The sequence below is a fragment of the Numida meleagris genome, chromosome 2, assembly GCF_002078875.1.
Source record: "Numida meleagris isolate 19003 breed g44 Domestic line chromosome 2, NumMel1.0, whole genome shotgun sequence".
Classification (NCBI taxonomy): Eukaryota; Metazoa; Chordata; class Aves; order Galliformes; family Numididae; genus Numida; species Numida meleagris.
Window position 1 is genome coordinate 85,020,179 of NC_034410.1, and position 62,162 is coordinate 85,082,340.

Sequence of the window (62,162 nt, forward strand, 5' to 3'; positions counted from 1 at the left end):
AAACTGGGTTTGTCAAATAAATCTGATCAAGATACTTCAGAAAATTTCAGGTCTGACTGCTAAGATTTGATTGCTATGTGTGTTCACATGTGGTTGGACTTTTATCAAGACATTAGGTAAGACTAAATATAGGACATTTCCCAGTATCCAACATGTATGTTCTGGTGTACTGATACTGAAGTATGTACTGCAGCCTCTTCAACGTTTCTATAATGTAGTTCAGTTAAAGCAGGGCTCTTCCCAGAGCGATGAGGGTATGCAATCATCCTGATGAGTAGCATATGACAGAGAGCTAATAAATTCTTAGCAACATAACACATTAATTGAGAAAATACCAAACTGCATGTTAAAAAAAGTAAAAGTGAGCAAACAACATTTAACTAACCTCTTTTCAACAGCATGCTGAAAGGATCTATGTTTGCCCTATGCAATTTGATAGTATCATCAAACATCTGAAAGGAAGATGGAGTATGAGGGCAGCACAAAAAAGAATGAACTTAAGTAAATGATAAAAACTGATCAGCACTGTTACCCATTTCATTTCAGCCTGGGGATTTTAATAGCCATTTGCTCTTGACTGAGGATCAAGAAAGAAAAACAACAGATAAGCATGGACTGTCCTTCTAAACCGTGATCAAGACAGTGGAAGAAAGTATGCACACACACACACACACACACACACACACACACAGTATTTTTCTCGTATCGCAAGAACTTAAGAAAGGTTGTCTTCTAGACTCTTACTCAAAATAGTCTACAAAATAGATCTGCATCTGAAAAAAAAAAAGCGTATTTTGATTGTTGTCCTACCTTCTCTGTTCTCACCTCTTACCTTCCACTTACGGATGAGATCAAAATAGCCATCAGTGAAACCTTTATCATGCTTCTTTTTCCAGTGTAATATCCCCTTTGGCTATGTAACAAATCTCTGGCCTAACAAAGGAAGAATTACTTCTGTCTTGAGTATATCTAAATCAGAGTTGAAGTTCTTTAATCTTTAGCTGCTCAGAAATAGTGTGTTTTGTGTTTGTTTTTTTGTTTGTTTTTAATCAGTCAGTAGATAGTATGATTATTGTTATATCAAATATTGTTCCTTAGCATGACAGAGATCATAGCCCAACAGTGGACTATAGCTTGCCTTCCTGCCATCTGCTAGACCCCAATTTGTTGTCACTGAAAGAAAATAGTAAAACATATTGGATTTTCTGCTTCTTGGATCTCACTTGACAAATATATATATAATATATATAATATATATGTATTATATATATATTATAATAAAATATAATATAATAAATATAATATATAATAATATATATTATATAAATATATTATATTATATTATATTATATAAATATATTATATTTTATATATTATATTTTATATAAATATATTATATTTTATAATATAATTATATAATATAATATATATTATATATATTTATTATATATTATTTATTATTTATTATTTATTTATATATAATAATATATAATATAATATAATATATATTATAATAAAATATAATATAATAAATATATATAATAAATATAATATATTATATTATAAGAGCAATATAATTATATTATATATAATATAATTATAATATATATATTTATAATATGTATAAAATGTAATAATTATAATATGTATAAAATAAATAATATGTATTATATTATATATAATATAATATGTCAAGTATAATGTCAAGTGAGACAAATATATATATTTATATATAATTGTTATTATTGTTATATAAATTGTTATATATATATAACAATTATATATATATATTATATATATTATAAATATATATTATATATATAATATAATAATATTATATTATTATTATAATATATATATAGCCTTTCAGTCCTCCTCCCATTCAACTCCTGCCAGCTGTCTGGACTGCTGCATGTCACTTTCCCACTTTCTTCCTGCACTGTGTTTTAGCTGGTTTGGAGTTATCGAGAAGGATTTTCTTAATTCAGAAAGAAGATTTACAAAAAGGTCCCTCTGGAAATTGACAGTGCCCTGCAGGGCTCTTGCCCCAGGCAGCCGTGAAAGCACATGAAGATACCATAAAGGCTTGTTTGAACAATTTGAACAATTCTTTCCTCACCTTCAGCCAGGTTATTTCCCCTATTAAACCGCAGGTCAGGCTAGCAGATATCTTGCCCATCTTTCTCTACCTTTTTTTCCCTCTGTTTATATTCTGTGTGAACAGATGCATCTCCAAACATGCCCCTTATATTTCACATTACTCAGTGCAGAAAATTACTGTAGTTGTGATCTCTCTCTACTTCTCTGTTCAGAAACTGCAGTAGGGATTTGTCTTAATTTCCAACATACAATGTGCTACATTTTTAAGTTGTTGTATGTCTTGGTTTTATTTATTTGGTTGGTTTGAGGGTTTTCTTTTTTGCTTGTATGTCTGTTTGTTTAAAACAGAGAACAAAACATACAAAAGGTATCTTACAGTAACACAGACTATTCTTTTTCCTCTTCCTTCACTTCCTTCCCTCTTATAACACTGTGATGGAAGCAAGCATTGGGGACAGGATGAGAAAACCTAAGCAGAATTAAGTTTACAGCCTGTAGATGTGAATTGTAACTCACTGTTCGTGACTGCCCACACAAGCTCTTAATTCCCACATACTCAGTCTCTGCAATGCAAATGGGAAGTTAGCTTTAGAGGCAGCATTTCTCTTTCCACACACATCAGCGTAGGTCTCCCTATCAGCAGTTCCCCTGTAAAGAAGGCTCTGTGCTGCTCTAATTGAGTCTTCAGTCTTCCTGTATCTCCTTCTCTTCATGTTAACAGTGTGAATGGCGAAAAAAATGAGCACAAGTATCAGGCTCAGCCTAAAAGCAGCTGACACAGGCAAGCTTATGACAAGCCAGCTTTCATGTGGCTCAACCTCTGCCTTTGAACAGTGAATGGGCGCAAACCTCACACCTGAGTTACCACACCCATTAGTCTAAAATCAGTGGCTGATAGTGTCTTTTGGGGCATGGGCTTCTCAGCAGCCAGTGTATGGAAGGAAATGAACAGATGAAAACCCTCAGCTGGCAACACCTTGTCAGACCAAAGATCGCTGTAATCCTTCCTCTGACAACACCTGTCAGAAGACGCCTCAGGAACTGTTAGGAAACAGGACAAACTTGTGCTGATGTTTCTGCTGGATAATCTGCCATCCCTCAGTGACAACTCAAACTTAGGAGACAGAAATAACATTTTCATATTTATTTTTTTTTCAGTGAGTTTTTCCAATCACTTTTTATCTCAAGTGAACTTCTAGCACTAAAAACATCCTTTTGGCAATGGATTCCACAGCTAGCCATGTATTATAAGAAATACTGCCTTCTTTGTTTGGGACCTGCCAACTACCGATATCGTTTGATTATTTTAAAGCTCTTACCATGGAAGAAACAGTGCTAGCTGCTCTTCTCACTTTTCTATCAGGAAACTACAGACTTGTGTCACAACTTTCCTAATCCATCTTGTATACAAAAAAATCCACAATCTTTTAAATGCCCCATGTCTTCTGCACTCTTTTCAAAGTGAAGGCAACAGAACTACATCCAATATTCATTCATAATGAATAAAGGACTTATACAGTAAAACAGTAACATCTTCTGTTTTGTTCTCTGTTCTCATATTTCTTATTTCATTTTCTTTTTTAATCAGTATTGAGCATAATTTTTATGGAACTACAAATTGTGAGTGTTCTTCCCTCAATGCATATCATTTCACTCATCATCATGATATCCTTCTCCAGTACTTTACAGGCAAATCTCTCTTTTATAACCTTGATTAACTTAGAATTACCTGTGAACTTTTTCACCTGACTGCTCACTTTCTTTTTAAATCATTTATTAATATGGTGAACAGCACATCTATAAAATAGAATACAGTAGTTCATTTGGAAGGGAATCCTGAACTTCTAGTCAGGGGTCATGGTAGTGAAATCCCTCCCACTGTAAGAACAGAGCAAGTAAGAGATCACCTCAAGAAAATGTGTACATGTCTGTGGAGCCAGATAACATGCATTCCAGGGTCCTGAAGGCTGATATAGCTGCCAAGACACTCTCCATCATATTTGATCAAAAACTCCTGGCTGTCCGGTGAAGTGCCTGGTGACTGGAGAAAGGGAAACATCACTCCCATTTTTAAGAAAGGGAGAAAGGAAGACCTGGGGAACTACAGGCCTAGAAGCCTCATAACTGTGCCTGGGAAGATTATGGGACAGATACTCCTGGAACCTATGTAAGGACATGTGAGAGATGAGGAGTTGATCCCAGACAGCCAACACATCTTCGCCAAAAGCAGAACATGCCTGACCAATCTGGTGCCTTCTGTGATGGAGTAGTGTCATTAGTGGACAAAGAAAAGGCAACTGATGTCATCTATCTGAACTTGTGCAAGGCCTTTGACATAGTCCCGCACCATATCCTTACCTCTAAATTGTAGAAATATGGATTTGAATGCTGGACTATTCAGTGGATAAGGAATTTGTTGGATGGTCATAGCCAGAGGGTTTTGACACACGCATACACACACACAAGATTATTTCTTAGCATATAATATTATATATATGTCTAATATACATATTTATTTACATTTATTCACACATCTAATTCTATCCTTTAGTGTAGCTTCTACCAATTTCCTGGGATCCTACATAACTTACAGACCTATATTAGTCTCTGAATGATCTCCAAAAAAACCTGCATCGTGGGGCTTGTCTACAAGGGAAGTTATGTTCTACACTTCATTTATCAGCTATTTCATCCTAGGGAGTCTATGGTATCTGGGAAGCAAGCTAAGAGCTGTTTTTGTAAGTTTTTATTGTTCAGTTTATTGATTTACTCCTCAGGTCCTTTTATGGAGATTTTTATTTTGAGATAGATCCTGTGCGTTACACTCCAACAGAAGACTTATACTTTCTGAACCTCCCAAAGCTTTCATTATCAACAAAGCAGAAAAACTGAAGAAAATAAATCTGCTGTAAAATTATCTTCTCCAAGCTCCTCTTCATGCCTTGTTCCTTTAGGAACTTGTTCCAGTAGCTTCCTAATTCTGTTATATTTCAAAATGAATTAGTATTTTTAAAAATTGTTTCTAACACTGCTTCTCATCTATTTTTTTATGCATTCATGTTGCTTATTAACAGAATGCTATTATGCATTCTGTTAATAATTTCTTTTTTTTTTCTTTCATAGAGTCAATCATTTATTTGAATTATATATTAAGCTTCAGATGTGCTGCACTGAGGAGTTTTCCTGGAAGCTCCTCAAAACAAGAAAAGGTTCCACATTTTGTCCATAATACTTCAAAGCATTGTTCCACAGATTCAAAAGGTAAATAAATCCAATTGTAAAGGCAAAGGAAATAATCTTTTTCTATATTTCATTAAAGAGTGGTTTGGTTCCACTATTTTTACAGTTGAGCCATTGAAAAGTGGATGACAGTGTTTTGCATTAAAATATTTTTTTACTTCTTGAGACTCAGCATTATACCAAAAAAAGCCCACATTATATGTTTCCAGAAAAATTGTTTCTTCCAACTAAGATTTATCACACATGATTAAATCCATATCAAATATGTCCAAATAATCAAAGCAAATTCTCTTATGGTCTTTAATTCAGCAAAAATAAGATTTTTGAATTTTCTGTTTCACACAGAGTAAAACATTGATATAAGAAACGCACCAGAGAGTGAAATGTTTTACTAAGAACAAAATATTGGTACTTTCTTTCATTGGAGAACTGCCATATTCATATGACAGGTATACTATAAGTTGTGGGTAAGGAGACAGGACAGTGCATTAGATTAATACTTTGCCATTTTAATCTTTTAATCTACCACCTTCGGGACATGATTTTAAATCCACTGTGGAGCAAAGTGACTGAAAATCATTCCATCCTGACAGCTTTAAAAGATCACAAGTGAAACGTGTTAAGAAGGTCTCAACCCTGTTGATACTTAACAGAAGCATTCACTGCAGAAGATACCCAGCACTGGTAGTCTTTCAGCATTCTTACCAAAACAGATAGATTTATTATAGCAAGGGGTAATTCATACTAGACTGATGATAAAAAGATTGAAATGCATGTTAAAACAGACTGGTACAGCTGCACTACAGGTCCAGTGTCAAAGAATATTGTATGTCACATAGTCATATATAAAAGTTGGGAAAACATTTTCCCTACTGATGCTGGTATGAAAAGAGCAGTGTAAAAGCAATGCACTGATTTTTTTTATTATTTATGTTCAGATTGGATAAGAAAATGATAAAATAATCTGAAAAGCAGAAAGAAGCTAGATAAACTGTTCTGCTGCTTTAATGTGCAATTTTAGTTTATACCTGTGGATTCTCTGTTTAGTAATTTCGAAAGGCAGTAAGTTATTTTTCAAAGTTTCTTTCAAAGATCAAAAAAAAAAAAAAGTACAGCAACTGCTGTTTTTTTTTCTCTCACTAATAAATGTAAAAGAAAAAAAATAGCTTTAGTACTTTTCCAACTGGCAAATTCCTAATTAAATAGTTTATTAGTAGATTATCTAACGTTCACTTAATGAGACCCTCCAGATGTTGTATCTTAAGTGAAGCAAAACAGAAAACAGCTGAATGTTAAGCACAGCATAATTGGTTATGGTCATCTTGGAAAAGACTGCATTCTCATGTTACCATTACTGTAATAACCTGTGATTTTCTCCAGAAATTATCTGAGTGATGACCTACAGAATAATTATCTATCTCCAGTTATAATTTCAAATATACTCAGTAGTATTTGCTGCACTTCTGTTTAACAATGCTCTTCTCCCTACTGCTAGTGTGCAGCTATCTCAAACATTTAGAGATTCCAGCTTGCATTTTTCAGCTCTGTTTAGAACATTCATTTTTATGAATGTTCTCATTCTTCTTAAAGAAGTGCATTCGGTACAGATTAATATTTCCTTTCCTTAACTGTTAGACAAAAAAAGTGATCTCAAATCCTTCTATTTGGGATTTTTTTCATGCAATTGAATAAAAGGATCAGAAATAAGATAGTTAAGACTTAAAAAAAAACATAAAAAATATTCATATAGGAGAGAAAACAGCCTATTATTATAACTGGCTATCAAACAATCTGAATTTAGGCTATTGTACCCTATATAGCATGATGAGAAGCACTTGAAAGAGCATAGAATTTTTTTTCAGTAATTATATTTATTCACATGGCAGAATTATTAAGTTTTCTTCTGGAGAAACTTGGAGACAATCCTTTTACTTGGTCAGTGCTTATTAGCATATTAGTATTAGTCATGAGATACTTTGCTGAGTTCAACAACTGCATGTAGATAAAGGAAGATAACGATATTTTCCATCAAGATACAAAATATTCTGAAAAAATGTAAATAAATTAGAGTGCAGTGACCTACCCTGGAATCCACCTTTGTTACGTCCCTGGAAGAAGGATAACCAAGTGAGAAATCTTCTGATGAAGCTATTTAAGAAAGTAAAACAATTTTTTTTTTAAGAAGAACAAGAGGATCTCATGAAATTCAGGGGTGACAGTAAAACAACAAATGAAAATCAGTTTTTCTAAACCTAGACTGATGCCCCAGGTAAGTTGTATCTTTCCATGTAAAAGAATGGACCCCAAGCCAAACACTGTCACTGAAACATGAAATCTTGGGGTTGTGACAGAAAATTTCATGAAAATATCAACTTACTGCACTGTGGCTATCAAAAAGGCAAATCAGCCAGTAGGAATTAGAAGGGAAGGACAAGAGAATAAAGAATTTGTAAACTCAGTAAACAGGTGACTGACCTGCTGTTTGAAACTCTGGTACTCACATCTCCAAAAGGAAGTCATTGATTTGGGAAAGATTCTGAGGAAAGGAAAGACAAGAGTGTGATTAACTAGGGAAACTCTTCAATTTCATCATTTTGGAAGATAAACAACTAAGGGAGGTATGAGAAAATCATCTGTAGCATAGAAGGGATGGACAGAAGCGGCCAGTTCAACATCACTTGCAGTGTAATAACTAGGGAGCATTTTAAAGGTGCTAGCAAGATGATGGTTCAAAACAAACAAAAGAGGGTAATCTTCCTTAAAGCAACATAGTTAAGGTGGGATGACTTACCACAGAATGACGTAAGTGCTGAAAGCTTGTATAGGTTCAGCAGGAGCATGGGGAAGCCTGTACTGGAGAAATACATTGAATACACAGGAATCACAGCTAGTCAAGGAACTCTCTAATCACTGAATGGTAACAAAGAATTCTCCTCTTTTCTTTTAGGAAGGATTCCTATCTTTATCTGGAAAACAATGTAACAAAATACTTCCAGAGCAGTTTTTCTTTTTCCTTTCTAGAATTCTGTGGTTTTTCTTTTTCTTTCACATTTCTTGGTGATACAGGTAGGATCATACATTTTCATTTTTCTTTCCCTATTAACAATTGTTCTGATCTTGCAAAAGATCTGGAAATTTTCAGAGTTTTAATTAAAAAATGAAAAACAGGGAAATATTTCTTTTTTTTTTTAATTTGGTATTTAAAAAAAAATATAACTTTGTGAAGAAGAAATGAAAATATGGATTTTCAGTACTGCAATTATCCTAAGAAATGTGACAAAAATGGAAATTCTAAGTAAAGTGCTTCTTCTAAGGAAGACTATTTCACATTATTCTCAGATAGTTTAATGTAGTCCTAAATGAGATTAAGCAGAGAGTAAAAAACCACACGGGAAACTACTCAGAACAGTTCTCCATGATGAAGAGTATCTACATCTTGCAACTTCCTGAGAATTTTCTAAGAATGAATGATGTACAAGGAGATCATCACTACTGACTGCTTTTCTGTCTGGCATTTCTCAGTGAACAACTGTATTGATATATTTGATCTATGAGTTGTGCTGAGATTGAATAATTGATGGAATGCTTATAGCAATCATTCTTCTGTTTGTTATAAAGGTTAGTGACAGGTCACCCACACCACATGGTCTTCTTTCTTTACCCTATTTGGACCATCCACTCTTCCTAGATTGTTTCTAACTCCATCAAAATCACTTATTTAATAAATTAATCCTGTCTGTACTTTATTGTGAACACTTACAGGAACAAAATTTAGCTAAAAATTGTGTTTATGCAACCCGAATATCAAAGATTCAAGTAAATCAAATTTAAACTGCCATTTGGAGATTCTGAAGAATTTTTGTGAATATTGGTCTCAAATGGACAAGTGTTATCATCGTGGGTAACTGACAACAGTAAATAAGGAATAGTCTAAACAGTGAAAATGGAAGAGACACGCAGAAGTCAGTACGCAGATGTCAGTTAACCAAGCTTTTGTAAAACTATCTAGCTACAATTAATGTTCTTAAATTCTAGGATTCTTGGGAAGCAGATATTCAGGCTAGATTTGACTCAGTTCTTAAAGAAAATGTGTAAGCTAAGGTGAAATCATTTATAATTCAGACCAGCTATGCTCCAAGTCTCAGCCCCCAGTGATCTGCAATGTGTGCTTGAAAACTATGTAGAAAAACTGTGTGGATGTCAGGGTGGTTGGTGGGTCTTTGCCAATAGTTTAGAAATATATTCACCAGGTAACTGCAAGTATCCTAGAACAAAGATCCTTTGCAAAACCACTGCTCTGCTTGCCATCAGTTGCTTTTTCTCTAATGAGGACCTTTTGATGCTGTTAGGAGGTTCAGAGAAAGCTGGCTTTGAACAAGTCCCTCCTCTGTATGAGTCTGCAAAAACACTTACTTCATTTGATATTGCTACATGTTGTTTGAGGGAAGAGATTGCACAACACTCTCAGAAATACTGTTTGATTTTTGGGTGGTCCTGTGTGGAAACAAGATTTGGATTTGATGATCTCTGTAGGTCCCATCCAACTTGGTGTGCTCTGTAATTCTGTAATTCTATTTTCTAAAAAGGAGACAGCAAACTCACATGCTAGTTGCCAGCTGTATAAATTAGATCTATTTTTGCTTCCACAATTTAGTTACACCAATTCAAATGGCACACTTCTATTCTAAAGTGTAAGTAAACACTTATGAACTGCTCCAACAAACATGCTTATCAGAAATCCTCAGTTTGTTCAGAAATGTATTTATGACCATAATTGAACTATAACCAAATCCCACAGCACTCTGTAGGAAAAGCTAAGCTCTTCTGCATGCATCAAAGAGTAATACATGCAGGTAGGCCAAGCTACAAAACAAATGCATTGTAAAAAGCCAAGGACATATGGCTGTTCCTCTTTGCTCATTTTAGAGTAGGGCCTTAAATTACAAATAGCAGGAGTGCAGCTGAGCTGATCATGAACAACTCTCTTAAACCACATCTAATAAGTAATACAAAGACATCTGCAAAAACTACTGCACAAAATCCTGTGAAGATTGTATTTCAATGTGACAATGGGATGGATTGTTGTTAACAGGGCTTGTATCTGAGAGGGGCAATCACAATCTTCCAAGTACAAAGGACAAAAAGAAATCTGCAGAAATCACATTAGCTTGTTTATTTGACCTGTGTAGGCGTGGGCCTTTTCTACATCAAAAATGCACTCTAATTTAGTGGGAAATTTATTTATTTTAATTAAGCCATTTGCAAATTTTCTGCAGGATATACTATAAAAGTAATGAGGTTATTTTATTACAAGATACCTATCATAATACTTTGCTATTAAATCATTTTACTACTTTTGTGTAGATTACAAAGCAGTGAGCAGCGGAATGTAGTTAAAACATTACAGTTCTCCTGTAGGTGAAATATTGTACAAAGGGTGCCATTCAGTAGCTGTTATCCCAGTAGCCTGATTACCCACAAGTAAAATGTGCAACAAATCATCTGCAGGAAGAAATACTTGGAATTGAATGAATTACCATTTTATCAACCATTTATTTTAAAAACACAGAGTAATGTAGTAGACATTTTTTAAATTTTATGCCAAATAAATTCCTATTTAAAATGTTGTATTTTTCTTTTACTTTAGTGTTCAGTTTCTTGTATGAACACCATACCAGAAAATACTCCCAGAAGAAAAACAGCAAAATTCAAATTCATTTTATTATTATATTTAGTACCCATGAATTATTTCATTTGACCTATGCTTGAACTCATTTTCAAGAAAAAATGCCAAGAAATAAGTCTAGAAGAAAACAAGAAGATTAATTTTGAAGTCATATATTCTCTACAACTTAACTGTAAAAGATTCCAAAGCTAATAGTGAAAATTAAAAAAAAAAAATCTTCAAAAAGCAATTATTTTATGTCTGTGAGAACAACAACAAAGAAAAATTGTAGAGTGCAGGAGCTGGGAGGAATCTTGCTTTGGTTTACAAAACAACAGAGCTCCCACTAAGACTTTAAGGGTATATTCCCAACAAGAAGATTCAAGCTAAAACTGAATCTTCCTAAGACCAAGAGGTCTTATAACTTGAGAAGTGAGGTTGTACTTAACCATAAAATATGGCTATATTTAAACATAAATGATAACAAACTGTACAGAGTAGATAAAATTCAAAATGCAAAAGTAAGGCAAGATAGAACCAAAAGATAAAATTCTACCTACATGCAAATCAATGCTGTCCTTCTGACTTGGCTCCAGTGCACGGCCTTTGTAAACCTGCAGAAACAATACTTTGACTCCTCCAACAGCCTTTCTTCATGCCTCCTGCAACACCCTGCTCTCTGTTTGCTCCCTACTCTTCTCAACAGTGGACAAAGTCCTTGCTGTGCTCAGCAGGACAAGGCCTGAGCAACCCTCAGCCTCAGAGAGTTCCTTCTGGAGGAAACACGATTGTAACATTCACAAGTAAAGTCATCACTTCCCTCTCTCCCAAACCCCACTTCCCCTCCTTTCTGCTTCCCAAAATAAAAAGAAAAACTAAGAAGCAACTCTACTTAGGTTTTCCAAATACTTAACTTAGATCCTGGTGTTTTCTCTGAATTTCACACTATTCTCCTGCTTTGCTATAAAGAAAGCTACGTCGTCTGAAGTATTACAAACCAGTTCTCATCAAAAAAAAAAGCACTTAGATAACTGTAAGAGTGTCTACAAAAATATGTTTGCAAAGAATTTTCACTGTGACGCCATGCATTTTCTGAAAAGAGGCCTTCCTCCCTTGTTTCTTGTTAAAGGAACATATCCATACTTTTCTGCCTCTCAATTTTAAAGGAAATCAAATTGAAACAACCAGAGGCGATAACAGCCTAGAATTATTCATTGCATTATGTATAGGTGTCCTTAAATCAGTATTAAATTTAATTTTAATACCGTCAACGCAAGGTGAAGAAACTATTATGTGACTGATATTTTCACTTCGATAACAACAGCAAGTTTTATTGTCCTAGTGTAAGCCAAGGTGATGTGGATGTCTTTGTACTTTGCATGGAAGTATTACAGCTTCCACAATTTTCATGGAAAAGTTACACATATGGAGTTTACTTTGTATTTTCTTAGGTAGTATCTCAGAACTTGGTTTCTACACAACACAGGTTATTTCTCTGCTGTTCATATCTCACTGCTGTACTATTAAATTGCATAATTATAATTGAGTTTTTGTCACTAATTCAAAATCTCCAATTCAAAAATAATCAAACTTTTATCTGTTGAACATTCACTCAAATAAACCTACCAACATCCATAAAGTTTTTCCAAAATTAAAATGAGTGTCGTAACTGGCCTTGTATCTCCATGCCTAATTAAGGATTTATGGCATTCAGTGTGAGACTTCCAATAGTGTTACTAAGTTTTTCACTAATCAAAATAAGAATGCTGTCCTTACAGACACATACCCTTACGGATGTCTCTGTAACCACATAGAACTGCAATCTACCACAGGGTAGTAGATGCCTAAAGTTACACTCCTAAATTCACAGGAAGCTTTGTCTCTATGTTTGCAAATCACAAAATAATCAGTGAGATATTGCTTTCTTACATAATTTTTTTTATCTTGTCCATGTTTTTCTGTATGGATTTAGAAATCTAGAAAACATGATGTCATCACTTCAGATAAATATTTTTGTTTGATCCTTCTGGGTCACAAGAGTATGACTTCTTGAATACAGAATAGTTTGATAAAGATACTTTAAACTTCCTTTTGTGCATTCACGTTACTGTGTAAAATTATGTTTTGCTCATTTGAACATCTGTTAGGATTGTCTAAGAATTGTGAGAGAAAATGGAAAAGATATCTTCTAATATTTTTCATTTTTTCATTCATGAAAACCAAGATCGTGCTGTGGAATTGGGCAATTCTAAAAGCAGACTGCTGAAGAAAGCAGTCGTCTGCTTCCTCAAAGAGGGTTATTATTGTAAGGTTTTGCACACTGTGAAATCGTACTTGCATGCTGTTTGTATCTGTATCTCCTGTGCAAATATTTTACATAGGAAAAAATCTGATAACATTGTTTCATGTCTTTTAAATGACCAACTCAGCATTTCTTGATGAAAAAGACACAGGAGAAATGTCTCTTATGTGTAATTATCATTCCTAATTTGAAGTTTCTTTTTTTCATCTGGCTTACAGTACTAAGACTTCTGTCAATGTCTTGTAATCCAAGAACATTGTTGCTTCAAAAAAGGCCCTGGAACTCCTGTTGGGAGATTATAATTACTTATTCTAAATCTTCAGTTTGATTTTTTGTAACAAGGCGTTATCTTGTCAATCATTTAAAACAAATGAGACCAAGCCAAATGCTTTGCGTTAGATTATCATTATGGTACTCCAAGTATTTTGCTGATAAGGAAATGTATATGATGAGCTATTATACCAGCTGTTTTTCAGCATAGCCATAGTCTGAAATCCACATAACTCCAAGAACTTATTGAACTGCAAAGCCTTACAGACTTGTGCTAATGTGAAAATTAAAAATAAATAAAAGATTCAAACCACAGTCCACCAGTTCACTTCTTCCTCCAGATTTGCTGACCTGATCCTATTAGATACACAGCTGTGAAGCTGAATTAACATAGTGATGAATCTGGCATTCAATTAGTAAATGTATCATGAAAAGTTGGCATCAAAGAGATTATAGGACAGAGGCTTAGCACTGCAGAGCCTTTGGTGTCAAAGTGAATGTACGGAACTCAGATCCTATTTTCAGGAAAAAAATATTAAACTGATATCTACCACTGATTTTTCCAGTGTTATACCAAGTCATGAACTAATTTATCTTTTCAAAGAAATGTTTTATGTACAGTAACACTTCGTTCAGTAGAATATTTTGGATAGGCTGTTACCAGCTTTGCATCCAGAACCATAATTCACTTTAATTTCAGTTAGATATGTTATGAGTGCTTTGCCTTGCTTACACAGTGCTTCGGATTTTGTGATGTAGTTACATTTTCACCTTTGATAAGGGTCACAATGGCAGGCTTTTTTTTTTAGTTTTTTGCCTCAACTTCCTCCCCTATGTGTTCACTGCCCAATTATCCTACCCACATTGAATTCCCTTCTCTCCTTCTTTCTTTCTTCTTCCTTGTCCTCAGTTGTCCTTCACACATTTAACCGTGAAAATGTTATTCAATTCTCAGATATCGAGGATACAAACTCAAATGTCAAGACTCACTTTTCAGATGCTGGAGGACCGTGCACCTAAGATAACCATGTAGATTGCACTAGTTTTTACTCATTCCATAACAATGATTCACATCATTCAAGATCTTCAGATGTTAACCAACAAGTATGCTACTTCCACAATAATAACAACCACACAATTTCAAAAAAATCACAAATATGGAAAAAAATTAGATGGTGTGTTAATAAACATGGAGAAAAACATGGTATCCCTTCCATTAAACACAGTAAGACTGAGCTGTTTATGGCACATACATTCACTTACCTTCAAATTATTTCAAATGACTGTGCCAGTATTGATGGAGAGGTAGTTTCCTGCATTCGTAAAATTAGGGGAGTTTTTTGCCAGGTTTACGAAGCAAATGCAGAATCAGTGTCAGATCAGACTAGAATGCAGACTGGAATTGTACAAGGCTGTTGTGCTGAACAGACGCAAGATTTTGACATAGTATAGATAGCACATCTGCCAGCTGGAGAAGTTCCACCAGAGGCACCTATGTGTCTTGCTCTGAGTCAGATGCTACACTAAGCTGACCAGTGATGAATTCCTGCAGTGAATCCACATGGAAGGCCCAGGTGTAATGGGCTGGACATATGGCTTGGATCAACGATGTACATATGTTCAAATACCTCCTATGCAGAGAACTGGAGTGTGGAAAGAGGAAGCAACAGTGATCCAAGAAAGCACTTCTAGGACACCCTAAAGGCAGGATTGATTGAGTGCAACCTTCCGGCCAAGTCTTTTGAGTTCTTTGCCAGAAAGAGACAGCAATGGAGCATCAAGGTGAGGGAAGGCATAGGCCTCTTTGAACAAAAACAGATGCCGTTGGGCAGGAAAAGCATGTGGGGAGAAAAAAAAAAAAAAGATTTTGTCAGCAACAGCAGCAGCAATAGATCATTCCATGCAGCGAGTGAGTGGCATGGCTACAAGCGTGGTAAAAGGTAGTTATCCTGCACAGTCTTCTACAAGCGTACTTTGCACCCACTGAGTTTGACTCACCCATCAGCTGAACAGAACTGCCTTCCTTCTCTTGGAGGAACAAACAGTGAGTGATTCAACAGCATGGCACATATCAAAGATACCTGGGGAGGATGGATTTGGGGGGTTTGGGGTTTGGTTTTCTTTGCTTTCACTTTGTTATTTGTCAACGGTTTACAGGCGTTAGGCCCGATTCCGTGACGAAGGGGACGGGGAACCCACGGGCCCACGTCCCGGGAAAAGGGGAAAGGGGAAAAGGGTAAGGAGATGGCCCTGAGAGCAAAGAACAGTGGCAACAATCTGAGGAGAAACAAACTAATTTACTAAATAAAATATCGGAATGCAAAACAATACACTATAAGACAATATAGTTACAATTTAAGCTGATAAATCCAATACAGAGAGAGAGAATGTCGCAAAATCAAGGTAGGCCTTACTCTACTACCGACGATAAGACGGCTGGAGAGCGAGGTGCTGCCAAGACGAGAGACGGCGGACAAAGGGACGAGGTCTTGTGATCTGCAAGTTTTTATACTGCGAGCTTTTATCTTTTCCCTCCGGCTGGAAAATGGTAACAAAGGAGCAAAGTACCGTGGGGACTGTAGTAGTCCTTCTCTTCTGAGAACCAGGTACATTCACTACATGATGTTATGATGTGGAGTACACATAACCGAAAATCATAAAACCATGACATTATTGAAGCCAAATGAAAAGGAATATTAAAATGAAGTTGAGTTCTTCTTCAACTAAGAAAAGCAAAACTTTCTTCTGCTAAATGAATTGTGGAAAAGCAAGCTTTTGTCTTAAGAATTCTTCTTTTTTCTTTTATTTTGCTACTGTTGTTGAGAAATCTGATCACTATTCTGTTATTCTGGTAGCCGTCTTATCATAAAATCTGACATCTGCCAGTTTTTAAGCAGGCTGACTATATTGAATCATTACTGATTTTAATGACATCCATATCTTCTACCCTTGTTCCAGGTGGGAGCCTTAGGACAAATCATGGGGTGAATGAGAAGGGAATCTGACCTACCTTAGAGACCCCTGAACTTCAGGATAGAAGTAGTCTGCAGAAGGTTATGTAGCTTTTTCTGTGCTTGCAAGTTCTCCTGCAAAACAACATCTGTGCCTTAAGTGCTTCTTCATGCATCCATGTAGCTGCATGCCCTAAGTTGTCAGGCCTTTAACTAAGACTCTAGGGACCCAGTTTGTCCCACTACAGATTGTAAAAGGATCTCATGGTGATTATCTCAGACTTTGATGTCTTCCAGTAAGATATCAAACACTGGACATAAATCCATGGGGATTTGCACTTTTTAAGTGGAGCTTCCACAGCCCTGCTGTGTGCACAAGTTACCTCCTCCCTTGGTAGGATGCTGCTTAGTCAAAGCTCAGAAATTTAGCAGAATGCCTGAAAGCTGCATAGGTACTGTTTCTCTTTCCCATCCACATTTTAGAAGGAGGAATTACTTGGTTAATAATGTCAACCTGTACTCTGTGTTGCAAATCCTCACTTGTTGAACATTGTAGCCTCAACAGTCTATAGTATCACAGGCTCAGCCTGACACTCACTAGTACAATATTAAAGATTCTTTTCACTCTTCCATGCTCAAGGTCTTGTTTTGGAATAATGTACTCACTTTGGTAAGGGCCAGCCTGGATATCTAACCATCCTCCCTCCAGCAAAGAAAAAGTACACACCAAGCTGAAGGCTCTTTAACTTCCTTCCACCCTTTCAGGGATCTAGGAGCAAAACTAGTGATTTTATTCACAAACATTAAAATTCTTTTTGGATGAGAAGTTATCTTCAGAGACCCAAAAAGTAAAAACATACCCAAAACTTTTGCATTTTTATCTTTCTTGTTGAGAAAGTAGGGCAAAAGTATTCAGTTCTGATAAACGCTACACTTTAGCAAACTGCAGGTGACAGCTTTGCAGTTTTCTGGATCAGCTACATAGTCAGCAAGTCTCCCAGTCTTATATCTCTACACCATCTGATCCTTGTAAGCCTGTATATCTCTTCAGGGCATGAAAGCCCATTGAGATGAAGTTACTGATTAAACGAACAGCAGCAATAGGAAAAACTAGTGTTACAATGGGATTTGAAGGAGAAAAGAAACACTGAGCAAATATTATTTCTCTTCCTAGTGATGCTCATCTTTACTGCAAACAGCTAAGTATAAACTCAGTAACCATGACAAAAAGATAGATGACTATGCAGTAGTGTCAGACTACCACCTACCTACATTCCTCTTTCTTATTTTTACTTATACATTTCCATGAAAGCAGTGTACTGCAATTTCTGTCTCCATCACATAAAACAGAAAAATAAATAAAATGTGAATATTATTTGAATAATAAAGAACTTTTCTTCAAAACTATAGTTGAAAGAAAAGCAACCTCAAGTATTTTTTACTGAAAGCTAAAAAGGAGATCACAGAACATAATTTGCAAACTGTGTTGGGAATAAATCAGTATGCTATTCTCTAAGATCCTTACCTGGAGCTGTAACTGGTCACATAATTTGAGTTGAGCACTCTTGCTCAATGACAACTACATTTTGACTAACTTATAATCACGAGTTGGAGACCGCCTGAGAGTAAATGGTTAGAGAAGCAAACCAGTTAGGAATACAATGCCTGAGTTGGAAAATAGGACAAATTTAAGTCCAAAATCAGTATCCAAATATATTTCCTTGTGTTCTGCCCAGCCCTGAAGACAAGGAGAATCTTACAGTCCTCTGTGTAAACTTAGATTGGCTCTAGTTCAAGCTGGGATGAAGAGCTAGGCACCTTCCTTACCAACTTGGAGGGAGTCCCAAACTAGGCTTGAATCCCCACAAGATGCTGTCCAGTAAGAATTTGGTATTGCTTTCCTCTTAAGTGAGACTTTTCTGGCAGAGCTCCCTGACTCAGATCACAAGCCTGAGACTATGACCAAAAAGCACTAATAAAATCAAGCCGCCAGCAGCATTTTGAGAAGTTTCTCCTTGACTTCAAAATGCCAGGGCAAGGGGAAATTAATGCATTTCATTTGTTGTTTAGTTAACCTATGTAACGGTAATAGGGTAAACAGATCAATGGTTAGAGCACAATACTGGGAAAGAAGATGCAGAGAGCAGATCAAAATTACCAAAAATTTGAAAAAAAAAACATATGCTTTATTGGGAAAAAAAAAAAAAAAAAGAGTTTGTTCATTCCTTCAAAGAAAATCAGTAGCAGCCTTATACTGGAGAGACTGTATAGACACAGACACCTGGGCTGGGCTACTTGCACCCCCAGGAGGGACAGGATTTCAAACTGCCCTGCTCAGGGCTTCCTGTGCTGGTGGACAGGAAGTGGTTGTGATCTCATTTGGAATTGCCTGATTTTTGCTAGGAGCTGTACAGATTGCTAAGTTCTGTTTCTAAGGATAAGCACAACTTTCTCCAGTAGGTTTTCTGAATTATGACAGAATCAGACAATTTTACCACTTTTGCAACACCCAATAGCCAGACCCAGCTGTATAAATAAGCAGAGCTTAGCTGAAGTCCATATAACTGCATTGATTTACATCTACTTAGATTATGGGCTTGCAGTATGGATTTATATTTTGATATCTTAACACTTACTTTCTCTGGCAACACGCCTGCCAGTTCACACCATTAAATAGATATATTTTTTTAGTCACTCTTTACTTGTAATCACTATTTCTTTTTACCTTCAGTGCACGAAGATTACTACCAGCTTTTAAAACACCTTGATCTCTGAGAAAGAGTCCTTAATTGTCCAGAATTTTGTATTTGAACCAGAACAGAAAAGAGTTTTTCAGGAACAGAGCAAGTAACCAATCTATCATTTGAATATACAACCAGCAGGTTAATTATAGCTCCCTGTTTAATCTGTTTGACAACTGTAATTTAAAATGCTTCTAAAAAAAAGAGAGAGAGAGAGAGCACCAAGGACTTAGTATGAGATGATTACCAAAATCTCTGGAAATTTTTTTGTATACAACAAGAATTCAAACATGTCAGAATTGAAGTCCCTAAGTCACAGAACCCATCTTGGGTTCTAGTGTATGAATAAAATCATGAAGGTGTAATTATGTGGCAGAATTATGTTGAACACAACTGAGGGTTGCTGAGGATTGAACTGCTTGTCTTTCTCCACCTTGTCCTCAGCCAAGCAGCAGGAAACAGCTGGTCAGAATTTCTGAGTGCCTTTAATGAAGTGAATACTTAGTTGTTAGGATTTGGTGATTAAATGAAATAAGACTAATATTCCTGTGTGGATTTGCTGAAAGACGATTGTCCTGAAAGTAAGACAACTCTCTGAGTGAAATTTAGCTTGGCATTAAACTTAGGAAAACTTATTCAAAAGTGAAATTTATGGAGCAAATTCGAAGGGGGCTCTATTTTTTTTTTTTGTTGTTTGTTTCAAGACTCCTGAAATGCACTAAATCAAGGTACAATTTAATTGAGTTATTTTGGATGTTTCACCTCAACCAAATACATACAAATGGTTAAGATAAACAAATAAGCTAAGTGAATTTATTTTGTTGTCAGGACCTTCTTAATGCTCTACTGTAATGAATATAAAGCTCAGAGGATTGTTACTACAGAGCTACCATAGGTTAAGTAATGCTCTTCAAAACAAAACCTTGAAGCTGCACACTGTAAAATTCTCCAAACATAGGAAACATATTTAGGTTGAGGTAAAACAACAAGCATTAAAAAGTGACCAGAAATATGATGTTGGACATTTTGCATCTGTTTATGTTTTACTAGAGGAGACATAAGAAATTCCAGATTCACTTTCATCATGTTTGGTACTTGCAGTTGATCTATATTCCAGATTTGTTTAACAAGAAATATTAACTTTCTGGGAATTCACCCTTCCTCTTAGTTATAATCAAATCATACTGTACTTCATGAAGTAAATATTTTTGGCTAAATGATCAAACTAGACTTGCCATTCCTTTGCATAATGGAAAAAAAAGAAGAAAAAAAAAGGAAGAAAATGACCAAACAAATGAACAACAGTAAAATAAAATAAAATAAAATAAAATAAAATAAAATAAAATAAAATAAAATAAAATAAAATAAAATAATAAATAAAATAAAATGGGGTAAACTGAGTTCAGTAAAAACACCAAAGCACTGTCAAGTAATCTGGACATCCAGTCACATGGTTCTGATAACAATTTCATTACATCAAACAATTTACTGAATAATCATGTTCACCTTATAGCTTAAAAGCACTCATAAACTCTTAATCAAATATTCTTAAAAAAAAAAAAAGTAACATCAATATATGTCTTTACCTGTCTCTGACAAGTAAAATGGGTTAATTTTGTTGAGCTGTGAATAGGTGAAATCCTGGACACATTAACCTCACCGTCTTCAGCTAAGAAAAGTGTTTGAGTAGTCACAGCATAAATTCTTATCAAACATTTTTAACCATGAAAACTTACTCCCATTTACAACTTCATCCATATCATGATCAAATAAAAGGGAGATTTTCTGACAATTTCAGCTGACTTTTGTTAAAGTCTGCAAACCTATGCAACCCACTTGACTTTAACCGATTAACAGAAGTCTGAAGTAGTATCACATCTACCTACCGCACATTATGTCCTTGGGTTTGGTAGGATCTTATTGCTTAATCTGAAGTAGTGAAGAGTCTTGTTCTATCATTAGCTAAACAGACTGTAAAAATATCACAGAATTACTAGTGTTAATAAATTCCAGGGGGGAAGCACAAAATGCTGCATCTAGCTGAATCTATTTCTTTTTCCTTTTGTATTTCTCAAGGCTTCCAGGATTTTGATGATTTTTAAGAGGTACTTTATAACAGCATTGTGTTTTGGTGTTGTTTTTTTTTTTAATTGCTCTGTTCCTGTTGATTTTAATTTTTTGCCTCTACAGGAATATCACAACAATATAATCTAAGTACCCACAAAAAAATAATTTCTACCTCTGAAAGCACATTATGCAAACCACTATTAATTTGTATAAGGAGGAACCTATAAAGTCTAGAGATTTGCAAACAAAATTTAATAGTAAACCCTCATGACATATTATCTATTATTTCACTTATTTTTAAGCTGAATTAGAGTAGAATTCAAAACAAACAAACAGCTGCCTGGGGCAATGGCTTGCTGTACGTATGCATTCAGAAGGGCAAAAGCAGAACTGAGAATGACACTACTGAGCACAGATGATGCAGCCACCACTGCCACATCCCTCTGCTTGGAGCAGAAGCTGCAAGCCTGGCTTTCAGATCTGGCCCTGTTCTCCTTGTCTGCTGCATTTCTTCCCCAGTTGCTTTGCCTGTAGAAAGAGGGGTTGGGCACAAGCTCCTCAATTTTGGGAATATAAAACTGAGACCTTCTTGGAAACAGGTCTGTTCAAATGTATATTCAGAGGCATAACTAAAAGAAAACATTAGCATTCCTCACTTTGGCTCTCTGGGTCCATTTTTCATTTGTTTTTAATGGTACCAAATGGAACATTATCTGCATATAGTCAAATCTAAGCACTTTCAGGAACGTGCTCAGCCCAGTGCTGCTCTTGCCTATGACTTCAGAGAGAAGAAAAACATCTCCAGCTTAACCTTCAGATGTTAACTCTCCTGATGTAATGTGGTGCCTAAAAACAAGGTGTAACAAAACAGAACTCCTTCACCATACTTCAGTCCCCAGTGGAGACAAAAACTTAGAGGATACAGGCAGTTGAGGTCATGAGCACGTTGAGTCAGTCTATACAGCAGAGGAGCTACTCCTAAGTTATCCTTGCTCATTTCCTCAACCTTTGTTGTATCCAAGCAATATTTTATCACTTTTAGGAACATACAAGACTTTACTGTATAGTGCAAAAGAGGAGCAATGCAGAGCTACTGGCAAAGAAATGAATACATCAAAAGGAGAATTTTTTAACTATAAAGCCAGAGAAAGTATGAAGTTTAGATATCCTGAGGCTATTTTGAATTGCCTTAATGAAAACAGCGTTGTACTTAGATAACAATGGTCTTCTAATCTGATACCAAATTTATCCATATTTGATGTTTTTTATATTGCATAGTATACTTTTCTTCTCACTGTTGACGGAGTTGACTATTGCAAAAAATGATTTGAAATAACTTTTTCAGTAATATAATTACTAATCAAAGATTGCCAGAGATTCTGAAATAAAGCATCTGAGATGAGCCTTTCCTGCAGTCATTTCTAAGTAATAACCTCCATCACACAATAAAGAACTATGTGTTTGTGTGCATCTCTGTAAAGTACCAGGAAAAACTGACATATATAACATATACATGGAAACTAGATATCTGAATTATTGCTGGTGTGATTATAAATTTGCACTGCTATGAACTGAAAGCTTTAACATTTTCCTTCATTTGATTTCCCACAAATAGATATTGTTCTATTTCCTTATGTCTTGGATGGCACCAAGGGTTAGATACTTGTTACTTTATATACATTACATCATGTCTTATTTCTCTAGAGTACCAGAAAAAAATCAAGAGAAAAGTGTGTTCTCTCTTATGTTCCTCTTCTGCTGTTAAATTCTTAAGTTTGTTTTCTTTCCTAGGAGTAATCTAGGGGGAGAGAATCACTGACTGACTGACCAACTGGCTCAAGGAAAGCATTAGATACACTACAAATGCTTTGGCAGGACTAACACATCTGGCAATTCAGGCCTGGCTTGTCCATATCCCTTTCCCATTAAGGAAAACAGCAAAATAACCAAGACTCAAATGCTGCAAATGTTAATGTAAACCAGTAACTTTAAACTTACAAATGGCTCAGTGCCTGCATTGACACTAGCTATCTGCATACATTTTTTGATTGATATGGAAGCTCTGTATATAAAAATTTAGCACGGAGCCTTGCTGCAATCAGTTAGTTACAGCGTATTGCAGCACTAACATTGTTGGAAGAAGCAGAAAGTCTCTAAATGTCTCTACCCAACAGTTGCAATCCTAGAAACTCTCACATCTGAACAACATCATTGTTACAAACCCTCACGCTGGATTTGGCAGTTCTCATTCAAATAAGGTAAGTTACTTCACCAGAGTTGTTTATTGGATTATCTAACTCTCTGCTTCTCTTTATTCTATCTTCAGTTCACTAAGGATATTTCAAAAGAGAAAATACATAACACATACACATGTATGTAATGCGTGTCCATGTGCGCATACAAACATACACATATAAACGCACATAGTATGCCTGATGAGTGTCAAAATGCCTGATCGTGTCATTTTCCTCTATCACTTACTGCATTCAAGAACCGTTCTTAAACAAAACATTGTGGCTGCAAGGCCAAACATTTTACATTAGGAAATGTGTAAGCAAAGGCTAATTTTTGAAGCAATGCCTTATTCACAGAGAACTGTCTATCCAGCAGACAATCGAGTGGGATGAAATAGGGCCCATATAGGAATGAACATAATCACTTCTTTGTTTCTTAGTCTGACAAAAATGTTAATCACATGAAATCTTTCCAATTCTCGCACTGTGAACAATGGTGCTGGAATCTGAATTCCAAGCAGTTTATCACCTGAGACAAGGATGCAGTTAACAGGAATTATGGACCCACTGCTAAGGGAAATAAGAGATTTATGATGCCTGTGGTGCCCTAGTTATTTAGGAAATAGCAGAAGAATGTTGATAAACCAAAACCCTGGGCACTGCCCCATGTCCTTGGGAGAGGATGTGCTTTAGTGGTTACAGATCTTCTTTAATCTTTCTGATCCTACCTCTGTCTTTTCCTCTCCACAAGCTGTTTTCACCTTTCCTCCTATTTTCTAATGTTTCATTTGTCTGACCTTTTCTGCAGCCTCTTCCTGAGCCTGTTGTCACCCGTTTCCAACCCCAAGTCCTCCAGATACTTTCCCCTGTCCCATCTCTGCTCCCCAGTCATACTTTTATTCAAGTACGATTTACTTATCCTTCTTCAGGCTGTCCTGTAGCAATGCAGGCAGCAGTGAAGAAGGAATAATAGCAGACAAAAGACAGTTTTCTTGCCCTCATTCTAGAGTAACTGAGGCACATTAGAGGAACAATTATAGGGAACTACATGCTTAGGTCTACGCTGAGATTGTCAGCCTTGTACATGCACAGTAAAGATGAAATCTACAAAGAATCAAAGAACAAGATATTATGGCAGGTATACCCAATAATAACTCTGCCAAACCAGGTTGTATTTTTTTAGGAAAAGCAAAATGCATCTCCTTCTGGCCTCAAGGTACCCTCTTTCCTAAATTTACTTCATTTGCTGCAAAGCAGATTATACAATAATGTCACACAGATTTTTAACATTAGCAAACCAAACCATTCTTTTCCTATCATCATTCCTGGAAACAGTTAAACTGTTTTGCTGAAGCTTTCTTTTTATATAAAAGCAAGACACACAGTGTGAGGCAGACATCAGTCATAAAAGTTCTTGTCTGAACGATTACATCTAACAATAAGAAACACACCAGAATCTTACATAAGAAAATGCTATCCATCTTTAACTAGAGATCTCATTTCCAGTTCCATCTGTAGCTTATATATAAATATGTGTTCATTTTTGAGTGTTATCTATTTTTAACCATAGGCTATCATTATAATTTCTCACGCATTTCAAAGGTTCTCCTTTTATCTGCATTTGTGTGTAATCGTGTCTAATACATGATCTTTGTTTCTCATTGTAAGTTCCAATTAAACTCATTTGGCCAGGTACCTTTTAGTAAACTCACCAGCCATCAATTCAGTGGTGTCCAGCGACATAACAAGGGGCAGTGGGCGCAAACTGAACATAGGATGTTCCATACAAACATGAGGAGCACTGGAACAGTCTGCCCAGAGAGGTTGTAGAGTTTCCCTCTCTGCAGATATTCAAAACCCACCTGGATGCTTTCCCATGTAATCTGCTGTAGGGAACCTGCTTTAGCAGTGGGGTTGGACTTGCTTTATGTTAAGATTTTGCTTATTTTTCAAGGGATGCACATAGGAGACACACAGAGCATTACAGCAGTAGCAAGCTTAAATATTAAATGAATTAGTAGAAAACCTAATCTCCTCGTGGTTTATCTATTACACCTGTAAATGTGTTTACATTCATGGATAAAGGCAACCATATTCTCTTAAAGTCAGCTCATAGATCTTTATGTACTGATTCATTGATTATTAACATATTTAAAGAGGTAAATATAGTTAATATTAAATTATTTAGACCTATGTAATGCCACATTTTCAAAACAAAACATATTATATAAATACATCATTTTCCTTGATTCTGGGCATTGACAACATTACATTGCAAGCTGATAGCTGCATCTCAGGATGTACATAAATCCTGTCTCTGATTTTGGTAGAAATGCGGTTTTCTTCTCTCTGCTGTAAACACACACCACATTTCTTTTGAGAGTGTTCTAAATATCAGGCATGTATTTTCCCAGCTTCAGTATAGGCCATCTACAATGTCTGTCTGATAATAGACAAGAAGACTTTACATCGGTAGATGCTGTTCCAGAAATATTCGATGGCTCCAGCAGCCAGCACATTCCCAGCTCCTCTGCCCAGTTCTACCTGATGTATTGAACATCCAGTTCAGTCAATGAAGTGTATAGGAAAATGCTGGATTATTACTGATGATGGTAAAAGTTAAGAAGTAGTCACAGCTTATTTTTATCTTTTTCTAAAAAGTGGAAATTACTTACACAAGGAAATCCCGGGTCTCACACATTTTGTACTATTTGATTCCCAACACATCTTACTTTTACTGTGGTTGGGCCTCACAAATTTGCAAGTGCTGTTTTTTCTCTCTCCCCCTTTACTTATGGGTCTAACATCTGACCCCCACACATCAGGTACAATTGCCAGACCTGATCTGCGGTCTACTAACCAGCTGCATCTGGAATTGCAGACTAGGAGAGAAGCTATGACACAGAGCTGGAGATGCAGGAGTGCCTCGTAGCAGATTTCTGCAAGAAAATCCCTGAAACCTCCCACTCCAGCTCGGAACAATAGCCTTCCTCCTCATATAACTATTGTGTATTGGAGATATGTCCTTGGCGTGCTCTGGGGCTCTAGAGGAGCTGGAGTTTAGACCTCCACAACATATGATTCTGGAAATCTTATGTATTATACTATAAAAAATAGTAAAGTTTTTTAAAAGTGCATTTAACTTATTTAGCTTTCATATTCAAGCAGCTGGAAGTGTGGATATCACATAACTAATGGCTGCAGTATTTCAGTGTTGTGCTTTTACTCATATTTATTGTTTACAATAAAGTAATTAACTGAATGACCATACAGTTATTCTCCACTGGTCTCTTCATTCAGAGCATCCATGGTGGATAATCATGGTAATAATTTTCAGCTAAAAAAATGGCACTTTCCAAACAGCGATTCTTCTGGAGATTACTTAACTAAATAGGCTTGTATTCAGTCTGTGCATTTTAGATTTTGGGTTTTAGAACTGGCATGTAATTTTTTCTCTCTAAATGCAAAAATAGCTATTTCACAATAGGATAATGTTAGAAATTGTTTTTTTTTTGTCAACACTGATGAGCGATTTGACATATTTTAAGAGTATGTTTCACACAACTAATATTTTCACTGCGTCATCATTATATACTTTTTCATTATAATATTTTAGCAGCAGTGTAATCATGGAAGTAAATGCAAAAAGATGACTGAAGCCATATTTCCCACTGATTCACATAGGCACCTAAAATGTTCGTGCTTAATATTCTCAGGTACTATAACAGAGATTAAAATAAGGAAAAGGAAAAAGAAACAGGGATAGAATGTACAGGTTTATATGCTGTCAAATCCCTTTGTTAGCTTGAAAACAAGTTTTCTGTGGATTTATGCTGTGACTTATTGTCTTCAGAATCACAAACCTACTCCATTAATAAAACTAAGCTTATAGGCACACTACATTAAAATAACTTAAGGATGAATAGTTCAACTTTACCACTTCTTTTAGGACTGGATTCAATAACAGAAATTGGACTCAGCTGTATGGATTTTTCAAGGATATTATGGACCATATTTCCACAGACATTTTTATGGTTTCTAGTCCTCTAAAACATTTGAAAAGTTGTGCTTTAACTGAGTAGTTTCTTCTGTTTATTAGTTCGTGTAAACATTTTTTGCTGTTATGTCATTTGTGGGACTATAATTTCATTCTTGCCGTTACAGATAAAGAAAAGTTAATTTGAATATTACTCCTTGAACATGTAACTCCTGCTGAAGTCAGCTAATGTAGAGATATGTGTATCTGTAATATAGAAAGGGCTTTGTACAAAGGCAGTCTGGAGGATTCCACTGCATAGCTTTTTGTAACAGTTGTAAAAAATATCAACAATTTCTTTGTAACAGCCAACTTTCCAAATTCAGCAGTAGAAAGCAAAGAGATGGGTTCTTATGTGTACACTAATACTACTCTGCAATTCAAATATTTTCCTATGAAAAATCAGGAGGAGGGAGACTTTTCTTCCTCCACGACCACATTTTGCGGCAATAATGAGAATGAAAATGTATATGTATGTGGGCCAGTGAAGCAAGAAGATCTGTCTTTGAAAAATTAACACAGGCTGAACATGAAGAAAAAAAATGTAATTAGTAATTTTGCTGAAAATAATAACAAAGTCTAGCAGTGTTTCAATGTTTTATGGACAATCTCATATTTGTTTGACTGTGTTTTGTGTTCATTTTTTGTTTTTCACTTCAAAGCACGGAGCCTGGACTTGAGGAACAAGGTAAGATTTTCACATTTCATTACTTTATAAATGAATTTCTCTCTCTCAGACTTACAGCATGAAACTTGGCATGAGTGAAGTTAAAAAAAAAAAAAGCAGAGGACAAATAAAAATAAATAAATACACAAATAAAAAGAAGAAAATCTTGCGACCTGTAGAAGCATGTAGAGTTGAACATTGTTGAGTTGTTGTTTTTTTTTTTTCCAGAAGGTACATGTGCACAGAATAGGATGCTTGCCATTAAGCAGAAGATCAAGCAGGAAGGTATAGAGAGGAAATAAGCTCCACAGCTCTCCCCTTGTGCTCCCTCTCACTGGTCAGCCAGTGGGACTGCACCTCACCTGCTTTTTGGCAGTTGCAGGAGAACTGGCTGAGGCACCTCGGCCACAAGTCTCAGATCTGGATCCAAAACAGCTCTCACCGTGGGCATGAAGCCACCTATCATGTGTTCAGACATCCAATAGCAAATACAAAAAGTGGTGAAATGTGGCTTAAATCTTCCCCCCACACCCCTCCCCCCCCACACACACACCCTCCCACCACTCAAAGCTAGTGGAAGATAACGTCCATATGCGAGAGCCCTTCTCCATGAGAAAGCATCCATGCCCCCTTCCCAGCACGGTGAGCACGCATCTGTTCAGCCTCCCCTGAGCAGCCCCTGGTGGGTCCCACTCCCCCCTCCTCTGATGATGTTGTGCTGAAACACAGCATGAGGGACACTGTGCTGCGGAGGGAGACAGAGCAGAAGTGTGGCTGCATTGCCTAGTGGTTGAGTTGCTCTGCTGGGAATAGGTTTGTATCTCTGCTGCAAATATTTTGTATTTGTTTTGTGATGTGCAATCAACAGCAGGAACGTCTCCATCTCAGGTGGGCTGTAGAAGGAAATGGTGACCACTGCTGCCTCCTCTGCACTGCTAGGGCTTGGGAACTGTCAGCCTCATGAGCCCAGGGACATGGGGTAGGGACATGCTAGGGTCTGAATCCCAAACACAGACATCACCTTCTTACCCCTGAGGAGGCTGAGACTTTTCCAGACATAGGGAAAACAGTGCATCCATTCTTATGTGAATTTAAGGTCAAAAAGAACATGATCCTCAAACTGAACGAACTCCAGAAAACGAAATAAAGTAGGACTTTGCTGTTCCATCTGCTTCAACATCTTGTCCCCTCACTGAATATTGCACTAAAGCAATAGTTTAGCAAATTTTAAGTATTGAGGAAGGTTGTGATGCCTGGAGGCCTTATCTTTCTGAAGATTATTTTTCCCCCAACGAGTAACACAGTGACAAGGTACCACACAAAAGTATAGACAAATTATGATGAGGGTGCAACACGGTCCTAAAGTTCCTACTGACCTGTGGTGAACACCCACCACCCAGAGACACGGTAACAGCTTTGCATCTCTTTTAATTCCCATTATAAAGTTTTGCCATTTAAGATATACCACAAATGCTTTAATTTTCAGGAACATCCCTACAACAAGGAGGAAAAATCAAGGCAAGGATAGAAACTATGCTCATCTTAAAGGCTGGAAGAACCCTCTTGATTGCCTTAAAGTGAATGAGGGGAGTGCTGCAGTATATTTCCTCCCCTTCACTTGCACAGCCAGACCTGGCTGCTTCCCCAGTGGTGCATGGCGTGCTGGTGGCACTGCTGGCTGAATCAATGGGAGCTGCACGCCAGATCAATGCCTGATACGGCTGGCAGCCAGCACGAACCTATTTCCATGTGAGTCACCTCCGTGGCTGCAGGTGCTGGAGGCCTGTGGAAAGTTGAATCCTAGCCACTAACAGCTAGTGTAATCATGTTGCTTGCTCAGATCTCCTGCTGATAAACGCACCCAGTTACTCCTAACTGTCTCCCTTACAAAATAACACCTCCCAGGACACCTACCTCTTCAATAGTTTTTAACCATGCTGGAGCTGCACGAGAAAATCCATTCATCAATTATAAATCAATTGAGGAAGAGAAATCTGCAGCTCGCTTGATTGCCCTTGTTGTCCCTGCAACTCACTGATCCAGCTACAGAAACTTTCCAGCCTGCCAGGTCTGTTTATTTATTTATTTATCATATTACTATTATTATTGTCATTAATTATTCAGAGCCCAAATAGATCATTCCTTCCTTCGTAGAAAATAACTCTGCAGTGGTAATCCATTGGCAAAGTGAGCTTCCCTCTGGTGGGAAAGGGAGGAGAGGATGAGAGAAAGGGAGCAAAAGGGAAAGAGAAAGAGAGAAAGAGAGACTGGGTGTATTCCACGAATGGCAATGCAAGTGCGGTGGGCCAGCTGCAGCCTCAGCCTCCAGTTCCAGCCCTCCCTCTCTGATGGCAGGGGACTTCTTTAAATAGGTATTCCTGAGACAGAGCTCCACTCCTCCTCTCCTGTTTATGCTGTCAGTTCACAGCCCTCTGCTCCCAAGTAAAGATTTGCACTGCGAGAGGCTGCTTTTAGCGAGTAAAGTATTTGCAAAAGTTTATTTCGTAAAGAAAGATTAGGTGTGCTTGTTTGGCAGTGAAAGAAAGAAAAAAGAAAACGCAACTGTCTGGGTGAGGAGAGAAAAAGCAGGCTGGAAATCTTGGAGACACTGAGTAGGACTTGGGGAAATAGTATCTATCCTCCTAGAAACAGAATCGTAGCTGTATTTAAAATCAATGGGAGAGAGGGGAGGGAAATTTACACTATCATCAAAACGAAATAAATAATAACAATAATAATGAATTCCGAAGGGGTGGGGAGGAGATTGTTATCCCTCCTTGCGGAAACAGCCTTACAGATATATTCTCCTTTATTAATCTATTTGCCGTGAGTACCACAGTGTCCTGGTATTTCTGAAGTTAAACCAGTATCAGGACAACTCAACTGGATATTTTACTTCTTTTTTTTTTTTTTTTTTTTTTTTTTTGGTGTTGAGTGTTCCGAGGTGACTAAATTTGCCCTGTTGAGCCTTGTAAAATCCTGACTTAATCATGTAAACTTCTGTGTAAGCAAAATAGACCAAACTTCAAAGGGTCAAAAACCCTTTAGGGATTTGAGAGGAGACGCCAGCAATAGATTCTAATCTGCCTCCAGAATCCTGGCTGTATTTGTCCAAGGAACTGGTACCAGCAAACTCTCGAAGGTAGAGATAGTGGGTTGATTCAGCCTTTATCCCCTTAGAGAGTATTGGCTTTGTGAGGCTCTAGGCAGCGCTTCAACGCCAGGGGATCTTGCCCAAACCCTCTAAAAATGAAGTACAGGAGTAATTTGAGATAATGACTTTGTAACAGGCTTGGGCAGACCTTGGACAGAAGAAGTGAGAGATGTTATCACCCCAGCATTCCTCTTAAAATGCAGTTTTTCCCCCTGCTTATTCCCAGTTAGTCAAAGCTACATTAACATTCCATCTAGGACTGCTAAACAGAATCTTAATTAGTCCTGATACTCTTGTGCAAGGAGTTTATTCATTGCACTCTTAACTAATGGTTGCTGTCAGAGTATTTTTTTTTTCTTTTCTGGGTTCTTTGGGGATATCGTGTTATGTTGCAAAGCATGACAGAAATGTAATGTACATGCAAAAAAAAAAAAAAAAAAAAAAAACCAACGCTTGCAGATCTGAAATCCTGAGACTGAGGCTGACTCCAGCCCTATCTAATGGTAAGGCATTATTAGGACTAATAACTTCACCAACAGAAATTTCCCTGTGTCGTGCTTATCTTAAATTTTAATGGTACACGCTCCCTCGCTCTCTTTTTTTCGTTTTTACTTTTTTTCTTTTTTCCGTGTCAGAAAACATTACAAACTTGATCGTGTTTTGAACCAGCTCACACAAGCCTCTCCAAATTTGCAGCCCTCTCTGCATCAGCCACCAGTGGCTCGGTACTTAATGAAGGAGTCTGGAGGTGGAGACGAATTATCACGTTCCTAAGCGGCCGGCGGCTCCGGCAGGACCTCTCTCCCCGCGTTACTCCGCATTTCCAGTCCGGCTATGCGGCCCCGCCGCTCTCCCACCGCACCCCGCCTGGGGTTTACTCGCTCTCGCGGGGCTCCGCCAGGCGATGCGCTCTCGCTCCGATGTCACCGAGGTGAAACCGGGCGCCCGCGAGGGCTGTACCCACACAAATCACTGCACGCGAGCGTCCCTCGGGGCTATTTGCGGCCGAATCGTGACGATCAACAGCCGGGACGGACGACACTAAAAGAAATGAGAGATGTAGCAGGGGTCCCTCGCTGGACCGAAGTGACTGTTTCGTTTATCGGCCGCGGCAGGAATAGTTATTTGCCTATAAATCTGCGTTCAGCTACACCGATCGCGGAAACAGATTTATAAGACTATAAATTACCGTTTCTTTCTTTCGGGCTGGGGGAAGGAAATGAAGGGGGGGGGGATGAAAAGAGAAAGGTGTTTTTTGGAAATAAGAGGTCCACGTTAGTTAGCGGGTGCTCACCCCTATTAAGGACTCTTTCCCATAAGCTTGCGTAACATTGATTACTCACAAAGAGTTCACAATAACTATCACGTAGCTAAACTAATTGAGACAATCATGCTAAGTTATAGCCAGTCTAAAAGGTACCATTGATGTGGTAATGCCTATAGAAAGTCAGACATGCGACTCACTACCATTTAATTGCTCCTTTAAACCTGTTATTACAATGTTAACTGGCTTAAGTATATATTGCTGCCTTTTATTGCCTTGATGTGACAAATTAAAACATACACTCTGGAAGCGGCATTCATTTGCGGACGGAGTTGCAGGAAAAAGGGAGCCGGGCGATGTCAAACCTGTCAGGATGAATTAATTGTAGAACTTGCATCTCGCACTACAATTCCCACTGCACTTTTGTTGCACGGGGGAAAGATTTTATATATACAGTTTACACCTATTGTACATATTAGATACACACATTTCACCTCACGCAGATCTGCCGCGAAGTGAGCCTCACCGCGCTAAAAACGAAAAGTGCTCTTTGGCTCTAAGATCTCGTCTGCCTTAGGTGGAAGACCGGAAAGCAGTGCAGGGGAGCGGTGCAGCTCCTTCCTCGGCTCATCATCCCACTCTTGTCGGGCGAGGTGGTCGGGGGGGCACTCGCCCTTGGCTGCTGGTTCCCAGGCCCGAGGGAGGGGTTACCCACGCCCTATACCTGGGAGCCAGGCACGGCCGCGGTCCCTGCGGGCTGCCCTTCGTAATGCAGCTCCCACAAGGAGGGGAAAGAAAGGAGGAAAAAAAAAAAAGAAAAGAACAATAATTTCTCGCTTCCTCATCCCCAGGGCTGAGCGTTTAAGCGGGCAACGATACGTTTCTTCCGCTCCAAGAAGTGCAGCCAGCCCCACGCATCGTACGTAGGGACTGTGCGGGCTCCAGGTGTATCCCCCACCCCATTCCCTTGCTTAGATGAGCATTGAGAACTCCCCCCAAACACATCCCCTTGCTTTCCCTAGCCTCTTTCCCTCCCCCCCCCTTAAATATTTTTTTTCTTCCCTCCTCCACTCGCGAGAAGATGTCAGGGGGTTAAATTGCCCCGCTCGCCCTCTCCCTTGATCTCAGGGAGAGAGGTAAGGGCTGCTGGCACCTTTATGGGACTTAGACCTGCTGCGGCTGCGAGGAGCGCCGGCCCCCGCTAACTTTGATCGGCCTTATTCATCCCAGCTGCGCTCTACTTGTTTGTCATTTAGCCCTTTTCCTCCCAGAATCGTTATTTATGGTCTGAAAAGTGAACCGCACCGCGATTTGCCTCTGCGTGGACTCTTCTGCAAACGGGGGGAGACACGCAGCTCCCCCCGCCATGGGGACTGACAAAAGAGAGGAGAAAAAATTGTCTCAATCATTATCAAATCAGCTTTGAATTCATTACTCCAGAGCATTAACTAATTACCAGATCAGAGACACGAAAAAATAAATATTCCTTTAAATAACCGAAGGTAATTATAACCCTGTTGTTGACACTAACGATTAATAATTGATCAGAAGTTATACACAATAAATTGTCAATTTATCTCCCTATAAAAATGCACATACTGATTATTATTATTTTCCTGGACGGTTTTTAGAAGCCCAAGCAACTATGGTATCCGTACGGGGCGCACGAAGATTTTTTTTTTCCCTTTTTCCTCCCTAGTATTCGCTATTTTGAGATCCCCCGCCAATAAACGCAAAGCAGGAGCGTCGCCGCCGGCTCTGCGCTGACTTTCGAGCGCAGCCGGACCCGGCTGGCCCCGCATCTGTCCTTCAGGTCCCCAAATCCTGACCGGAGTCAGGTGAAGGGCGCGGCTCAGGAGCCTCACGATGCCTGCCCCCTGTTCCTCCATCCCTCGCTTTCCCACGGGGAAACACAGCATGCTCAGCCGGGATTGGATGTGAAATAGTGACATTCCCCTCGGCTGGAGGCGGGGGTCCCTCTGTCCCCTCGGGCGGGGCGCCCGCAGGTAGCGCTGCCCTGGGCGGCAGCCCCGATGTGCCCCGCCGGCAGCACTTCCCCTCCGCTGTGTTCAAAAGGGCTCTGCTTCGGAGTCACCGGGTAATAATCGGGGATTAGATGCATGGGTGCTTTGAATATGCACCGAGGATCTCTTTGTTTCCGAACTTTTTTTTTCCTTTGTTGCTTCCCTTTTAATTCTTTAGAAGCCAGGAACGTACCTGAGTTATTAGTTAATGGATTAAAAACAAAGGGGTGAATTTCATTTTATTTCATGTGCAGTGCTACTGTTATTAACAATCTCTTTTACTGCTGTTATTCAATTCCTACACTGCAAAGGCTCTTTTTAACTAAGCGGATCGTGAGAAGCTTGCCAAGCACCGGGAAATACTGAAAGCAGAAAGCAACGTATCGACCTAGTGTAAATTCCGTCTCTCTCTCTCTCATCCCTTTCCTTTTCTTTTCCAAAACTCAATAAGCAATAAAATCCTTCCGGTATTGATTACATCCCCGCCACGCGTTCTCAGCGGCGCGGTGACTCTGAACTGCCTTTAAGTGAGATGTAACATGTGGCAGAGGCAGAAACTTCCAATGGCGAGAGGCTTGGGATCGTCTCTTTTTTTTTTTCTTTCTCTCTTTGCTTTGCTTTTTTTCTTTTTTTTTTTCTCTCCCTTATCCGCGAGGTTGGGGACGGAGGGGTAGCCGGCCCCCGCCCGCCTGGAGCTCAGTGCGGGGCCCTTAGCGGAGGGTTCCGCCAGGTTGGGCGCTGCGCATTGAGGCTCTCTTCTTCACCTGGAAGCCATCCTTCCCCTAAAAAGCTCGACTCCTCCTCCGAGAACGGACTTTGGGAAAGGTCCCCTTTTTATTTGTTGTAATTGTTTTTATTATCGTTATTGTTATCGCTGAGCTTTCTATTAACTTTGCCCTCAGTTAACTCCCCTTAGCCCGCTCCCTTCTGGCCGGAGCTCGTGTCCAGGAGCAGTTCCCACGTCCGTCTGTCTGTCCGCAGCTGCCTGCTCTCCGTCCCCGTCCCTTCCCCCCGCCGCCCGTCAGACAAAGGTGGGTGACGCTTTTTTCCGCTCTGGCAGGCAGTTGGTGAGCAGCTTTCCTGAAACAATAACTCTCTTATTGAGAACAAATGTTGACATTCGCAGGGAGCGAAGCAGAGCGCAGCCCAGGAAGTGCGAGGTGGAAAGCTGCCCTCTTCCTATTTGGCGACAGCGCCGATTCCTCGGGGATCCCACCTGAGATTAAAGGCTGAATTTCAATAAATCAGCTCTAATGAAACCTCTGGCCCCGCGGAGGGGAGCGTTCGTCTCTCCCGCTCTGAAACGAGGAGAGGGAAGGGGGAGGGGGGGAGCGGGCGCAGATATAGACAGGGGCGTGAGGTTTTAATCCCGGCGGGGTGATTAGCATCGTTATGAAATAAACTGTACGCAAAGTGGTGTATTTAATCGCTCACGCCTCTTCCTCGCTATCCTGAAAGAATCGCGCTGCTCGTGCCAGCGATCCAACAGGGCTCCGCTTCCCTCCTGCTTTCAATTTCGATTATTAAATCTCGAATGACGCCGAATGAGCGCTCCTCGCCCATTAATTTCTGTTTTTAAAAAGGAGTTTATTTGCCAAATCGTTTGGGTGTCGCCCATCTGCATTTCTGAGCCTCTCGTGAATTTCTCGGGGGATGAGAGAAGTCCACTGGGTTTAACATACAGAGCGAATATTTAAAAGCGAGTTTTCCAAGTCTTTCTACTTTTCTTTCCAGAAAGAAATCCAGGTCTAAATACTAGCAAGGGTGGGTAAATTATGGAAATCTTTTATAAGTCTTCGGGCGTATAAACATCAAAGGAATGTCGTTAGCCTTTTTTAATCTCTGCCACAGCTTTTTACCAATTGAAATGTTCACGTTGTGTCCGACAGAGACCTGGAACAGAAAACGTGGGCGGTGGGGGCGGATGGAGCAGGAGGGAGAGCGGGGAAGAGAAAGTTCAGGCGTGCCCCCTAACTTAAACAGTTGCCCTGTAAATTCTCCCCAAATCGCACAGAAAAGGCGTTCTTGAGAATGATTTTACCCGATATTTGCATTTACATCGCGCACTAAATTGGAGGGGAAAATCCGAATTGTTTTTCAGCCGCTATCTAATTGTGCTGCGCTCTGTACACAGGCAGAACGACACGTTACCTCAATGAGAACCAGGATGTTTAGGAGAAGAGAAGCATCGTTCAGCAACACAAGAAGATGAGCAGGCCTCCAGCTGCACAGATATTCGGTGTTTTATATTTAGCTAGATGGATCCCAGAGTTTTCCAGAATTACAATATTAATTTCTGTCCTATCAGCTGAAAAACACATGCATTTTCTCAGTCATTTAGACAGCTTTATAGGGGTAAAATATGACGGAGGGGGCCGGGGGAAGATAGATCAGGGGGATTACGTATATGCATTTAATGTCTTTTTCCCCCTGTTTAATATAATCGCGACATATTTCCTGACTCCAGCCTAGCACGGCTCTTTATCCAGTTAACATTCCCAAGGCTGATGCCTGAAGTATCTAAGATCACTTTCAAATGCCCTTTCTAACAAGACCTGAGCAAGAGGCCACTAATTTTCAGTGAACAAAAAGCCACTGGAGAGAGATCCGTTTGTCAATATCAACTGGTCCAGCAATTTTCCATCTTCAGACACATCGGCCTATCTGAGCTGGCAGATGTTTAGACAAGATTTTATAAATTGTTCAATATCAGACCGTAATGAACCCCAACTGACCATTCCAAAGCAGCTAAAAGCATTCAGGATCTCCCCTGCTGGGATCTAATAATGCTCTCACGCTGGAAGATTATTAATCATGGAATAAAATAGATGAGCCTCTTGAAAAATAAGTGTATGATTGATTAAAGGGCAATCTAAGAAGCTATTATTCTTGTTTTATAACCGTAAGCTATATTCACTCAATTTATCTTTTGGGGAGAATAAATGATTGTTCGTTTCGTTTCTGGAATTATATTATATGAGGATTCCCATTATTTTACTGAAAATTAAAATGAATAATTAGCTGATTGTATGAGCTCAATTGAGGTGGATTTCTTCTATGACTATCAAATTCAAGATGTAAGGAAAAAAGGGAAAAAATCTTTAAAAACAGGAATCAGACTTTTTCTCTTCATGCTTCTGTGCTTGCCCGTTTTAGCTAGAAGCAGAAACAAAGAAATGAGAAATAAACTGCAGTTGATTATAATTCCTTTTTGTTTTCCCCAGAAATATTGGATGTAAGGAACATTAACTCTAAGGAGCTACCTCACGCCTAACATAAATAGTTTATAAGAAACATGCGTGTATTCACATTGCTCTCTCTACGCATTTGCATGCATGTATACAAATACGTATTTGCACACATGTGTGCATTTAAAGCTTCAGTACAACAGAACGACCCAGAATGAATTAATTTATGCAGAGCATATCTTTGCAACATATTTAAATTGCTTACTCATTTTATGGTCTAAGCTACACTAGCGAAATTACAACTTTCATCATTTTCTGGATAATAGATTACTGCTTTGGGGGGAAATGAACAAAAAACACCATATTGTTGCAGACTAGTCTGTTTTTATTTACAATTAGATATATAAATTAGTAAAGAATTCTCGTTAAACAACCAAAGATTGTATAACCATCAACGTTTCAAATAAAAACCAGGCAAAATTTATTTACAAAAAGTTCAGATTCCATTGCAATACAACTTGCATAAATTACTAGAAGCTTTATATCGTTACAAAAATAAATATCAAATTTGTTTCCACTTTGTAAGGACTCAAGTTCTCCAATCACGTCTTTATTATCTCTACTGTATACATCTTTTACAAATAAATTTTACAATAAATCCTATCACACCTATCGAATATATACCGTGGCAATGAAGTGATCAATTCGAGATATCCTGAGAAAAACAGATCTGTTTTCAAAAGTCACACGTACATTGGGGAAACTATACTATACCAGCAAACTCACATTATGTCCAACAAAATTCTGGTTTAATAATTAGAGTCTGAAGATTTAATAGTGCTCTGTGGTCTTCTTTTATACAGTGGCACAAGATGTGATCCGGATTTAGAGATTTGTTATATATATTAGCTCAGGGAGAGATGATGGCTTGCTGACTTTTTTCAAAGCAATTGTGACACCTACCTGTGGACCAAGGAAAAAACCAGATCATCCAAAAATCCTTCAATTACACACTAACGCCATTAAACTCGAAAAATAATGGAAGGAAGGCAAAACTCTTACTCATCTACCTTTATTTTTTCTAACAAAAAATTGGAAAAAGTATCGACAAGGTGATTTTTGTTTGTTTGTTTAGCCCTAGGTAATGGAGGTATTAAGAGTGGCATTGATAGCCAGGCAAGGGGCAAGTCACAGACAACACACCCTGCTGAAATGCATGTGGATCTCTGATAATCATCCCTTCTGATTTCAAATACGCAATCGCCGTGAAACCTCACTTAAAATGTGCCATTGCAGCACTGCCACGTGAGCGCAAGAACTTTGTTCCTGAACAACAAAACCTTCAAAAATATTCTTTCCAGCTCACTTTCCATAGCATTTAAATAGTCCTTACAGGTTTGCCTCACACAAGCAAAGAGTACGCGAGGTGAAGGAGGTCTAACTTGACTTTAAAACAGAGACGAACACGAGAAAGAAAGGCTGTAATAAGAGGCTTAAAAATAGCAGAAAAGAGTGTCTTACTCTGTAATCAGAGCCTCATGTAATGAAGCAAGAAATTAACACTAAGCAAGTCTCGATCTGCGCGCTGTCTTAGACCTGGTGCCAAATGATCAGCGTAATAGAAAACGCTCTCACTTACTTGCATTGCTGCGTGATTGTACTTCTATAGGTATGGTTGTACTCCTACTGTGCAGACTTCAGTGGGATCTGTCAAAATATAACCGTCAGTTAGTCACAGGACACAGCCAGCTAACCAGATTATACACCGCGCACACGGCCCAGCGCTCGCTCACGCAGAAGTCAGAGCTGAGTCCTTTCAAAGACTGGGCCATGTTCCATCTCTGCCCTTGCCTCGAGTATTACGCATGTACACAAATAAATGCATCAGGATAAGCTGACGGTTATATTAGCATAAAACTTTTTATAAAAAGAAGAAGAAAAAGAAAAAAGAGCTAAAAATGTCACACTCCACAAAATTTTATGTCCAAGGTGAGCAATTACCCAAACCCAAAGCTGCAGAAACCGTGAGAATACTGGCAACAAAGAGAGCAAAACCAGTCTGTCGAAAATAATAATAATAATAATAATAGTAATAATAATAATAATAATAAAGTTAACAACACCCTCGCTCTCTGGGTATCTTTAGTATTTAGTTTTCCTTTTTAAAATAGCATGAAAAGCTGTGTCTGCAGCATGCAGGAGTGATCTAAAAGTCGTCATTTACGTAGCAGGTACCGCTTTGCCAGGGACATGCAATTTTAATCCCCGGATTACGCTGCTGCCCATCTTCAGCTCTCGGCCGGTGGCAACGGTGATCGAGCGCAGTGTTTTGTCCAAAGTATTCACAGCGAATGGGGAATTTACAGTGGGCGGGGAGGGGGGACGAGGGGCAGGCGAAGGAAAGCGGTAAAAAGAATGCACCTACCTTTCTTAGAGTCATAACTAGAGGGCCTGTAATGTTGTTCAAGCTGGTTAGTGATCGTTTTCAAAGAGTCACTGCTCTGCTTGTGGACAGAGCTGGCATTTAGGACAGTCTGACTGAGTCCCTCGTTTGAAGCCACTGCCGCCGAGTTGTATCTTAGGATCCCCTGGCTCTGGAGAGCGTTAAAGTTCCCATAGTTTGTGTAATTGCTATAAAAAGGTGAGGTGTAATAAATATGCCTCCCCAGGAGGGAGGAGGGCGAGTAGGCAGCGCTGTGCGGGGCGGAGGCGGGGGTGGCCGAGGCCAATGCCGCCGGCGGGCAGCCTTGGCCCAGGTTCTGGCTCTTGAGGTCCGAGGTGGCGATTTCGGCCAGCGACCAGAGCTTGGGCTTGCTGGCCGGCGTCGGGGGCCCGGGGGAGGCGCGGCCGCCCAGCGCCGCCTTGCTGGCGCTGCGGGCGGCGTCGGCGTGCGGGTGGCCGAGCAGAGGGGCCTCCACGGCGGCCAGCGGCGAGGAGGTGGCTGGCTTGGCCGGCGGGTCGCGCTCCCCGCCGCCGCCGTCGTCCTCCTCGATGTCCTCCTCGTCATCGTCCTCGTCTTCCTCTTCTTCCTCGATGTCCTCGTACTTGTCCTTGCACTCCGAGCCCGACTCGCAGAGGGGGTCGCCGGCCCTGCACGGCAGCTTCTCGCCGTCCGACTCGGCGGAGCACGAGTGGTCCGTTAGCGAGTCCACTTGCAAGCTGATCCCTGCGGGGTCGGGGGCACAGAATGAGACACAGTGGGCTGGGGCGGCCGCCGCGGCCTCGCCGTATCACCACCTTCCTACGCAGGGTCACCCGTCCCCCCGGGCCGGCGCCCCCCGCCCGCCCCCGGCCCTCCCCGGCACCGTCACACCGGGGCTACGGGACGGGACGGAGCTCACTTTGGGGTCCCCGCCGCCCGCTCCCGGAGCCAATCCGCCTTCCCCGGGGCGCCCTCACTCCCCCCCGGGCCCACCTTCGTCCTCGGCGGAGGTCTCATTGCTTTCGGGTATCTTGTCGGGGCTCTCCTCCTTACTCCTCGCCCCATCGCCTTCGTCGTCGTCTTCATCCTCACTCTTGTTCCGCGGGGCCCACGTCATCTTATTCTCCTTCTTGAGGCGGCGGCGGGCGTTGGCGAACCAGGTGGAGACCTGGGTGAGGGTCATCTTGGTGATGATGGCCAGCATGATCTTCTCGCCCTTGGTGGGGTAGGGGTTCTTGCGGTGCTCCTGCAGCCAGGCCTTCAGCGTGGCCGTGGCGTCGCGGGTGGCGTTCTTCCTGTACGCGGGGTCGTTGAGCTGGTAGGGGTAGGCAGGGCTGCCGTACGGGTGGTAGCTGATGGCCCCGGTCATCCCCGTCGTATGGGCGTCGTAAGGGGAGCCCTGGACAGAACAAAACGGTGGGGATGGCAATTTGTTACTGCTGAGAGCCATTAGGGAGTTGTCAACGCGAGATCGGCGGTTATGTTTGTATTTCCCCGGGACGGTGTCTTGCATCCATATTCTATGAGGGGTAAAGCGGCACCCAAAGGCGTAAAGACGGGACCCCCCCCTCCTCCTCCGCCACACGCGCTTAAAATCGGCGATGTTTTAATCTTTCTGATTAATTTCAGCTCCTCGTAATTGAATATTTCCCAATATCGAGTTTGAACCGCGCAGACATTTTAAAGGCCCTACAGGTAACGTCTTGATATCTACATTTCTCTCAGAGGTTCAAAAGATGTTTCCTTTTTTGCTATAGAAAATACAACAAAGCCGCCACTTAGCAATTCACTGCACTAATGCATTGCAAATCCAATTTGCAAATCAGAAGATATGCACCGTTTCGAATTGTTCAAATGCGATGTAATTAGCATTTTAATTCGCCCTTTAACGTTCAAATTGCGCTTATTTAAGGCTGCATAATGGGAGAAAAGTTAAAGATATCGCGGAGGAACTCGTTAACTTCCCGCACAGCCCCGAACCCCGCGGAACGGCGGCCCACGGGCAGAGCAGCGCCCGATCTCCCGCACAACTCCCAACCCGCTGCAACTTCCAGCCGACTGGAAAACAAGCGCAGCCCCCAGCTCCCTCTCACCGCCCCGAACAGAGCACGACATCGATGCCCCGCGCTTTGCGAGCAGAAAGCGAGGGGCTGCCCCGCTGCCGCCCCCTCCTCACGTCGCTTCGGCGGCTCCGGGCTGAGATTCCGGGTGCGGGGCTTTGTGTGTGCGGGCGAGCTCCGCGCCCGACCCTCTCTGTGCGTATATAAAACTCTACGGCCATCTAGCCGTGCACCTAATGTACGTAGTTTACGGTTTTATTTATATAGTTTATGCGCATAACACACACACGCGATTGCAAACGCTCCTTTTAACTAATAAGAAGAAAGTGAAATCCGAAACTGCGGCCACCACAACCATCTTGGGCTTAAGCGGAGCTCCCAGATCGCAAACAGATGCTCCTTTTCATTCCTAAAATCCAGTTAAACCATTAGCACAAAACACGCTGAAAGTAAATCAAACCACACGGGGATAAAGCCCACAGCGCCTCGAAGCACCAACTTAAAAAGAGAGAGGGGAAGAAAAAAAAAACAGGGAAAAAGAAAAAAGAAAAAAGGAAAGAAATCCTCCTGTATCCTACCACAGCGAAAATAGAGGGAAAAAAAAAAAAGAGAGAGAGAGAGAGAGCGAGAGAGAGAGAGAAAGCGAGGGGGGGGGGGGCGCGGGGGGAATGGAAGCACCGATCCCGACTGACCGAGAGATCCGACTGCGCGGCTCCGCGCCGAGGCCCCCGCCGGCCCCGCGCTCGGCCGCGGCGCTTAGAGAGGCGGCCCCGGCCCCGCTCCGCTCCGCTCCGCTCCGCGCGGCTCCGGCGGCCACGGACGAGAGCGGGCTGCGGGGCGGCGCTGGAGGAGCGGAGGCGGCGGCGGCGCGGGGCCTCCGGGCGGCCGTGTCGGGGAGTGATGGTGAGTGTGTGAGGAGAGAGGCTGAAGATGATGAGGAGGATGAGAATGCGGATGCTAATGAAGAAGGAGAGGGTTTCTCTTCGGTAGTTACCATGTAGGAGGGGAATCCCGTGGCGGGGTCTGTGGAGTACTGGAGCGGGCTGGTGAAGCCTGTGGCCGCCGCCTGGGCGGTGAAAGCTGCCGATCCCGGGTAAGGGCTGAACGCCGAGCCCGACGAAGACCTGGCCAGCTCCTCGCTCCTGGGGGCCGCCAGCGCCGACGCCCCGTACGCCGGGCAGGAGTACAGAGCCAGCGAGCCGGGGGGCTGGTAGAGGTAACCCTGAGGATAGGACATGGCTTGCGCTGGCGAGCACAGGAGCAGGGAGGGGGCGAGGGTGACCGGCCCTGCTGCTGCCGCTGCTCCCGGCGCTGCTTTCGTGCTCTCCCTCTCTCCCGCCCTCCCTCTCTCTCTCTCCCTCCCCTCTCTCTCTCTCTCTCTCTCTCTCTCTCGCCCCTGTTGGCTCTGTGCAGTTATGTAGAGAATCGGAATTGTTATATGCTCCCCCCCATGCGCACCCGCTCAGAATAAAAACAAACAGGAGGAAAAAAAAATAATAAAAGAACAACCACCCGCCCCCCCCCTCCCCAAAATAAAAGGGAAAATAAATCGAGCGGTCAGAAATCCAACCGGGAGGGGAAGGGCATTGGGAGGGACGGAGGAGGAGAGGGTTAATAGAGTGAGAGAAAGGGAGAGGAGCAGAAAGGGAGAGGGAGGGAGGGACGGAGAGAGAGAGAGAGAAAAGCGAGCCCCCGAAATCAGAAAAGTGGCTGCTGCTGCATATGGAGTTCTCCCAGCCAGCCAGCCAGCTCCCCCAGCGCCTGCGAGCTTGAATTTTGGGGGAAGTATAGAGTCTGAAGTGAAGAGTTGAGGGAAGGAGCACTCGAGTTTCTGAGGGACATTGGAAAGCAGAGCTGTCCGTCAGCGCCGCTCATCTGCATAGCGCGGCGGACCCGCCCCCTCCCGCTCCGGCCCCGTCTCCTCCCGCGGCCGGGAGGCAGCAGCAGCAGCAGCAGCAGGCAGGCAGCGAGCGCCGCTTTGTACTGCGAGGCAGCTCGCGGCTGCCAGCACACGGCCGGAGCTCAGCGCCCGCGCCGCTCCTCGCCGGACTCTCCTTCACGCGGGTTCTGTATCCACGCGGGGGACAAAAAAATTATACATGTGACAGATGCGTACATCCCTTCAGACACGCACTCGCTGGAGAGCCGCACACGCGCACGGATCCTCTGTGCGTTTGCACGCGTGTGAGTGCACAGAGCCAGGTTCGACGGAGCACGAGGGGATGGCGCTTGGTAAAAGTGCTGCCCTATATGGCAGGAGAGGAGAGCTCAGACGGCCACATCCAGGATCGCGCGCCGTTCCTGGCAGCAGAGCTCTACAGTTGTATAAGTTGCCACGAACAGGCAGGAGCGAGGCATGGAGCGCGTTTGCACACGAAGGGAAAAAATGCTCAGCTTTCTTTCATTTCTGTCCTTCCTGGTGCGGTGCGCGGGGAGAGGCCCGGGGGGCTCCTTCCGGGGGGCTCGCTGCTCCCTTCCCCCCATTGCAGTCCGGGGAAAGCTCCCGGAATACGATCACGGTGTAATTGATTTCCCAAATAACGTAATCTCTTCCTCTCTTCCTTTGGCCCTGGCCGCCATCAGCTCCGCTCCAGCCCCAGATACAGGAGGACGAGACGAACGCGCCGCTCTTTCCTTCTTAATACGGATATAAATATGTACATACACGCACATCAGCGGGTGCGTGCGTTCACTTTTCAATGACCAGCCCACAGGGACTTTCAGACACCCTGCGCTAGACACGCACCAGAGCTCCGGCCTTCGGCTCCCGGGGCGAGCGGCGCTGTCCCCTTACCCCCCGCATCCCCGGATATCTCCGCCCGAGGGCACCGCGCTGGGCCCGGCCCGCGGCCCTGGGCCCCCTCACCCCGTGCCGCCCGCAGGTGGGAGCGGGGGCGATGGGAGCCTCAGCCCTTCAGCCTCACTGAGCATAGGATGAGGAGCCCCCGTGCTTCTGGGAGGTGGGGGCGAGGGAGGAACAAAACAAAACAAAACAGAAAAGGTTCATCGAACAATGCGTTTTATTTCTGCAGCGTCTATGAGTGAGCAGTTGTCCCCTATTTAACCAAACGTATCGCTGCGCGTTTGCGGCCGAGTTCAGGGAATACCCGAGGTAATGTCTATTGGGGAGCGCGCAGGTACGCCGAGGAAGCGGCTCGGAGCTGGGAGGAGAGGGTGGCACAACCCGGGAGCTGCGGGCGAGCAGGGCAGCCCATTGTTAATCAATTAAACACGCGGCTAATGGAAAAAAATACACGTCGAGAAAGGGCTGCTGCAGTCCCGCGGACGCAGCGGGGGAAATGCCGTCTGAAAACTCCGCTCAGGCATCGGGATGCCTATGCTGGAGCAATCCGAGCTTCCCGTTTTCCTTCTCTCTCTGATTTTCTATCCCTTCCCCTTCTTCTGTGAAGCCCACATAACAGTTTGTCCCTGCGCGCAGCAGCAGCAGATATCTGGCCAGCAGGCAGAGGGGTGAATTCCCACCAGCTCCATCAGCTCCGGCCTGTGGAAGAGGCAGCCCTGAGCCAGGCAGGTGAGGGGAGGAGGTTAACACCAACAGGTATTTCTTGTCATTAACTCCCGGCTTCCTGATAGGGGAGTGATAAACCGCTGCTAAACTCACAGCAACAGATTACAGAAAAGAAGCTTCCTTCCCAGCTTGATGATGAATGCGCATATATTACATAAAAATAGAAACTCGAAAAACAAGAGCTTTCTATAAAGCACATTCATATTTCGGTAGTTCTGTGGAATAATCGATATCACGCGATTACATCTGAATAGTCAATTCCTGTGTTCCGCGCACCGGTTTCTAAGTATATGAGCTCTGCTTTTGAACGGAGCAGCAGCTGGAGAGCTGAAAATGCAAAATTAATTATAACATTATAAAGTCATACATGAATCTCTGCAAGTCAACCTGCCCGCCTTGCAAAAAGCACCATACCCTCCGCATTTTGATTTGGGAAGCCAGCTCTGTTCTTTCCAGCAGGGGTGGTGCGAGCGAGTGTTTAGCTCCGCGAATTGATTGCTTTTAGTTCCTCCTCTTTAATAATTAGTGGAACAATACAGATTGGGAATACAATGGCCGTTGTGTTTACATTATAACAGGGGATTAATGCTATTAAGTGTGTGTTACAGTTATGACCTGGGAAGAGTACTTAAATAAATACCGCGATCCCGGGAGAATCGATGCAATTCACTTCAGAGTGTGCGGAGATCCGCGCATCCACACACGCACACGCAGATAGGGATCTCCATGCAGAGCCCCACGCAGATCCATGTGTCACACGCGCAGGTTCACGAGCACCTCCGTGCAATGGTAGCTGCTGTTCCAGCCTCCACCTGCTTCGCTCTGTGAAAATATTTCTGCTTGTGTTTTTGGTGGGACGAATGTTTAAATGAAGACCATTAGCCCCTTCCTCCAAACACAAAGAGCAACAGATTATATTTCTGATGCTTTAATTTCTGCGGTCCCCAAATCAATGTTTTATATACAGAAATGGGGTTAATTTCTCAATCAGGGATGAATGAATGGGGCAATATACTCTCAATTCAAAAGGCGAGTTCTCACGTTGGTTTGATTTGCATCATTTTTGTCGGGCTTCAGATTTACCCACTGCGAGGCGACGCTCTGCGTTTTGTTTCCACGATTACACCAAGAATTTGGCTCTGCACAGAGCGGGGAGCTGCTCTGGGCACTGAGACAGTCCTGGGCTAAGTCTCCGCGCGGAACTAGCGAGAAAACCGTGTCCGTAACGCTTTTAAACATCGCTCAGTGTACGTGGTTGTGTTCAACTTCTCTCCGGAGTTCTCCCGGTTGGGATCCGAACGCCTTTCGCAGGGAATGGGGCTTTCATCTGCCCGCTCCTCAGCTGAAATCTTATTTTCCCATTGTAATACTAATAAAATGCCGTCTAACTTGCGCTGTCAAACAGTAAAATAGTATTACACGCACTTTTTATTGGTAATAACTGTGGCAAATTAACGTGCCTACACAGAGACATTAAGGCTTTTACGCAGTGCGTTTTTTATTTGAATCGTCTATTCATTAGGTCAGCGTTTACCTTCCTAGATTTTAAGCGCTGCTCTCTCCTTGTCTTCTTTTAATTCACTTTGCTCCGTCCAGCACAGCTGAGCAGGGAGCCGAGAGCCTTCCATACCCCTTGCCCCTTCCCAGCTATCGCTCACCGCCCTCCTGGGAGGCAGGTTTTGCGCTTAGCCATTTCTGAGCTACCTCTCCCCAGCGCGAGGGAGTGAAGTTTTCGGGCGGTGAAGTCGGACGCCAAAGGAGAGCGGCCGCTCCCCGCTGCGCTCCCCCCGCTCTGCGCTCTGCTCGCTCCGTGCGCGCACGGCTGCGCGGGGCCCGGCGCTCGGTGCCAGTGTACTCGCGGCCCCGCTCCCCGACATGTCATCCGGGGAGGGCAAGGCAGCGCAAAGCAGCGCGAATCGCGCTGGCGCGGAGGAGATTTCCCTGCCTCAGGAAGGTTCCCCGCGGCCCGGAAAGGCGCTCACGCCCATCGCCCGGACAATGCCGGTTACCCAATTGCCGTGACACCGGTCCCAGCAACTTTTGAAGCAGAGCGAAGTGGAACTTGGTGGGATTTGGAGATGCAACACAATGCGCAGCACAAACGGTTTCCTGTGACATAACCACACAATGGGCTGGGAACGCTTTCTCCTTTCTCTCATGAAATGGGGGGCCGCCACCATCTCCCGGAGACAACGACGTGAAATAATAGGCTATTGTATTTTAAAATAACAAATGACACACGCATACTGTGCGAGCGGACTTGTCCAGTTTTCTAGTACAAGACGACCTCCTTCCGAGGCTCCCTCCGGCCGAGGCGCGCCCCGAGCCAACGAGGAGCCGGGCGAGCCCTAACGCCGGGCAGGGTTAGAGCAGAGAGCTGGCAAAACCGAAAGGGAGAAATGGACAGAAAGAACTTTTCTTTCCTCTTCCTCGGGATGGAACCTTTAGTTCGAGCCGTGCATGGGAGGGGGCGCTGTGGCAATGGGTTCCCCGGCGCTCCGAGCGCTCGCAGCGCGGTTGTTTATGTAAGCGCCTTCCTCCGGGTTTCTTTTCACATGGCACTCAGTGCATTTGCGAACCCTATTATCTGCTGTCGCCCGTGGTACCTGCATGGGGACGTGCTCTGCTCGCAGGAGCCGTGGTCGCTTCCTGTACCCCTTCTTTTTCTTCCTTTACAGTAAGAGTGCCATAGCGCACTCCGTTTACAAAACACAGCGAAAGAAGGCTCTGCCGAGGGAAGCGCTGAGGATTTAACGCCTTTCTATAACACACAAACGCGCTCAAATAGCCAAAAAATCCCCATCCCCCCCCCCCCCTTTTCCGCTTTTTTTTTTTTTTTTTTTTTTTTTTCCCTCCAGGGTATCTGTATCTTTGAAATGTGCTCACAACGGGCTGCCTTCAGGAGGATTTAGCTCCCCCCTTGTGGGATGTTATGGGTGTGTATGTGTGGGGTGTGTGTGTGGGGGGGAGTTCGGTTGGGGAAATAAAAAACAAGAAAAACTGAAGCGGATCTCTAAAAAGCAGATCTGGGGCTTAGAAAATTTGCTTCCCATATGTCACACTGTTATTAAAAGTCTTAGTCATTCTCTGCTTAGGGAAATACAAGCAAATATATATCCGTGAGGATAAGAGAAAAGATCTCCAAAGCCTTCCCGGAGCCTGCTATTTTCACCTGAAAGGCAGGCAGTGTTTCTCAGGGCTAGAACAAGTGTACGATCCACAGGTGGGATAGTTCCTCCTTCTTGAGCAGGAAAAGAGAAAAAAAAAAAAAGGAAAAAAAAAGGAGAAAAAGGTTAAATCAGTGCATCTTGTTTTTGAACCGAGAAATGCACGCGGGGGAGGCAGGGGCGCGGAGATTCCGCCGCTCGCTCAGAGGGGCTCGTAGGGCCGCTGCCTCCGCGGCGCATCCCATCCGCACCTGCGGCCCCGGGCCGGGTTCGGTGCCGGGAGGAGCAGCGCTCCCCACCCGTTACCAGGCGGTCAGCTCCTCACTTTGGCCTGTGGGTTTCATACGCTGCCAACGTGTCTTGGAGAGAGTGTTTTGGAGTTAGTGGGAGTCTCCATCCCTTCAGCACCTGGTGCGCCTTATAAGTGAGTGATGGACAGAGTAAAGGGAAAATGGGACGATTTAACTGAAGGGACCAAAGTTCCTTGGTTTTAAGGGCTCACGTCAAAACGGATCTTCCTGACACGGTATTAGGCAAGAAGTAGATCTGAGACCGAGGAGGACAGGTAGGCTAGCCTTCTTCACCAGGAAGAGTCGTGTATAGATGGAGTTCTCCCACTGTTGCTTCCCCATGGTGATGCTGGCACTGTGGATGCCTGCTGTCAGGGTAAAATTGTTTTAGACAGTTTTGAAGTCACTCTGCCAGACCCCTTCCCCTTCTCGTAATTGCCATCATCTGTTTGATCACCACTTTTAACACTAGAGAGCACCTGCTCACCTGCTTTGTGCTTTTCCCTCATTCATTCACACATTCAGTCACTTATACGCGTGTACATGTGTATGTGTATATCCTTCATTTGTAGACCTAGAAACACATAACTAGATCACACCCCCAATCCCGAAAGTCCTGCTCTTTCCAATAAGCAGCCTTCTGGAAAAAAATGAGGCTTCTCACATTCATGTGACACCAGGTAACTTCTTTTCTCAGAATAATCAGCTATCCCCATTGCATCTTAAAGATTCAAGGTTGTTAGTATACCCCAAAACCAGACAGAAAAAATGCAGAAAAACTGCCGGCATACTCAAGATGAGAACTAAATATTTATGTGTGAAATAATACCACGAGTTATAAAAAATGTCCTTTCAAATCGATGCAGCATGATCCAGAAACATTCAGGTAGCTTTAAAATAATTTTGTAGCTCTTTTCCACTAGTGGGCAGAGTCAAGGGTGTTTGGAGTTTTTAGTTTCATATTTTCCTTTAAATTAAAATTTCCTCTAAACTACCATTGAACTTCTGTTGTTCCTCACATCTGGTTAGGGAATAGCAACAAAGTTATCCTTTATCTTCAGGTTTTGCTGAAAGTTAGAATTTTTGCTTTTTTTTTTTTTTTTTTTTTTTTGGAGGAGGAAGATTTTTCATAACAGTAGTTCTTCATATATAAATGGTAAAAAAATACGTTACATTTGAATATTATTACAGAAAGAAAACACAGAATGCCATTTCCACCTTCTTAAAAAATTGCTATCTAATGTTCTTGGTGTGGTCTCGCTGCTTTCCCCCACTTAGTAGCAATGCTAAAGTCAGTTTTACTGTGTTTACAGCCTTCCTTCACGTCACATAAAGGAAGTGCAGCCAGACCATCTGGCTCTTAAGTTTTCAACCTATAACTGTCCAGGTTTTAAGACACTTTCATCTGTGAAAGGCTGGTGGCCAAACTGCCCCTGAGAAATCTAACCACATTTCTCCTCACACAACTGACTCATTTCAGTCAGTAGAACCACAGAACAAAAACTGGTTGGAGAGTTCTGCTTTGATTCCTTCTGATATCAACATAGTTTTTGAAATGACATGAACTGTGGACTTTGTTGTGTGTTTGGCTATGCTCAGCATTACAGTGGGATCCTGTCATAGCTAAAATATGGTGTATAGGCTGACTTCACTCCATGGAGGGTTTGAAGAGCTTGTATTGTTTTGCTAGTAAGATATCTGGGAAAAAATGCTTGACAGTGACTCTCTGAATGATCTGCTTTAAATTAATACTAATACAAGTTAATCTATAGTTTTTCTTCGATTTTCAGGAAGACATTTTACATTTTACATTGAAATATAGGTTCCAGGACTTTAAAAGAACAAATCTCTTCATTCTTATCAGGAGACAATGAATTCTGCTCTGAACTCAGCCTTTAAACACATGGCCTTTCAGTGCACCTCAACAAGGAAACCAGTAAAATGATTCTTTTTTTTTTTTTTTTTTTCTTGGATGTTCCCAAACACTAATTCGTAAAGATCTAGAAGGTTACAACTCCTCTGCACTTTTGAACACAGATTTTTGAAACCATTTTTGAGAAGCATGTGATGTCATTACCTCAAACACCAGAGGTACACAATGTTTTAATTTTATTTCTCATGCAAATACACCACTCAACTGTTTCATCTGGGACCTATTTGTCAGAGACCTCAAACATGAAAGAAGTTATGGGAGTGGGAAGAAAAAACAAGCGACAAACCAACAGCCTTCACTATGACATTTTGTCTCAGATAATTTTGTCCTGGGATCACCGATTTTTTGTAGTTGTCTAATCTTTTCAATGTTTTAATGTTGCTGGAGTCTCAAAACAGAAATAAAAAATTCCTTTCTACCTCTCAGTCTTCTCCTCTCCTGCTGCTGTTCCCTCAGCTTCACTTAGCCGAGCAAGAAGGTAGCAGTCTGGGTGCGCACTCTGACTTGGCAATGGTGGACTTGCCTTTATGACCTTCAGAAGAGAATAATCTCACCAACAGAACAATATGAACATTGCTTGAACTTCAGATCAATAGCCAAACACGTCAGATAGATCTTCCCAATACTTTTAGTAGGATTTCACTGTAAACTAACAAACCTTAGTTCTGTAAATATATCAATTTAAGAAAAGGTTCAGCTCTACTCTTGTAAGAATGTATAACAAGCTTTTGGTTTTGCGCAGACAGTGCAAAAGTTGACATGATATGTGCAGCTGCACATCGGTAAAAATATGCATTTTTTTCTAGGATCGGTAATTAATTTCTAAACACCTAATGTGTTTCAATTGCATTTGTGAACCTTATGAGATTTGTAAACATTATCCATTAAAAATATTTCCATGAACTTGATTAAAAATCATCCATGAAGGGATGTAGCATTAATTCTAACCTTTGTCAAAAATGCGGATTATAAAGGAATCCTATCCCTATAAATATGCTTGTTTCAAGTAGGTAATTGAAAGATGAAGCAGTGCACTGAATATGTTTTTGTGTTTTTGTGTTTTTGTGTTTTTGTGTTTTTGTGTGTTTGTTTAATTGTTTATTATGTTTTTACTTCATTAATGGAATTGTCTGTTTCAGTTTTCTTAACTGACATTTATTTAACAGAGTTTGCTTAAAGAAATGGAAACTAGTCTGTGATTTTTTTTCCCGGGACTATTCTTTCATTCTTTTTCTTCCTCCCTCTTCAAATGGTCACATAGTCTACCAGACATACTTTTTTGAAGTCACCACTCAGTATTTTGGCAATGGAGCATGAGGGCCACAATTATGCCTTAATATTCATGTTCACAATATTGTTCAAAGGAAAAGCCAATAAAATTAAGAAAGAAAGAAGTTAAAATAATTATTTCACTATTATTCAAGATGACTTGTACAATTTATAGGAGGTCAAATCCTGTTAACGCCAAGTGTTGCACAAATGGACAACAACAAAGAACTGCTCCCAATCCACAAAATACGTAGAATAGGTATATAGGAATACTAGTGAAGAGGTAGCCATATTAACAGACTTTTACAAACCTACTAGTAACTTTAGGGATATGAATTATGTTTTACAAGTTAAGACTTTCAGCATAAGTCAAGTCATAAAAAAGATGTCAAGCACAGGTAAATAAAAAAAATACAAATAGGTGAAAGGCTATGGAAGCAATTGACTTTTCCATCTGAGAAGTAGGTCTGAGAGCACAGCATGGCAGGATTCGTCTGGTGCAGGTAACCACAGAGTGTACACGTGAGGTGAAGCTATAGACTGAATGAGCCATCAGAAGGAGCAAATTAGAGACATTCACTTGTCTTGTAATAATTAAGCTTTATATCAGTGAATAGGTAATAAAGGAAGGATTCTGAGATGTTCCTCCCTGCTTTAACAAGTAAAATGGGATCCTTGAACTGCAGTGTCTGCAGCTGGGTGAGAATGGCCTCTTCATTGACTATATTTTTGTCTCTTCATATCTTAAGGCATAAGAAAGCATCACCAGTTAATACTCTTCTCTCCACTACTTTTATTAGAATTGTATCATAAATTATTTCCTTCTTGCAGCATTTGTATTTAATTTCAAATCATTTGCTGCATGTCACTATTTGTATTTTCAGCAAAGCTCACTGAATTTTGTTCTTTAGAGTACTTTCTTTGTTTGGAGCTGAGCATTTGGTCTCTCTTGGTTCTTAAAACATGCCTGAGGGTCAACACCAACATAAGAGAAAATTCAGCTGTGGGACCAAATTTGGATTCCAAACCAAGAGGAGGCATGTTGCTACTTTGGCTATTACTTATGACAATTTTGTGTTTTTAAACATTGTATTTTTATTGACCTTCCTGGTGGAAAAAAATGTTTTCTTTTTGTACATGTTATTCTATATGACAGATAAGATTTCAGTAGAATGATATGAAGATCTATCAGATAAGATGTGTTTGTATAAATTAGTTCAAAGCTTTAGAGCATACACTGTTTTACTCTAGGAATTGTACAGAAAAAGTAATCACATTAATTTTTGGGATAAAGATCAAGAAAGATCAAGAAAAATATATAAATTTTCCATGGCAGAGATCTGTCTGAAGAAGTTGTGCCTGCATCTTGGCCTTGCTTTTAGAAAGCAAGAAATTTTTGACATTGTTTCAACACAATTTCCAGGCCTAAAGGACATTTTCATAGGTAGTGATATACTGAGCAGCCTATACCTCACTGGCCTCAGTTACCAGATTCTGATCTTGGCCAAAATCAGTATTTGATAACAGAAAACATTGTAAATGTTTGAGTATCTAATGCACTGATTAAAAATTTGCTTCCTAAACCTCGAAACTTTAAACAGCACTAAGTCTCAAAACCTATATACGTTGAATCTTGTGTTTTTATTCACACTGAAGCTAGTAGTTTTTTGTGGAATGAATGGCAAAAATTGTTTTTTTTTTCTGAACATTAGGCAGAATCTCTGAGTTTTTGTTCTTTTGAGGCCCTGTTTGAGTCATACAGAATGCTGCACTCAGTCACACTGCCGAGGCACAGAGAGTCCTATGCGTCCATGACAGGCAGAGCTGAACCATAAAGCTAGTACTAAAATTTGTTCTGTCACCTATTGAAAATACAAGCCATCTCTCTACTGTATTGTTACCTTTCTGCCCTGTAACCTGACTGCTGAGCTTTCTATCAGCCTTTCTTTTGATCCTCTTTTACTCCATATGCAATGCCTTTCTATGGCCTCTCCTTAGGAGAGTTTCTTCTCTCTTACGGTAAATATAGTGCTATGAGGGAATAGGTACTATCTAAGATCTGGGAAAAGAGGAATAACACACACACACACACACACACACACACACACACACACACACACACACACACAAAGAGCATGGCAGCTTTTGGAAACAAAAACTGAAAAACAGAATTACTCAAAAGAGTTTGAAAAGCAAGTAGAAGAAATCAGAACTAAGTAGATGCTGTCTCAGCAAACAGCTCTTGCAAATACTATTTTACTGTAAAGGTTATTCTGGGAAATTCAGGGCTGAGAATGCTTACTTTAGTACCAAGAAAGTTGGTAGAAATGCTAATTAAAAACAGAATTATAAAATACCCAGCTGAAAATAATATGATGGAGACAGATCATCCTGGCTTCTGTAAAAGAAATCTGTGCCTCTGTAAGCTATTCACATTCTTTTAATTGTTTGGGTGTGATAACAAAAGAGTGAATACAAGAAGACTGGAAGACATAATTTATTTGGACTTTTTGCAAAAGATGACAAAATTACTCCTGTAAATCTCATGAGTTAGACATGGGCTTTCTTATCAAAAGCTCCACACACTCATAGGGTCTTGCTGGCCTCAGTGTTGCAAGAACTAAGAAACATAAAATCATCTTCAAAGATGACTTCACTTTTGTGAGAGCACCTCAGCCAACAGAGCAAAATGCTTAACATAAAGGTACAATGCTGAATTACACAGTTATAGAGTAGTTGTGCTAATATTATTTTTGTCTAATTTTATTGATTTAATAAGACTGCTCTTCTGAACAAAAATGACCTAGTTTTTTTTTTTTTTTTTCCTAAACAGTCCCTATCTCTTCAATCTGTCATCATACAAGCTTTTTAATGTCTAGAATCATTTTGTTCATCTGCCTCTGCTTTTGTTAGCAGCTTCAGCAACTAATTACAATTTTGGGCAAGGAAAGTCTTTGTTCAAGATTCTCATTCTTTATACAACAGTGCCAGAACACCCAGAACACAAGACTTCCCAGAGCTGCTCCAGGAAAAAAATAAAATGGCAAAGACCAAACTTGGTATTCCTATAATGTTAAAAAGCCTTCTAAGGATTAAACCGAGAGAGAAAAGGAGAGACAGAGAGAAGAAAAGAGACGCGGAGAAAGAGAAGAAAGAAAAGAAGGAAAGAAGGAAAGGAGAAGGAAAAGTAAGTGAGTGAGCTTTGCAGTTAGTTTTGTTTTGCAGATTAAAAAAAAAAAAGAAGATAAAATTGATTTGACAGAAGGAAGATATGTCCATAAAAGAAATACTGAAAAACAACATAAATTCACCATACGAATTCATCAACACTAGAGGACTCAGTCAATTTAGAGCAAAACAAATGTTTTTTATCTCAGGGACACCAAACTGATTTTACCTGGTTTATTTTCCAATATCCTGGCACCTGCTGTGGTCCACATTTGTCCAACATTAGTAAACAGGGACAGCACAAACCTACACTATATTGACACATTTACACAGTGCTTTTCCCTGTGACCTAGAAACTTGTCTATGTGCTGCTTTGGGAGCCTGCGTGGATTCAAAAGCAATGTAACTTTGTTCTTGAGGTGTGATATTGAAAGCAGTAAACTCAGCTTACAGTTGGAAATGGGGCATCTGTATGGCACAGCAGCAGGCCATACGGCTTAGCACTTCAGGTCAGCATTAGCTCAAGGCACTCTTCCCCCAGCACAGTTTGATGTGCTTGTAGATTTCTGGGAGGTCTGGGAATGTGTGAAAATACTCTGTAGGCTCAGTTTGTCCTAAAGGCCACAAGTTTTCCACTTCTGCGTTATGTCTCAGATCTTATTCAAGAGAATTCTTAGCTTGCCAATGGAGTATTGCATGTCCTTCACCTTGTCCTAAAAACTGTTTCATTTCTTAAACAATTGAAATCCATCAGTGATGCTGGCACTTGATTTTGTCTCTAAAATCCAAATAGAAAACTTCTGGCATGCCTACAAAAATCTGTGGAATAAAAAGTGCCCCTGTATGTTGATTCTTTCTATAAAACAAGCTTTTGAAATCACTGCATCTGAAGCTATCAGATGAGATTCCCAGGTAGCATAACTCACTTTATGAGTACAGAGCCAAATTATGCAGGCAGAGGATTTAACCGCTCAGTTTTCTGGGGGAGATATTTGTGTAGAGATCACAAGACATTTTGTCCTGGAATGTCTGGTACACAGGCATCTAAGAAGGACTGGGCAAAAGGAGGAGAGAAGGAATGTAAAAGAAAATGGAAAATAATAAAGAGCAACAAAAACATTCATGACATATCTGTTTTTAATTTTTCTTCTTAACAGATCTGGGTTTCTGATAGGCTATTCTGGTAATGACTAAACTAACTCTTCAGGGGCGCTTCTGGTCTGTATGGCCAGAAAAAAGTTCACTGCTTCTTAGCTCTTAGTGTTTGCTTGTTTGTGAAGCTGAATGAAATTTTTTGACTTTTTTTTTTTTTTTTTTGGAAGTGGAGGCAGAGAGCTACCAAAACACTTTACAAAATCATGTCCAGTTTGTTGAGTGTAAGAATTCTGAAAGAATCAAAAGCTTCCTTCTGACAATTTGGTAAGCAAGTGAAGCACTTCAATTATTTCATTTGAAATGACCTCCCATTTTGAAATTTCCTTCACTCTTTTTGAGAAAAACAGTTTTGAAAGGTTTGAACCCACATAAAGTATTTTGGGTTGCATCACTTTTGCAATGTTTCATTAAACTCTGAAAAAGAAAATAATTTTCAATTTGATCCAAAGCAAACCCTTTATATATTTTTTTGAACTACTGATGAACTAAAATCCATTTCTTTGCTCTGTTCAACCTAAATGAAGAATTACTAAGGATATGCTAACTAACATGTTTTTCTCATTTTTTCATCCCCTTTTTGGAAGCAATTCCATGCTATGGGTGAAATTTAATTAACTGCTTCATAGTATTTCTATTATTCACCGATATGTAGTCCTGATGAGTGAAACAAAGGGTCACTTCTGGCTCTGCACCTCATGAGAGGACAGCCAGGGCTTTGATGAGGATCTAGATGTTTTCCTTCCTATGAGCTTCCTGAAGAGACCAAAGGATCTTTTGAACTCAAAGACAGTTTGTACGGAATAGAAACGAGAACTTTAACTTTATAAATACAGAAACATTTTCTCTCTGCGAGGGAAGGAAAAAAAAAAGGTAGGAAAAGTTTATAAAGAGCTTCACTCCCTCTCCCCCTGTGTTGTGTGAGATGGGTACTTTCTTCCAGGTTTGGTTTCAGCCAACTCTGTGACTTTCTGGGTTGCAGCAAACTTCCCGCAGTCCTCTGATCCCTTGGAAGATCTCTTCCTGTCACCAAGGGAGTGCATATGTTCCCTGCCCCTTTCATTAGTCTCTCCATGAACAGCAGGCTCCAATCTTCTCTCTGGGGCTCCCGTTCTCTTCTCCTCTCTCGCTATACCCTGAAGCCTGGGAGCTCCTCCTCTCCTCTTCCTCCTCCCACCCAGTCCCCAAGCATGCTCATCTGCTCTCCAGGGAAAGGAAGAATCTCTTCTCCCTCCAGGGGGTCTATCTGACCTAGTCACTCCCTTTTTTAAAGGAACATGACATACAACAGAGAACAAAAAAATAAACCAGATGCTGTCCAAAACAAACCTACTGACATGCCAGAAGAGAAAATTAGCACATCTCCCAGGCTTGGTTCTCTCAAAAACCCCATCACGTGGATGCCTAGGCCCTCCAGCTGTTTGTTCTCTGTGTGTGGAGCAATGAGACTGTGTTCTGGTAACTTCTGAACAAACTGGCCAAGATCCATCAGATTTTTTGATCCAAAGCTTTTGCCCATTTCCAGATTGCAACTTACTCACTCAGTGTACTTTACACGAGATGCATGAAAACAGAGGGAGTAAATCCAAGGCTGTTTGTTTCTCTCTCATGCTCGTGAAAACAGCAAAACAGTATGGCCATTAGTACTGAGCATCGTGGGCCTAAAATTTGGGCTGGCTGAAAATTCTTGTGCTAGTGCGAGGGGGGCTTTGATGAGCATACTTGTGTGCAACTGTCTTTTCTTCATCCTCCAACAAAATTATGCTAATTTTTACAGCCTAGATACCAAGGCCAAGTCTGTGGACTCTGCAGCAGCGAGATGAAGTCTGAGAATGCCTTGCTGTCTCCATGGGCAGTGCATGACTCGGGTCAGTAATTTATGGCAGAATTAGGGAGAGAGACGAGTGAATCTGAGAAACATTTTCAACATTTTTACTGCTATATCTCACTGTCTTGCTATGTTCAGGTTTCTTATTTTCCTTCATGGAAGATTAATGGAACTGACTGATGATGGTTTCATGCGGTTTAAGGCCAGAAAGGATTATTAGATCATCTTTGCCTGACATCCTGTGCATTGCAGGCCGTAAAAGGTATATACACATGACACGGTGCAGCTCCGTACAGAGATACCCGTGCTACCTCTGAACAAATTAGCTCAGATACAGGAAGCAATAAAGCTGCATTAGGCTGGGAGCAGTGCTGAAAGCGGTACAGCTAATGTAGTCCAGGCACAGCAACTCCCAGCTGCAGCTGTTCTGCTTCTACTGTCTCAACTGTCACTGCCAGAAGTGTCTCAGGTACCTCCATTCAACTCCCTCTCTCAAGCAAACTATTTAGATTAACATGTTTCAGCTTTCAGGCAGACTAAACTGGATGTTATAGGAGAGACCAAGACCATGACATTCCTGGCTAGAGATCTTGCTAATGCTCCTTGGACCGTTGTTACCGAGGAAAGCAGGACCTTGTTTAATTGCTGCTTGGTGAGACAACCCATGCTGGTGGAGTTGGGCTTCTTCTGATGAGTAATCCCTGGAATAGCCCGCCTCTGTCTGCGGACTACAGGGCAGACATTGAGAAAAGTCTTTAGCTTAGAGACATGTTAAAGCCGAGGCAGTGTGCAGAAACAAAATCACCTCTCTGTTTCCACTTGCTTTTTCTCTGTTTTAGGCTTCTGTGAATCGCAAGTCCTTCTTTTTTTTTTTTCATCCAATATCTCTGAACAGATCATTTTGTCACAGTGTGTTAAAACAGAACTTCTCATCCTACAGGCCCAATTTTCATTCATTATTTACAAATATATATATACATTGTATTAAATTAATTTTGGGGGAGATATGGAATTTTAAGCAGGCTATTTGGATCATTCTCAATGATCCTCTTCATTACCTACCTCACTAATCTCTGTGTTATATGTAAAACTTAATAACAAAGATTTTTATTCATCTTTAGATGATTGGCACATATATAAAATAATATTGATGAAAGTCAGTCTTTGAAGACTTTCTTAGAAACAGGACCACCTATTCTGAGATCTTTTAGTGAGATAGTTTTAACCTGACTGATACAGTCTCTGCTAATTTTGAAGTGTCTTGTACTCCAAAGAAGTCTGTTTATTATGGTAATGCATGGTAAAGTTTTTATCTTGACAAAACATGGTTGTTTGGCAGCAATTCTTCCATCCAAGCTTATCTATACATAGAAAAAAATATATATTTAAGTTAAACCAAGTTGGAAGAACCTTCTATGCTTTAAATATCAGAATTGTGTCAGTACAGAAAATTTTTCAATACCTTTGAATTACCTCCATATTTCCTGTGAAATAAAAATATAGAAGCTATTGTTCAAAATGCTATAATTAATTTTTATAGAGCTTTTGCATGTAAAGTATTTTCATAAGTTAAGCCAAATTAAGCCTATGCCATTTTAGCATATGTTTCCTTGTGTGCCATTTTTTGATGGTGATAAACTGTCACTCCTTGACATGTTGTTGAATGTGCTTGGCACAGTGTTCTGTTAAAACGACAACCCCAAAATATCTACTGAACATACACATCTATCTGTAGTTTGAAATCCAGAATATATACACATAATATATGGCTTATTCTGTTCCTCCATGTCTAAATTCCTTTTTATTATTATATATCATTGCAGGCATGGCTATTTGAGGATATATTTAGTACAAATTTAGCAAGGAGAAGGTATGCTTTTTTCTAAATCAACAGATGTGACTGGAAAAAGCAGACAAGTTTTTGGACATACAATCTTTTCACCCAGCTGAATATAATTCAACTTGTGGCTTACAATACTTATATTTACTTAGGTTTCATGTTAATGTTTTATATTCCATTTTGTATTCAGTCTCATTTTAACTAGGATGATTTCTTGCTCAGTATAATCTGTTTTAGTTGTGAACCATACTTATGGATGTCCAGGATTTTATTTTTAATGGTTTCCATTTTATTTTTTTGCCAATACATACCACATTAAATATATGGTATATTTGGCGTAGGTAAAATATCACAAAAATTAGCCTACAAAAGTTCATTTGTATGCATATATATAGTTTTATGATATATTGTGTTTGCACGTGGTAAATGCAATTAGATCATGATATCTATATCTAGGAGACCACTTGCTTTATGGTAGCAATTAACTCTTAGTTCATTTAAATAAGATCAAAAACTGAGTTATCTTGCTTGAGTTCAGAGTGTCTGCATAGAGAAATTGCCAGTTATTATTTTTAGAAATTCTGGAAAATGTGATGTATGAGATGATGAGCAAGCATCTTCCAGTCACTCCTATTAAAATGTTTAGTGTTGTTACACATTATGGGCAGATGTTAAAGGGCAATACAGGCTGTTATCTACTGTGAGTAGGTTTTCTATTGTGGATTCTACAAACAGACCTGCAGATATTTTTTTCAATTTTTTTTTTATTTTTTGCGATGTAGATGTTTCATTCATAGCATTTGTTTTCTATTCTGAGCTATCAGAAACAACTAACAGCTTCTTTGCTGTGAAGACCCTGTTTTTTGTTTGTTTGTTTGTTTGTTTTTTAATTTCTTTCCTTCTCTGTTTTATTCTTATGGAAGAAGCTAGAAATATGAAAGGCTATTTTAGTAATAACAACCATCTTATCATATTTCCAACACCAAATGCAGAATATTCCTTCTCCGGCAAGAACATCTGCAGCTGTTATTTTTATTATCAAGGATCCTCTCACTAATATAAAAATGGTTAAAATGTGTTCCTTATCTGCTCCCTTTTGCTTATATTATCATGTGGAGGATACCATAAAACTGGTTTAAACACTTGAGTATATCTACTAGGATTATCCTGTTACCACCCTCTGTCTTCATGGTTACATTAACAGCAACCTAATACTTTACCTAGAGATTATTCTCTCTACTACTGAGATGATATCCATTAGAATCATGCAATTTGCCTTTCTGTAATATCTGTTTACTCCATTTGGCACATGCTCTTTCTCCTTCAGACTACTACAAATATAATTTACAAAGAAAAGGAACAGATATTGATATAAAAAGACCTAAATATATAAAAAAAATAAATAGGGGAATGCTAGGAAAGGGAGAGAATTCCTACGGAATTACATCAAAGGAAAAGAGAAAAGGGATAAACTTCGTGACATTAGCCATCAAGATAATATATTTTTGCTGAGTTAACAAAACTACATGGAAATAATGGAAAGGGAAAGGGAAAGGGAAAGGGAAAGGGAAAGGGAAAGGGAAAGGGAAAGGGAAAGGGAA

The 62,162-nt window shown here is 40.7% G+C and overlaps 1 protein-coding gene across 1 annotated transcript; it reads right to left on the reverse strand.

Moving 5' to 3' along the window:
• On the reverse strand, nucleotides 38,384-43,769 carry IRX2 (iroquois homeobox 2). Its single transcript, XM_021388219.1, has 5 exons — nucleotides 43,380-43,769; nucleotides 41,319-41,724; nucleotides 40,329-41,069; nucleotides 39,543-39,610; nucleotides 38,384-38,866 (listed from the first exon to the last, which is right to left on the reverse strand). The coding sequence occupies exons 1-4, from the start codon at nucleotides 43,620-43,622 to the stop codon at nucleotides 39,567-39,569; spliced, it is 1,434 nt and encodes a 477-aa protein (XP_021243894.1). The 5' UTR covers nucleotides 43,623-43,769; the 3' UTR covers nucleotides 38,384-38,866; nucleotides 39,543-39,566.

What these genes read in the sequence shown, in the direction of transcription:
- IRX2 (XM_021388219.1), bottom strand. Translation starts at nt 43,622, where the DNA reads ATGTCCTATCCTCAGGGTTACCTCTACCAGCCCCCCGGCTCGCTGGCT. An exon ending in GACCTCCGCCGAGGACGAAG is followed by an intron (nt 41,070 to 41,318) that starts GTGGGCCCGGGG and finishes CCGACCCCGCAG; the next exon opens with GGATCAGCTTGCAAGTGGAC. An exon ending in TAGTTATGACTCTAAGAAAG is followed by an intron (nt 39,611 to 40,328) that starts GTAGGTGCATTC and finishes ATATTTTGACAG; the next exon opens with ATCCCACTGAAGTCTGCACA.